At 35.1% G+C, this 71,790-nt stretch overlaps 6 protein-coding genes across 10 annotated transcripts; 3 read left to right on the forward strand and 3 right to left on the reverse strand.

Annotated features, from left to right (window-relative positions):
* Positions 1-18,632: 18,632 nt before the first annotated feature.
* On the forward strand, positions 18,633-23,978 carry LOC139896136 (casein kinase 1-like protein HD16). Of its 2 annotated transcripts, XM_071878722.1 has the most exons (16): positions 18,633-18,807; positions 18,901-19,245; positions 19,976-20,104; positions 20,206-20,279; positions 20,378-20,503; positions 20,655-20,726; positions 20,849-20,943; positions 21,021-21,087; positions 21,179-21,308; positions 21,407-21,625; positions 21,713-21,855; positions 21,960-22,134; positions 22,234-22,324; positions 22,411-22,568; positions 23,183-23,371; positions 23,763-23,978. In XM_071878722.1, exons 2-16 carry the CDS (start codon positions 19,162-19,164, stop codon positions 23,820-23,822), a joined length of 1,812 nt encoding a protein of 603 aa, XP_071734823.1. In that variant the 5' UTR covers positions 18,633-18,807; positions 18,901-19,161; the 3' UTR covers positions 23,823-23,978. The 2 variants fall into 2 exon arrangements, with proteins under 2 accessions (XP_071734823.1, XP_071734822.1); XM_071878721.1 differs by having other exon boundaries at positions 18,633-19,245.
* Positions 23,979-24,728: 750 nt separating this feature from the next.
* LOC139899638 (putative E3 ubiquitin-protein ligase SINAT1) lies at positions 24,729-27,138 on the reverse strand. Of its 2 annotated transcripts, none has more exons than XM_071882491.1 (4): positions 26,855-27,138; positions 26,123-26,369; positions 25,648-26,034; positions 24,729-25,239 (listed from the first exon to the last, which is right to left on the reverse strand). In XM_071882491.1, the coding sequence occupies exons 2-4, from the start codon at positions 26,333-26,335 to the stop codon at positions 24,916-24,918; spliced, it is 924 nt and encodes a 307-aa protein (XP_071738592.1). In that variant the 5' UTR covers positions 26,336-26,369; positions 26,855-27,138; the 3' UTR covers positions 24,729-24,915. The 2 variants fall into 2 exon arrangements, with proteins under 2 accessions (XP_071738592.1, XP_071738591.1); XM_071882490.1 differs by having other exon boundaries at positions 26,123-26,425.
* A 2,569-nt stretch (positions 27,139-29,707) lies between these two features.
* On the forward strand, positions 29,708-33,249 carry LOC139899637 (formate--tetrahydrofolate ligase). The gene is made up of 5 exons (XM_071882489.1): positions 29,708-30,055; positions 30,263-30,412; positions 30,759-31,934; positions 32,069-32,215; positions 32,712-33,249. Exons 1-5 carry the CDS (start codon positions 29,906-29,908, stop codon positions 32,985-32,987), a joined length of 1,899 nt encoding a protein of 632 aa, XP_071738590.1. The 5' UTR covers positions 29,708-29,905; the 3' UTR covers positions 32,988-33,249.
* On the reverse strand, positions 33,232-37,144 carry LOC139899636 (putative pentatricopeptide repeat-containing protein At3g25970). Of its 2 annotated transcripts, XM_071882487.1 has the most exons (3): positions 34,973-37,144; positions 34,057-34,204; positions 33,232-33,359 (listed from the first exon to the last, which is right to left on the reverse strand). In XM_071882487.1, the coding sequence occupies exon 1, from the start codon at positions 37,142-37,144 to the stop codon at positions 35,039-35,041; it is 2,106 nt and encodes a 701-aa protein (XP_071738588.1). In that variant the 3' UTR covers positions 33,232-33,359; positions 34,057-34,204; positions 34,973-35,038. The 2 variants fall into 2 exon arrangements, with proteins under 2 accessions (XP_071738588.1, XP_071738589.1); XM_071882488.1 differs by lacking the exons at positions 33,232-33,359; positions 34,057-34,204 and adding an exon at positions 34,572-34,769.
* A 2,320-nt stretch (positions 37,145-39,464) lies between these two features.
* Positions 39,465-41,678, forward strand: LOC139896137 (DEAD-box ATP-dependent RNA helicase 41). 2 transcript variants are annotated; one of them, XM_071878723.1, is made up of 2 exons: positions 39,465-39,605; positions 39,778-41,678. In XM_071878723.1, exons 1-2 carry the CDS (start codon positions 39,545-39,547, stop codon positions 41,334-41,336), a joined length of 1,620 nt encoding a protein of 539 aa, XP_071734824.1. In that variant the 5' UTR covers positions 39,465-39,544; the 3' UTR covers positions 41,337-41,678. The 2 variants fall into 2 exon arrangements, with proteins under 2 accessions (XP_071734824.1, XP_071734825.1); XM_071878724.1 differs by having other exon boundaries at positions 39,790-41,678.
* A 1,052-nt stretch (positions 41,679-42,730) lies between these two features.
* LOC139899639 (callose synthase 3) lies at positions 42,731-54,126 on the reverse strand. Its single transcript, XM_071882492.1, has 40 exons — positions 54,020-54,126; positions 53,632-53,897; positions 52,919-53,019; positions 52,704-52,828; positions 52,292-52,385; positions 52,052-52,162; positions 51,846-51,962; positions 51,578-51,670; positions 51,371-51,462; positions 51,153-51,279; positions 50,777-50,914; positions 50,613-50,689; positions 50,440-50,533; positions 50,222-50,344; positions 50,018-50,135; positions 49,568-49,902; positions 49,394-49,446; positions 49,250-49,310; positions 49,054-49,135; positions 48,913-48,962; positions 48,744-48,830; positions 48,498-48,635; positions 48,298-48,392; positions 48,094-48,178; positions 47,825-47,985; positions 47,562-47,685; positions 47,352-47,446; positions 47,163-47,265; positions 46,933-47,084; positions 46,733-46,842; positions 46,515-46,640; positions 46,362-46,430; positions 45,927-46,264; positions 45,735-45,854; positions 45,334-45,649; positions 45,022-45,251; positions 44,136-44,939; positions 44,000-44,050; positions 43,320-43,505; positions 42,731-43,146 (listed from the first exon to the last, which is right to left on the reverse strand). The coding sequence occupies exons 2-40, from the start codon at positions 53,831-53,833 to the stop codon at positions 42,898-42,900; spliced, it is 5,832 nt and encodes a 1,943-aa protein (XP_071738593.1). The 5' UTR covers positions 53,834-53,897; positions 54,020-54,126; the 3' UTR covers positions 42,731-42,897.
* Positions 54,127-71,790: the final 17,664 nt, after the last annotated feature.

Below are 71,790 nucleotides of genomic sequence, written 5' to 3' on the forward strand. Positions count from 1 at the left end.
CCAAAGACTGCTTTTAGGACGCGTCACGGTCATTACGAGTTTATGGTTATGCCGTTTGGATTGACTAACGCACCAGCTGTGTTCATGGACCTCATGAACCGAGTGTGTGGGCCATATCTTGACAAGTTTGTCATTGTTTTCATCGATGACATACTTATTTACTCGAAAAATGATCAAGAGCATGAAGAACATTTGAGAAAAGTGCTAGAGTTGCTGAGAAAATAAAAACTGCACGCTAAGTTTTCAAAGTGTGCATTTTTGTTGAAAGAAGTTCAATTCCTCGGTCACATAGTGAACAAAGAAGGTATTCAGGTGGATCCAGCAAAGATTGAAACCGTTGAAAAGTGGAAAACCCCGAAAACTCCAAAACACATACGCCAGTTTTTAGGACTAGCTGGTTACTACAGAAGATTCATCTAAGACTTTTCCAGAATAGCAAAACCCTTGACTGCATTAACGCATAAAGGGAAGAAATTTGAATGGAAATATGAACAAGAGAAAGCGTTTCAATTGTTAACTAAAAAGTTAACTACGGCACCTATATTGTCATTACCTGAAGGGAATGATGATTTTGTGATATATTGTGATACCTCAAAGCAAGGTCTTGGTTATGTATTAATGCAACGAACGAAAGTAATTGCTTATGCGTCTAGACAATTGAAGATTCACGAACAGAATTATACGACACATGATTTGGAATTAGGCGTAGTTGTTTTTGCATTCAAGACTTGGAGGCACTACTTATATGGGGTCAAAAGTATTACATATACCGACCACAAAAGTCTTCAACACATATTTAACCAGAAACAACTGAACATGAGACAGCGCAGGTGGATTGAATTGTTGAATAATTACGACTTTGAGATTCGTTACCACCCGGGGAAGGCAAATGTGGTAACCGACGCCTTGAGCAGAAAGAACATAGAACCCATTCGAGTAAAAGCTATGAATATAATGATTCACAATAACCTTACTACTCAAATAAAGGAGGTGCAATAAGGAGTTTTAAAAGAGGGTAATTTAAAGGATGAAATACCCAAAGGATCGGAGAAGCATCTTGATATTCGAGAAGACGGAACCCGGTATAGGGCTGAAAGAATTTGGGTACCAAAATTTGGAGATATGAGAGAAATGGTACTTAGAGAAGCTCATAAAACCAGATACTCAATACACCCTGGAACGGGGAAGATGTACAAGGATCTCAAGAAATATTTTTGGTGGCCGGGTATGAAAGCCGATGTTGCTAAATACGTAGGAGAATGTTTGACGTGTTCTAAGGTCAAAGCGGAGCATCAAAAACTATCAGGTCTACTTCAACAACCCAAAATCCCGGAATGGAAATGGAAAAACATTACCATGGATTTCATCACTAAATTGCCAAGGACTGCAAGTGGTTTTGATACTATTTGGGTAATAGTTGATCGTCTCACCAAATCAGCACACTTCCTGCCAATAAAAGAAGATGACAAGATGGAGAAGTTAGCACGACTGTATTTGAAGGAAGTCGTCTCTAAACATGGAATACCAATCTCTATTATCTCTGATAGGGATGACAGATTTATTTCAAGATTCTGGCAGACATTACAGCAAGCATTAGGAACTCGTCTAGGCATGAGTACTGCCTATCATCCACAAACTGATGGGTAGAGCGAAAGGACGATACAAACGCTTGAAGACATGCTACGAGCATGTGTTATTGATTTCGAAAACAGTTGGGATCGACATCTACCGTTAGCAGAATTTTCCTACAACAACAGCTACCATTCAAGCATTGAGATGGCACCGTTTGAAGCACTTTATGGTAGAAAGTGCAGGTCTCCGATTTGTTGAAGTGAAGTGGGGGATAGACAGATTACGGGTTCGGAGATAATACAAGAAACTACCGAGAAGATCATCCAAATTCAACAACGGTTGAAAACCGCCCAAAGTCGACAAAAGAGCTACGCCGACATTAAAAGAAAAGATATAGAATTTGAAATTGGAGAGATGGTCATGCTTAAGGTTGCACCTTGGAAAGGCGTTGTTCAATTTGGTAAACGAGGGAAATTAAATCCAAGGTACATAGGACCATTCAAGATTATTGATCGTGTCGGACCAGTAGCTTACCGACTTGAGTTACCTCAACAACTCGCGACTGTACATAACACTTTCCACGTCTCGAATTTGAAGAAATGTTTTGCTAAAGAAGATCTCACTATTCCGTTAGACGAAATCCAAATCAATGAAAAACTTCAATTCATCGAAGAACCCGTCGAAATAATGGATCGTGATGTTAAAAGACTTAAGCAAAACAAGATACCAATTGTTAAAGTTCAATGGAATGCTCGTAGAGGACCCGAATTCACCTGGGAACGAGAAGATCAGATGAAGAAGAAATACCCGCACTTATTTCCAGAAGATACGTCAACACCTCCAACTGCTTAAAATTTCGGGACGAAATTTATTTAACGGGTAGGTACTGTAGTGACCCGAACTTTTCCATGTTTATATATATTAAATAAAATTGTTATTTACATGATTAAGTGTTTCCAGCATGTTAAGCAATCAAACTTGTTAAGACTTGATTAATTGAAATAGGTTTCATATAGACAATTGACCACCCAAGTTGACCGGTGATTAACGAACGTTAAAACTTGTAAAAACTATATGATGACATATATGTGATTATATATATAGTTAACATGATATTATGATAAGTAAGTATCTCATTAGGTATTTTAAAAATGAGTTATATACATAAAATTGAGTTTATTGAATTAAGAAACTCGAAACGATACATATAACGATTATCGTTATAACAACGTCTTACTAAATACATATGAATCATATTAAGATATTGATACACTATGTTTAATCATGATAAATGATAAGTAAACATGTCATTAAGTGTATTAACAATGAACTACATATGTAAAAAACCAGACTACTAACTTAATGATTTCGAAACGAGACATATATGTAACGATTATCGTTGTAACAATATTTAACTGTATATATATCATACTAAGATATATTAATATATCATAATATCATGATAATGTAATAATTTAACATCTCTTTAGATATAATAAATAATGAGTTAACAACATTTAACAAGATCGTTAACCTAAAGGTTTCAAAACAACATTTACATGTAACGACTAACGATGACTTAACGACTCAGTTAAAATGTATATACATGTAGTGTTTTAATATGTATTCATAAACTTTTGAAAGACTTCAAGACACTTATCAAAATACTTCTACTTAACAAAAATTCTTACAATTACATCCTCGTTCAGTTTCATCAACAATTCTACTCATATGCACCCGTATTCGTACTCGTATAATACACAGCTTTTAGATGTGTGTACTATTAGTATATACACTCCAATGATCAGCTCTTAGCAGCCCATGTGAGTCACCTAACACATGTGGGAACTATCATTTGGCAACTAGCATGAAATATCTCATAAAATTACAAAAATATTAGTAATCATTCATGACTTATTTACATGTAAACAAAATTACACATCCTTTATATCTAATCCATATACCAACGACCAAAAACAACGACAAACACTTTCATTCTTCAATTTTCTTCATCTAATTGATCTCTCCCAAGTTCTATCTTCAAGTTCTAAGTGTTCTTCATAAATTCTATAAGTTCTAGTTTTATAAAATCAAGAATACTTCCAAGTTTGCTAGCTTACTTTCAATCTTGTAAAGTGATCATCCAACCTCAAGAAATCTTTCTTATTTATAGTAAGATATCTTTTTAATACAATATAATACTCATATTCAAACTTTGATTCAATTTCTATAACTATAACAATCTTATTTCGAGTGGAAATCTTACTTGAACTTGTTTTCGTGTCATGATTCTGCTTCAAGAACTTTTAAGCCATCCAAGGATCCTTTGAATCTAGATATATTTTTCTCATTTCCAGTAGGTTTATCCACAAAACCTGAGGTAGTAATGATGTTCATAACATCATTCGATTCATATATATAAAACTACCTTATTCGAAAGTTTAAACTTGAAATCACTAGAACATAGTTTAGTTAATTCTAAACTTGTTCGCAAACAAAAGTTAATCCTTCTAACTTGACTTTTAAAATCAACTAAACACATGTTCTATATCTATATGATATGCTAACTTAATGATTTAAAATTTTAAAACACGAAAAACACCGTAAAACCGGATATACGCCTTCATAGTAACACCGCGGCCTGTTTTGGGTTAGTTAATTAAAAACTATGATAAACTTTGATTTAAAAGTTGTTCTTCTGGGAAAAGGATTTTTCTTATGAACATGAAACTATATCCAAAAATCATGGTTAAACTCAAAGTGGAAGTATGTTTTCCAAAATGGTCATCTAGACGTCGTTCTTTCGACTGAAATGACTACCTTTACAAAAATGACTTTTAACCTATATTTCCGACTATAAACTTATACTTTTTGTGTTTAGATTCATAAACTTAAGTTCAATATAAAACCATAGCAACTTGAAACACTCAAAACGGATTTAAAACGAAGAAGTTATGGGTAAAACAAGATTGGATATTTTTGGTTGTTGTAGCTACGTGAAAATTGGTAACAAATTTATATTAATCATATCCTAGATAACTTATATTGTATTATACATGTATTCTAATATATTATGTAATCTTGGGATACCATAGACACGTATGCAAATGTTTTGACATATCATATCGACCCATATATATATATTATTTGGAACAACCATAGACACTCTATATGCAGTAATGTTGGAGTTAGCTATACAGGATTGAGGTTGATTCCAAAAATATATATACTTTGAGTTGTGATCTAGCCTGAGACGTGTATACACTGGGTCGTGGATTAATTCAAGATAATATATATCAATTTATTTCTGTACATCTAACTATGGACAACCAGTTGTAGGTTACTAACGAGGACAGCTGACTTAATAAACTTAAAACATCAAAATGTATTAAAAGTGTTGTAAATATATTTTGAACATACTTTGATATATATGTACATATTTGTTATAGGTTCGTGAATCGACCAGTGGCCAAGTCTTACTTCCTGATGAAGTAAAAAATCTGTGAAAGTGAGTTATAGTCCCACTTTTAAAATCTAATATTTTAGGATGAAAATACATGCAGTTTTATAAATGTTTTACGAAATAGACACAAGTAAATGAAACTACATTATATGGGTGAATAATCGAAGCTGAATATGCCCCTTTTGCTTGGTAGCCTAAGAATTAGTAAACCGATCTACTAATTGACGTGAATCCTAAAGATAGTTCTATTGGGCCTAACGAACCCCATCCAAAGTACCGGATGCTTTAGTACTTCGAATTCATTTTTATCATGTCCGAAGGATTTCCCGGAATGATATGGGATATTCTTATATGCATCTTGTTAATGTCGGTTACCAGGTGTTCACCATATGAATGAATTTTATCTCTATGTATGGAATGTATATTGAAATATGAAATCTTGTAGTCTATTATTATGATTTGATAATATATAGGTTAAACCTATAACTCACCAACATTTTTGTTGACGTTTTAAGCATGTTTATTCTCAGGTGATTATTAAGAGCTTCCGCTGTTGCATACTAAAATAAGGACAAGATTTGGAGTCCATGCTTGTATGATATTATGTAAAAACTGCATTCAAGAAACTTATTTTTTTGATGTAATATATTCTTATTGTAAACCATTATGTAATGGTCGTGTGTAAACGGTATATTTTAGATTATCATTACTTGATAATCTACGTAATGTTTTTTAAACCTTTATAGATAAAATAAAGGTTATGGTTGTTTTAAAAATGAATGCAGTCTTTGAAAAACTTCTCATATAGAGGTCAAAACCTCGCGACGAAATCAATTAATATGGAACGTTTATAATCAATATGAACGGGACATTTCACAAGTCATGCGGAGGATACTGGGAAGTTGGGCCCCCGTTAGGAAGGTCCATACAAGGTAGTGGGAGCAAGCAACACCGGGGCATACCATTTCGCGACATTAGATGGAAAACCTATGAAACGCACTTGGCACGCGACGTTGTTGAAAAAATGTTACATGTAGCTGGTTGGACCTGATCACTCCAAATATTTTAGTACATTATTTTTTCCTATGTAATTTCCGTCCGTTTGGATGTGTCGCTGTTGTAATCATGTTTAATGCCAATTAAAATATTTACTCGCTCATACTCTTTTTGTATATATCTTTGTTTTTTGTATGCGGTTCCTGCCTACTTAAGGGGTGTCCTCTAGCCCCCGTGCGGCAGAAGCCTGTTTGATTACAAGACTAGACACTAATGGCAGGTGAAGGGAATTGGTTTTCCCCTAACTAAGCGCCACGCAGACTAGATGGCTGCCAAGTCGACTTAAAAATACAAGCATTGGTTTGCTTGTGTGTATTTACTCTCGCATTGGTTTGCTTGAGGAACTCTAAAGTATAAAAGCATTGGTTTGTTTTTAGTTGCGTTGCTTACCATATAGCTAAAGTGCACCTCTAGCATGTGACAAAGCAAGAACGCAGTAGCTTTTGAGTCTAAACTACTAAGGGTGAAATCGCTGAAGTATTAGTTTATTTTACGCAGTACCCGCGTATGCGCGTGAGTTTTGGTTAACTTACACGCATAGGCATGCGGTATAAATTTTGTTTTGATTCGCGATATACAAACAATATAACAAAGACGCATGCAAAAGATACAAATATAATATAGACATTTAACAAATGTACCATTACAATCATAAGCCTGCCCAACACGGGACTTAGGGCTCAAAAATAATAATTACAATTGCCTGCCTAAGCATAGGACTTACGGCGCAAATGGTTAAGTGTTCAAATTAAAATTCTTCCTTGAGGAAGCCATCAAGCGGCATGTTCGGATCCGTAGCGAAATCGTTTATTAAGGGGATTGGGATGGACTGGATGGCCTGCTCAGCTTCTAGGAGCGCCTCAGCTATACCCTCTTTCAAATATTTCCGTATAATGTCAGGGTACGGTGGCGTGAGGTCGCAGCCTTTGATCACCTCAAGCATCACCTTGTTGCGGTCATGCTCCTTCACCGCATCAACGTAGGCATTGAACTTTTCGGTTACGGGTCCCGAGTCCATCACCTTTTGCGCAATGGTGGGAGGGGAGGTGCGAAGCTTCGACAAGTCCGCCTCTGCCAGCTCACGGCAGGTCACCGCGTCATCCTTCTCCCTGCGCACCTTTTCAAGTTCTAACCGCACACGTTCGGTCTCCCCTTTCGCCTGATCCACCGTCCCCACTAGCTCTCAGTTTTTCTTCCTCTCCTCAATCAATGTGGTTTTTATTTCCGCCGCAGTCACCTCCACCGCATTGCGCGCCTCTTTCACGGCATCCCTGTCTTTCTTCACCTGATCAACACCTGCCTGCAGCAATCCCAGCTCTGTTTCTTTCCGCACTGCCACTTGGTACAAATTGGTGGCACGGCGTACTTGATCCGCAAACATTCCAAAGAACACAAGGCCGTTTTGGACAAAGTCATTGTACGCCTGGTGGAAGGTTAGCGCGGCCAGTTGATCGCAAAACTCAGCCAGGAAAATCTGTTGCAGAAAAGCGGACTGCTCTGCAGCATTTTCGGCGGAGGACTGGGTGAGCTGCGCCAGATTCACCAATCGGAAGCTACCGTGTGGTGGGGTTGGTGTGGAATCGGAGTCAAGATGTATCGCCTTGTCTCTGGACGTGGCGGTAGCTTCAAGGTCCGGATTTGCCTGCGGCTGCGACTGATGCGTCTCATCAATATGCTCTGCGAAATAGTGATTCGTCAGCACACAGAAACTACTTGTGCGGTACTAACATAAACAAAGCACTAGATGCTTACCAGTAATGGAGGGAGGCAGATCCGCAGACGCTTGCTCCACAGGGACAAATTTGTCATTCCGCATGTCCTCCCTTTGTTTTGGAGTGAGCTTCTTCTTCTTTTGATTTGTTTGAGGGGTTTCGGTTGTCTTACGCTTGTTGGCTGAGGTCGCGGGTGCGGACACCTCATTTTCTCCGGTCCTCTCTTGCTCCAGCGGCTCGTTAACCTTTTGTTTGCGGAAAGAGATATCCGCAATCTCCTCGGCAGTGAGCACTTTCTTTATCTTCATCTCTGCAAACATATGCGCATAGTTAGAACATATAAGTATGCAGCAGCTGTTATGTATTAACATGCGTTTACACTATTCCTACCATTGCCATTTTGCGCGATTATGGCTGGACTCATGTTCTCCCATGGCCAGTGCGCGGAAATCTTTCCTAACCGCAGCATAACGTTCCCGTACGACCGGTGCACAAGCTGTGCGTTAGCAACTCCTCTAACAGTTTCGTTTCTTCATCATCAAGGACAGGGGTCTTATTTACGTCCTTTGCCACGCTTTCACACCAAATAAGCGTTTGCGGAAAGTTGGTTCCAACTACTGATTGGTCAATGAAAAAGAAGGTTTCTTTCCAATGACTCGCGTTTGATTTGGGGGTTTTGGTAAAGTTTTGCCGGGCGAAGAAAGTAAACCAGGACTTATGGTGGGTGGCTAGACGGTATAGATGGCAGAACACCTTCACCAGTGGTACCTTGTTTAGCGCAGCGCACCACATCTCAAACAGCACTATCTTTCCTATGGCATACGGGTGTAATTGCCCTAATCCTATGTGGAAGTGATCTAAAACACCTAGAAAGAAGTTCGACGGTGGAACCCTAAAATTGCCATGCTTAAACGCATGTTCGTATATGGCTACTTTCTTCTCCAGTGGTTCATGGGCACGTTGGTTAGAAAGGGGTGCCACTGGATTATACTGCTGTAACGGTGGGTATTGTTTAACTAACGAATCTATGTGCTTTTGCTCTATTATTGACACTACGCTATCTATGAAAGTCTCATTTGCCTTGGTCATTTTCTATGAGTATCCGAAGAGTAACTAACCTTTTGACGTTTGCCGGAATATATGGGATTTGATCGGAATTGATTTAGCAGCGTGACGGAGAAGCTTGAGGGAGAAAAATAGAAATGAGGGTGAATCACACCTATTTATAGTGAGGATCGGGGGTAGTGGGGTGAAACGGTTTCATCGTGGCCATACACGTGTAACGCAACCGACGGTCGACGTTTTCTGCACGCGCGTGAGCTTCTGTTTGTTGTACCCAATGTTGAGCATGTGGCCCACACACACCTGCTCACTGTCACTTTATGTCTTGTCAGCCGAATGGGCTTCTGCGATAGTGACAGGCATTTAATGACCTCGAGACGCATGCGGAAAATTTAATGTTGGCCGTTTTCTTGTTTTTTCTTTTTAATTTTTCGCTTAATAGTTTGATATCATGTGGCTCGCATCACATAACATCAAACTGGGGGGACAGAATGATACCGCAACCCGCATACGCATTCTATGCATATGCGGGTAATCACTAGCGTACGTACGCGTGTAATTTATATGCGGTATGCAGTATGCGAAAGCGTGTTGAATGCCTTTGTTCTCGGCATGGCGGTTACCTGGCCATCAAGCCTAATATCTTTTCCATAATTACAATCGAGATTCGGGGGAGTTTGTTATGGACAGGATTATCACAATCTTGGACGGTTCTAGAATTAGGGTTTGCCTATATATACTAACCCTAATTATCATTCCAGGATCATCACATTTACGTGGCTCACAATACGTAATCATTATCATCATTCATCAAAGGTTAACAGGTTAGTCACTCTTGACAGTTTCCTACAACCTTATTCGGGCCTTCGATTGACGACCGTCATCGAAGGTGGACTTAATTACCTAGCCACCCCGCCGACATCATCATGTCGGCCAGGGTTATTCACGGTAGCCGGACCGGAGAGCTAAGTTCTAAGATCCTTAAACCTCTTTTAAACGTATTGAACATGCATATTAACCTCTTGGAAAATATATGCACGATCACATTCATTACTTTTGAAATTTACAACATTTCTTCATCAACCGTTAGATCCGTTGACGATTACATCACGCGTTCAACGCTCAAATTCAAAACTCTTGAAAACACCTCAAAACTATAACCAATAATTCAGATTCGTTAACCTTGAGAATGCTAATGAAGCAGCAAAAGCTGTAGATGGTCTTAATGACCAGAAGCTTAACAATAAAGAATTGAGTGTTGGAAACGCTCAATGGAAAAATTTGGAACTGAAAAACGGATTGAGCAAACTATGAAGGGGCTGTGGAAAAAATCACAAGGATTAAACTTATACCCAAAGAATCTAGATGATTCGATTTCTGATGAAAATCGCAGAAGATCTTTTTACGCATTTTAAATCCTTACAGAAAATTTTCCTCATTATCCTTCGACTTTAAATATTTTGAAAATTCTAAGATATCATCGTATCTTTCGTTATAAATATCTTCGATATTTCTGAAAATATCTTCATAACGATTCTTGTCCGCAATTAATTATCTCTTTGTGATATCTTTATTACATCATAAAGGAAACTGTTTAGTTTCTATATTCTGTAAAATTTGAGTTTAAATTATGAATGATTTTTGAAAAGTGTTGGGAATTGAAGCATGAGTTAGTATAATATAATGACGTCAGGCCAACATGGTTATATTACAGTAAGTCATGCTAAATCTCTAATGGAAGATGATGATTCATAGACAATACCGTCATCATGTGCCATGTTACACGACTCTTACATTCTACTTAATCTCTAAACATATCAAGAACATATTTTCTTGATAAATCTAACTTTTCTCGTGAATTCTGGTAATTTGAAAAATCAAGATCATGCTATTACAATTGCTTTCTTAGAACATTAATTATGTTCATTCGAAACTTCAAACCTACGAATTCTAGACAAACCGAGAAGAGAAAAACAAAAGCACAAAGATTTGAAAAATAAATAATGGTATAAATCACAGTAAATAGGAAAAATCATTAACCCTGGATATCGATAATTATGGAAAGATAGATACAAAGAAGGATTATAAAAATCACCACCCCAAGAGCAAAATAGAAGTAAACTGATTCCTCCGGTGGGAGTTGAAAAAGAAGGATGATTGTTGCAATAGTTAGAAACATATCAAGAATCAGAACTGGATTGAGCATATTAACAAATCTTTTGGAAGTACGAATTGAGGAAGAAAATATAGAAGTGGTGAAGATAATAAAACGGAAGAAGCTAATTTATAGCGAAATTCCAGACACAACAATCGAGGTAATTCACCGCATTTAATCAAAGAAAATCCCAATTTCCGTAATTACCGGAGAATCAAATCTTATAGATTATGAAGATTTTCTTTAAATCCATTGAAATCAGAAAAACAACTATAACTATGTCAAAAGTTAAAGCAAACAGATATTTCCTCATTTCAATCTTTTACGATAACTTCATTTATACTCTTTCTATAATCGAATCATTTTATCCATATTATTTAATGGTGATAGAATTCTATTTTTCATCTCATATTCATCATTAGAATATTTTTGTTGTAAACAATGACGATCTCTATCAAATTTCATGACTGTGATTTTCACGAACTCCTCTATGATTTGTCTGCCCTAATATTGCGACATAAATGCTCAAGGTTTAAATGAACTTAATATTATTCATAACACATTTCATATGTACTGAAATGCTTGTATAGCGTCATCATCTCTTCTGAGGAAACCTAATCAATGACACTCGTGTTATTCCCTTGAATGACCTCCGCATTAATAATAAAATGCACTACATAGAAGAACCTGTAGAAATTATGGTTCGTATGACTTAAACGCATGAAACAGAACAATATTCTATCTGTTGAAATTCACGAAAGGCTGAGCATACCTGGGAACGTGAAGACCAAATAAAACGAAAATATCCTCACCTGTTTACAAACAACGCCGACTAATGGCAACAACTAAATTTCGGGACGAAATTTCTATTAACATGGGGATACTGTGACAACCCGAAAATTTCCGACAAAAATTTAAAATCTTTACATGATTTCATTTAACCTCGACTAATTCCGAAGATTCACGAACCATTATTTGTAAATAATTATGTATTAATATTAATTTGTTATATTAATATTATTATTATCACTCATCATTATCATTTACAAGTATTATTATTATTACAACTATTACTAATGTTATTATTATTAATAATTATTAATAACATTAATATTATTAGTATTATCACTTTTACTAAAAGTGATAAGATTATTATTAATACTTAACATTAATATTAATATAATGAAATATCATTATTATTAATATCAATATTATTATTACCATTATAAAACAACTTATTAATATTTTCATTTATATTATTATTATTATTAATATTATTATTAACATTATATAGTTATCATTATTAATAATGATAATTTAACATTTTTATTAAAATTATTATTGTTATTATTATTATTAATATTAACATATTATTATTAATATCATTATTAAACTTGATATTAATTATTATTATTATTATTATCATTATAATTATTATGATTAATATTTATTATTAATATTATTATTATTAATTTATTATTAAAATTAAAAAAATGAAACATACTGTATTAGTGAGTTAGGTCGTGATGATTTTTTTATTTTTCTTCCAAATCGTGATACATTCTTTATTCTCCTACTGGTTTCAAATTTGGTTTTTATCAACTCTACTACTGATTGGGAATTTAAAACAGAAATTAAAAAAAAAGGAAGCTCGTACCCTGTTCTTGACTTTTTTTTTTTTACCAAAACCTCGAATCCAATCAATTTTAAAAATCTATAAATGTAGTCTTGTTAGGAATTCCATATGCAAACTATCTGTAAAATCTCAGCTTTCAATTCTTTAAAACGAGTGTGAATTTTAGAGTCAAACTTTCAAATTCAAAAAGTCAAACGAAGTGTTCATAGAGAAATTCGAATTCGTTCTTATGTTTTAAGTCAAATTGATGATTCCAATAGTTTCTATGAACGATTTAAAAACTATTTCATGTTATAATCATAGTCCATTACGTGATCAAATTCAAAAATCATTTTTTTCTTAAAGTGTAGCGACAGCAGCAGCACTCTTATTATTATTTTTTTTTTTTTGTTAATTAATCTCAAATAATTGGTTTCTATGTTGGATATTAAATACTAAAATCGATTTTTATTAAGATTAAAATGTTTTTTTTTGGTTCTGTCGATTTAATTTTTCGAAGAAGAAAAAGGGAAACAGAAATTTATACGGGATATATATATATATATATATATATATATATATATATATATATATATATATATATATATATATATATATATATATATATATATTCGAGGAGAGATATAAACAGATAAATAGAAATGGTTCCATGGTTTAGGGTGTTGTGTGTTGAACGAGAGGTCACGGGTTCGAGCCCGGCTTGAGGCATTTTTTTTATAAAGGGCTTTCTAAGGTAGTTTTCATTTCTATTATTATTATTATTATTATTATTATTATTATTATTATTATTATTATTATTATTATTATTAAGAATTATTATTATTATTATTATTATTATTATTATTATTATTATTATTATTATTATTACTATCATTATTATTACAAGTATTATCATTTAAAGCTTATTAGTATTATCATTACTAATATTATTATTATTAGTATTATTAATTATTGATATTATTATTATTATTATTACTAATATTATAGTTATTATTAACATTAATATTAAAAACATGGTTATAATTAAAAGTATCATTTTATCTTATCATTTTTATAAAAAATTACCATCTTTATTGAAATTATTATTATTACTATCGTTATTATCAGTTTTACAAAAATTATCATTTTTGCTATCATTAAAATTATATCATTATTATTATTAACATTTTTATTACTAGTATCATTATCATTATGAATAATATTATTATTACAAAATAATACAACTCTTTATTCATTATCATTATTAATATTATTTTATTAAATAAATACTTATATATAGAATATATATATAAAAGTATATATATATAAATATAAAACAATTGAAATAATATATAAACTTATTCGATTACGAGTATATGTGTTAATATATATACTTGATATAGGTTCGTGAATCCGAAGTCAACTCTGCACTTGTTCAGTGCCATCATATGCGTAATTACTACGAAATACAGTATCGTGAGTTCATTTGCTCCCTTTTTATCTATATTTTTGGGCTGAGAATACATGCACTATTTTATAACTGTTTGACAAAATAGACACAAGTATAAAACTTCATTCTACGTGGGTTTAAATCAAAAATCCCTTAGCTTGGTAACTTTAAACATTGGTCTTTGTACCGATGACGCGAATCCTAAAGATAGATCTATCGGGTTTAACACCCCCACCTAGTATGTTGTACTAGTCAATGATTTATATTGGCTTAGAAGAATGGGTGTTTAGTACTTCGAGGATAATAAACATGCACTTGATTCGGTATACTTATTATTATAACTCATGGGGTAAAAACTTTGTTAAGGCTAGTTACCGGGTGCTCACAACATGGAATACTTTTATACACTGCGATGTATGTATTTTTATTGAAACTAAATCTTGTGGTCTAATACTAATACAGAAATCATGATTTATGATAAACTTATGAACTCACCAACCTTTTGGTTGACACTTTTAGCATGTTTATTCTCAGGTATTACATAATGCTTCCGCCGTGCATTTGCTAATTGAAAGCAACATTACAACGAGTCATTTATGGATAATTTTAAAGACTCTGCATTCAAAATTATCACTGTGCATCATCTAGATGTCAATGCCTCGCAATGGGACCAGATGTTGATGTACCGCGTAAATGACGATTTTGGCGGGGCGTCACAATTACACTCGTAAATAACAAATAATATCTCTTGACGGTCAAGAAAACTTGGATATCATATCCTGAATTTCTTATATAACATTTTAAAACGACTAATCATTTAAGGTAGACGCTAATTTAAATCCCCGTCTACGTTCAGATTTTGGTTTGTTGAGAATGCCTTCCAACTTTTTAAATATTTTTTCCGTTAAGCCATTAACGATCAAGCGCTTAAGGGATTTCAAAATTTATGTTGTTCTTCACGCATTTACACTCCGTCATACGTGGAGAAGATCCCATAACGAGCATATAACTAGTTGCCTAGTAATCATGACTGGCAAACTATGACAAGACCATGTCCACGAGTCTCTCTTGTATGATTTTAGTGGGTTTTTTCATCGATTGATGAAAGTTCTTTTGTTGTAAAAGTCTAAGTTTGTTGGGAAAAAAAATATGCACCGAGTCTAATTACCTCCAACAAAACAAAAGTTGTATATAAAAATAAAATATAATTAATCTAGAAAATTGGACCTATGTTTAGTAACTTGTTAAATTAAAACATCAAACTTTATGTAAAATTACACGACTTTAATACTTTATATAGTTGCATTTGTATTTACATATATAATATGTGCTAGAGCTAATAAGACTTATTATATCAAGTATGAGTAGTACGACATAAACCAAATCAAACCAATACAAATAAGTAGATAAAAAGTTACATGACAACGAAACAAGATATAATTTTTAAAATAGGTTAAAGTTAACGTTTATATTTATGAATTTCTTTTATATTTATACATATACATATAGTTTTTAAAATTTAATATTTAAATGTATAAAGTACACTTCGATTAATCCCCATTAATCTATGAATTGCCGATTATTCATTTCAAAATCTCGACCGATTACCCGAATAGCGAATTTCGCAACTTTGCTATTGAGTGTGTTCTAAATATAAATAAAAATGAGATTAACGTATATATGTAATATTTTATTTTAATATATATTTCTCATGCGGTAATTTACCAGCTTTAATTAAGTTGCTCCCAAGGTTGTTGGTTTTGTTTTTGATAGAAAAATTGATATGGTTACTTTGTGAAGGATGCTATCCCACATAGGTGGGAGGAAGAAGTTGGAGGTGGGTGACTTGGTTATAAAAGGAGCTCATGGGCATCATTCCAACTTGCACTAATCAATACACTTTAAGTATTTGATTATTTCTTTCTTTCTTACCCTTGTTTGAGAGTTGTATTAGTTAAATACTTTGGAGAGTGTAGTTGGCTTAAGAGAGTTGTCTATGTCATTGTAACAATTTGTGATATAGTGTATTTCTCTCTTTGGGGGCCCGTAGTTTTTCTCCTGTTTTGGAGTTTCCACGTTAAATTCTTGTGTTGTGGATTGTTCTTATTTCTTTACTGTTTTTCATTGGGCGTTTGTTGGGAATTAGTGAGGATGTAATTTCTCAACAACTGGTATCAGAGCATCAGGTTTGACGGGAGGGGGGTCTCGGTTATAGGAGTCGGAGTATGCTCCGTGGTTGCCACGGGAGTGGATCGTCCACATCAGAAACGAGTTCTATTGATCGTATAGGGTATCTGGTTAGACAATATTTTTTTAATTCGGAGTAAGTGGTGTCAAGAATTTGTAGTGGACCGGGTGTTAGATTTTCCAATTTAATAGATCCTGTGCGCCACTCCACTACATCTGTCTGCCAGTTGACACGTGGGCAAAATCAGAGAAAGTGTTGCTCTTAGGATACAGATAAGATGTCAAAGTTTAGTCCAATGAGGTTTGATGTAGAGAAATTTGATGAGAGGATCAATTTTGGCTTGTGGCAGGTTCAAGTCAAGGATGTGTTGATTCAGTCCGGGTTACACAATGCTTTGAAAGGTAAACCTACCTTTGTTTCTGGCAGTGATTCTAGCAAGAAGTTTGATGAAGAAGAATGTGATGATATGGATTTGAGGGCAACATGTGCGATTCGTTTGTGTCTTGCAAAGAACGTACTTGCAAATGTGCACCGGTTATCAACGGCTAAGTAGCTTTGGGATAAGCTGGAGCAGTTGTACCAGGGCAAGGGCATCTCGAATCGGTTGTGTCTTAAAGAACAGTTTCATACTTTGCGTATGGATGGGGGTTCAAAGATTTCAGATCATCTGAGTATTCTGAATGGTATTATTTCGGAACTGGATGCTATTGGAGTTAAAGTGGAAGATTAAGATAAAGCTTTGAGGCTGGTATTATCTTTGTCATCGTCCTATGAGCACATGAAACCTTTTGATGTATGGGAAGGAAACTTTAAAGTTTGAAGACGTTACTAGCAAGCTCCTATCCGAGGAGAAAAGACTGGAAGGTAACGGGGTCTCGTCATCAGAAAGTACGGTACTGTTGTGTTCGAATAGGCGGAAGAGAAGAAAAACTCCGGAAAGAATCTGGTATGCTGGAGGTGCGGGAAGACTGGGCATGTAAGGGTTAATTGTCCAGGTGGAGTTAATTCGACAAATGGCTCCAAAGGCGCTAATGATGTCTCCGTTGTTACGGAGAGTGACGAATTCATCTGAAGTCACGTCATCCTCATGGTGTGTTCGCGCCACCATTGAAAGGGATGTTCGTTAGCGGTTCCACATTTGCACATGGGCATTGGTTCGGCGTTGATGCAAGGTGTGTGGTGGAAACTGATGTTGTAGCTGATGAAACTTCCAGGGAAAGTCAAACAGGAAGTTGCACCATAACAGTTCAGCTGGTTATACAACATGTGCTAGGTGAAATGCTTGAAATGTGATATTCTAAGTGTTATACTCTTTATGGTGGAGTATGATAATTCTGTTAAGAGTTATGATTGTCTGTGAAGACAATGATTGTCGGTTTAGACAATGTTCGATGAAGATGCAAGTTTTGTCTCTTGAGAGATAATGTCAACGACATTAAGATGAAGATCTTGAAGTTGTCGTCGAGGAAGCATCTATATCGGTTATCCTTATAATGTGGAAGTATAGTTATCTTTTTCTATCAAAAAGGTGAAGATTTGTTGGTTTTGTTTTTGATAGAAAAATTGATATGGTTACTTTGTGAAGGATGCTATCCCACATAGGTGGGAGGAAGAAGTTGAAGGTGAGTGACTTGGTTATAAAAGGAGCTCATGGGCATCATTCCAACTTGCACCAATCAATACACTTTAAGTATTTGATTATTTCTTTCTTTCTTACCCTTATTTGAGAGTTGTATTAGTCAAATACTTTGGAGAGTGTAGTTGGCTTAAGAGAGTTGTATATGTCATTGTAACAATTTATGATATAGTGTATTTCTCTCTTTGGAGGCCCGTGGTTTTTCTCCTGTTTTGGAGTTTCCACGTTAAATTCTTGTATTTGAATTGTTCTTATTTCTTTACTATTTTTCATTGGGCGTTTGTTGGGAATTAGTGAGGCTGTAATTCCCAACAAGGGTTACTACTTGACTCCCGTCCAACCTTTAGCTCTCCTGGATATCAATGGCAGCGGTTAGTCCAAGGGGTCGCCCAACCTTTAGTCCTCCTTCTCATATCTTTCTATGTCCTTTTGTGAAATATTTATGGACGGAGAAATATTTTTATATGTGTGGTACATTTTGCTTCTTTAGTTATATATTTAATTAATTAATATTGTGGGTTCTAATTTATTTGAGAAAGTATGTTATTGTTGATAGCGATTAGTGCTGGATTAATTTTGAGAAAAAAGTGATATGTAGCAGTGATGTGATGATTAGTCCAACCGACCATATAAGCTTAAAGTATAAGCCCAAGATAGTTAAACCTAAACACACCATAAGAAAGTTAAAAAAAATTTGTGACAAAAAGCTTTAATAAAAATATCTATACGGAAGGAAGAACAGCCGTTTCCCTGATTTTGACCTAAAAACTCTATACGTACAAAACCTATATCTATAACCTTTCTTCCCAACCTACTCGATTCCTTCATCTTTTTTCTTCTTCTATTCAAATTCACCGATCATCTCAAGCATCGTTGACTGCGTACGTATTAATTTAAGGTTTAGCTTACTTACTCTGTAAAATAGCTGCTTATACTTTTGGCTTTGATCATAGATGATGGTAGTTATTAGGGTTTCATCGTTATATATCAGTTTTATAGCTAGAGAATGCCGTAGCTGCGCAGTAGAGTACGCCGTACCAATGATTCTCCTGTAATCGATAAATAGATAGGCCGTTAGCTCGCCGACGGCGGCGAACAAAAGATCAGAGCATTTGTTAAGTAATTACGTGAAAACACGTGCAACGTAGGCGCGTGAGGCTGCGGCGACTCAGAAGAAGGAGTTAGTACCGTCGCCGGTGATTGTTGCTGTTGTTTAATTAGAAGTCAATAAGTCAACGAATTCAAAGTAGGGATGGCGGATGGTAGTGGTGGTTTGAGTGCTAATAAGGTTACTGGACAGGAAGAAGAAGGGAATACTGCTCCTTTTCCTGAGAGGGTATAAACCACAAACTTTACATATCTATTGTTTATTGTTTTAAAGCTTTAAATTGTTGATATTTGCATGGTCTAAAGAAGGAAATGAATTTGTTAACTACTTGTTTATAATTGGTGTGTTGTTAGTCTTTTGACATTGTGAATGTGTTCTTTGTGCATTCGTGTTATGCTTATCAGCTTATGCGTTACGTTTTACAAGTACGAATTCATATTTATTGAAAATTTTGGAGTGATGCCAAAACTTGGAGCTATAAATAGATCAAGGCTTTAATAGATCATCAAGATTTTTCATTAATACTCAATAATCTGGTTTATTGACTCTAAACTCTGTATATTGAATATTGACTGTGTATATTTATGTACATGACAGTTACTAGTTTGTTCGTTGAGTTTTAACATGTTACCGTGGGGCACGAGTTAGAAAATTCCATAGATCAATCGAGTAGTGGTGATATTGTTATCTGTTACATTAATAAAGTGCAATAACTCAGATGAATGAGTACACGGACGGACAATAGTGCAACGAGGAAAGAGAAATCTGTTTATTGGATTTTGTTTTATTTACTTTGCATTTTGGTATAAGCTGATTCGTTGTGAGCTTAGATTTATTATCTTAGACAGAGTTATGTGATTCATAGTTGTCAAACTGCTCCAGTTTTTCATTGGTTACTTGGATGCCGACTAAGCAGGAGTAATTATGATTTATGATCGTTGTTTTGTATGATTTTCAGGTTCAAGTAGGCGGATCACCTGTATACAAGGTTGAGAGGAAATTAGGCAAAGGTGGATTTGGTCAAGTATTTGTAGGTCGACGTGTTTCTGGTGGAACTGAACGCTTATCAGGCCCCGGGGCTATGGAGGTAAATCTTTGTAGTGAGCAGTCAACTTAGGATCCTACGAGTATTCTCTTTTTGAAATGGCTTTTTGCTAATTTGCTTTCTATGTTTCATTTTTGTAACAGGTAGCTCTTAAGTTTGAGCACAAAAATAGCAAAGGGTGCAGTTATGGTCCTCCGTATGAGTGGCAAGTTTACAAGTATGCGTTTATTTATTAAATCAAATAGTCAATCTGAAGTGATACAGACAATTGTTTTGAAGTTGGTAGCTACTCATATATATTTGTTGGTCAAACAGTACTCTAGGTGGCAGCCATGGTGTGCCTAAAGTGCACTATAAAGGAAAGCAAGGAGAGTATTATGTGATGGTCATGGACATGCTTGGCCCTAGTTTGTGGGATGTATGGAATTCTTCAGGACAATCGTGAGTTCTTAAGCTTGCAAAATCCTTTGAAATGATATTCAGTGTTCTTGCAAATTCCTACTTAAAAAAACTAGGAATTTACTTTACATAAATTTGTCTTTTGTCATCTATGGTCCTTGTTTCTTGTTTGTTGACTATGTCATATTTCCAGGATGTCATCTGAAATGGTGTCTTGTATAGCTGTTGAGGCTTTATCAATTTTGGACAAGATGCATGCGAGAGGGTATGTTATCTAACTCATACATTTCTTTCCTTGTTCATAGTTATTATAATATATATACAGACAGAGTATCATTTTATTTGTTTCCATTTCTGACATTACGTTAAACTGACGTTCTTTCTCAGTTATGTGCATGGAGATGTAAAGCCCGAGAACTTCTTACTTGGTCAGCCATCAACATCTCAAGAAAAGAAACTATTTCTCGTGGACCTGGGTCTGGGTAAGATATCACATTCACTTCTGTTTAATTTTTTTCTAAAATCAATTAAATGCATTAATTGAAACATGATTGTGCAGCAACAAAGTGGCGAGAGACTGCCAGTGGTCAACATGTTGACTATGATCAGCGTCCTGACATGTTCAGGTAAACTCAAAATACAATTTCCTTGAAACACACCATTTTTAATACATTCCACTTATGCAGCAACACGATATTCATGTTCATGTCATTGCAGGGGAACGGTTAGATATGCTAGTGTGCATGCACACCTGGGAAGGACTGCTAGTAGGAGAGATGACTTGGAATCTCTTGCTTATACGCTCATCTTTCTTCATCGTGGCAGGTTGCCTTGGCAAGGATACCAGGTATTGCTTGATTTATCATAATCTTTTATTGATTTATTGATACAATAGTGTGGTAGAAATTGTAATTACATTGATTGATATGTGCTATTGTTTATTAGGGTGACAATAAATCGTTTCTGGTTTGTAAGAAAAAAATGGCAACATCCCCTGAAATGTTATGTTGCTTTTGCCCTGCACCTGTAAGACAATTTCTGGAGATAGTTGTGAATATGAAGTTCGACGAAGAGCCAAACTATTCCAAGCTAATTTCTTTGTTTGAGGGCTTACTAGGGCCCAATCCTGCCATAAGGCCCATAAACACGGATGGTGCTCAGAAGGTGATTCACAGCATTAATGGTGTTAGTTAACAAATATGTTGATAAATGGGTAACTGAAAGTTTTCTACTTTGTGTTGATTTTATTAGATTATATTCCAAGTTGGTCAAAAACGGGGCAGATTGAATCTTGATGAGGAAGATGAAGGGCAGCCTACAAAGAAAATTCGAATGGGAGTTCCTGCAACACAGTGGGTTTCAATTTACAATGCTAGGCAACCAATGAAACAGAGGTCGCTTGTCTATTTGTATTTTACCTTTTTTTCTGATAAGGGATGTCAGCAATTAATGTAACCTCAAGATATATCATAAACGCCTCTTGTTTATTTTTTATTAGGTATCATTACAACGTTGCAGATGCAAGATTGAGCCAACATATTGAGAGGGGAAATGCGGATGGTTTGCTAATAAGTTCTGTGGCGTCTTGTTCGAATTTGTGGGCTCTAATAATGGATGCTGGGACCGGCTTCACAAACCAAGTTTATGAGCTCTCTCCTTTCTTCTTACACAAGGTACAAATTATTTTACTTTTAACTGGTGTGTTTCCACAAGTTTTTTTTTTTTTTTTTTTTTTTTTTTTTGTTATAAATATTTTCCCATGTGTGTTGTAGGAATGGATTATGGAACAATGGGAGAAGAACTATTATATTAGTTCCATTGCTGGTGCTAACAATGGCAGCTCGCTTGTAGTGATGTCAAAAGGTTGGTGACAAAACCTTACTTTAAGGGTCTATTTAATGCCTGAACTGTTTGGTATTTTAGCTATAACTAAAAACTGATATTTGCAGGGACTCAGTATTCTCAACAGTCGTACAAAGTAAGCGATTCGTTCCCTTTTAAGTGGATAAATAAAAAATGGCGAGAAGGGTTTCATGTGACCTCAATGGCAACAGCGGGTACCCGGTGGGGTATAGTCATGTCTCGTAATGCTGGCTTCAGTGATCAGGTACCACCCACTTTTTCATATACCGAATGAATTACTTATAAGAATAAGTCTTTGTTGATTCTGAGCTCTAATACTTAATTAATGAGTAATTGAACATATATTGCTAAGCTATTCAATAATCTACCTAATTAACTACTGTATTGAATTACTTATCTAATTAACATTTGGTTGGATTCAACTTTAAAGTATCCTACTAAAATGGCTAAAATTCAGTGCAAATCTATGTGTTATTTAAGAGAGCCACAGGTTGATATGATCAATCGATACTGCAAAACCAAAACAATTTTGTATTTGGTGTAAATCTCAAGTACGTTTCGTTTATTCCAGAGTTCTTAGGTCACGTTCCATACCGTTGTTTCTATTAAAGTTTTTAAGGTCTTGACCCAACCAAATGTTTTTGAATCATAAACATGACCGCATTTTGAGCACTGTTTGTGTATGTAGTAGCGCGAAGTGTCCCATAAATATCACAACAAAATGTCATATTGTTTTGAGTAGAGAAAATATGTTATGTTGTATGCCTCTTTAATATTAACTTCTGTGTTGCTTTTAAATTAGGAACCATATTTATGTTAAACTTGGTTAGTGTGTAACAAACGGCTTGTGGTTTGTAGGTTGTGGAGCTTGACTTTCTTTATCCAAGTGAGGGGATCCACAGACGGTGGGATAATGGTTATCGTATTACGTCAACAGCTGCTACATGGGATCAAACTGCCCTTATCCTAAGTGTACCCCGCCGCAAGCCCGGTGATGAAACACAAGAAACTTTACGCACATCACAGTTTCCAAGCACACATGTTAAGGTCAGTGTATAGTTGAGACTCCACTTTTTTGTTTTTCATAAAAATATTCTATTTATTCTAGAACTTTATGGGTTTCGAAAGTTAACAGGGATGTGACTTATGGATTCATGTTTCATTTATTGTATTTGACTACACCTTAACAGTAAATGTTTCAATCATTATGAGGCTGTAATTAGTACCCGATTTATTTTAAATCAAAGTTCTGAACACACATAAAAAAGTATTGTTGCATTTGTCCTGGGATGGACCGAGTGTTCAACAACAAAATATACAAGTCTTCATTATTTATTCTCAGAAGACGAATTCTGTACTATATGGGTATGAATGTTTGCATAGGCTTATAGATAGATATACATTAGTTTAACATGTGTTATGTTTTGAAAATGTGCAGGATAAGTGGGCGAAAAATTTGTATCTTGCTTGCATCTGCTATGGAAGAACCGTGTCGTGATAATTCACGGTATGCGTTTTCATGATTCCTGAGAAGCCAATTATAGTTTTGTCTTCTGTGTAAGAATGATGTTGAGGAGTTAAATCAGGTTTTCATGTTGTTTGTTTGTAAAACATGTTATTTATTATTGAAGTGTATGTATATTTTGCACCTCCATACAGGGATACCTCTTTTGGCCATCTTTTGTGCTCATACTCGCCTTGTCACCGATAAGAAATTGCTCCTATAACTCAATTGACAGAATAAACAAAAATTGACAATTTGATATACTTTCTTTTACTATAATCTATTGAATTGAAAGGAACCAATCTTTTCATATTCTAATTTAGATAGTTTATTTTTGTATGTTAGACTGAAATGTCTATCACGACTGATTTGAGTGTTCTATAAAAGTTTAAAATGTCTTCTAATTATGTGTTGAAACAAACTCTAATGATGATTAGAGTCAAACGAATGTTGAACATGTCTTCTAATTGTCTGTTGGATCTAAACTCTAATGATGATGAGAGTCAAACCTAAGGAGCAATCTCCATATCATGAATAAACAAATTACATATTTATGCAGTAGGAATCAGCATACACGTGATTGTTGAAACTGCGAATATGGATACAATGAGGATTAAGAAAATGTACTACGTATAATGTAGTGATTCAGCCATTCAGGAAAAACGATCAATCGTTCTATTATTTTGCATAATTCTTTCATGTTCAGTTAGTACAGCAAGTCCCAGTATGATCACGTTTCAAATTATGTACCCTACACTTATTTACTTCAGTAAACATTTTTTATGTGTAAAACTGTACATTAACAATTCACTACAGGAGTCAGATCACAAGCAGTATCAAGGTATTGTAGAGTAGGTTTAGACAATAATATGAGAATAAACTTGTAAAAAAATATCTCCTTTTTATAAAGTTTACCGTGATAAATCAATATTGTAAATGTTTCTTTTACATTCCTAGAATATCAAATAGTTCATTAGGTCACCCACCAATGAACATATATATATATATAAGTAAGCTATTTTTCTTTTTCTTTAAAAGTAGGATATGGATTCAAAGAATGACTACAGAAGATTCATGTTACAACAACTCAAGACTGTTCTTTCCATATTTTGCCAGAAACTTTGAGCTTCAGCTCCTGTTTATCCCCACCAGAAAAGAACAACGCTAAACTCCTCGTTATAATCAGCCCATCGAGACTGTCTCGAACGGTCTTGTGACTATCACGAATGCTTCTCGGTATCCCTTGCCATTTCATCTTCCGCCCGTTTCCTCCAACCTCAAGGCCGTAACTGAATTTCTTGGCATCATTTTCATCTCCCATGAATCGCAAAAACGCCATGTAAACTGGCGCTGTTCCCAAATGAAAAGCTTCAAAATGTAAGCAGAATTGGTATCCAAAACAGTTGAAAATCTGCATACAATAACGATAATTAATACTTTCTGGTTATGGACAGTCTATGCTATTTAGGGTATGTTTGGTAAGGAGTTTTTTGGAGCTTTTTAGAGCTTATAGCTTTTATGAAAAAGCTCTCAAACTTTTGTTTAGTCATAAAAGCTTAAAGCTTTTAGACATTGTCTAAAAGCTAGAAGCTACTACAACTAGCATTTGAGAAAAAGCTCCTAACTTCAGTTTACTCTTTTTTTATAGTAACAATTTCATCTACTTTACCAAACACCTAAATACATATAATAAGCTATCAGCTACCAGCTATCAGCTTCCAGCGATTTATACCAAACATACCCTTGGTCCTTGCAAAGGGGGTTAAGTACATGTAGTAAGAGGGTGCAATCGTAAATATATATGAGGGAAGAATCTTACAGTCAACATCCAAGTAGCATTCTCGATTTCATGAGGATTGGGCTTAACATATCGATGGTTAAAGCTACAACCATCATGCATATCAACATTATGATCGGCTTTCAGATGCGCTACAAGAAATGGAATATCACCAGTGACCGGACATTCTGCACCTGCATAAGGACAATTATACCCCCGATACTTGCAATTTTCCTCGTGTCTCATTCTGTTATGATAAGGTAAAATATCTTGGCAGCCTTGAAAATTGTACTTGCAAGGCAACTCAATGGACTCTGCAACTTTCTCCAAGGCCAAACATCTTATATTTCCAAGCCCTTGCCGACAAATCGGGCAAACATTTTGCACTTTGGTTTTGCATACAACGCATATTGTGTGCCCATTTGGACACTGCAAAATGAGTTCAAGATCATAATTCAAAACACTATTCATGTTAATTTCTAATATTCACATAAGCAACTGATGCATTAGAACATACCTGATGAATGGGTGGGCACATTACGTTTAGGCACACAGGACACTCAAGTAGTTCATGTACAGCACTGTTTGATGCCATTCCGGGCTTTCCACTAGTTGAACCACATGATCTGAGGCCACTTCTTCCTTCTACATTTCCATTTTTGACACCGTAATCAGCAAGTGCACCACGCGATTCAGTGACATCCTGATAAATATTACCTCCAGGAGCCATAATTATTGTTCTCTGGTGCTACTTTAGTTCAACCCTGACAATTGTGATCAAACCACATTCAATTCAATGGAGAACCTGCTAAGGGAAACACTGCATTTCCATTTTACAAAAATTAATTCCAAGAACGTGTATCAATTGAAAGTAGGATCACACGAATTTGCACAAATATGACACGGAATACATCCACAAGCTGATACAAATAATCAACAAGTATACACCAAGGTCAAACTATCACCGAGTACAAATTTTAACAATTTATAGATCAATATAAACATGTTTTCTAGGGACCCTTAAAGGAAAGCTCATACCTTTCTCCTAAAACCATCACATCTTAGCTGAATTTCAAGAAACTGAACAAATAAGGTAAATAGTTGACTTGAGCCATACAAAGTTTGAACCTTTTTTACTCTTTATCAACAAACCCACATAAAATTCAGCTAATTAAACATACCCAGGAAGAAAAATACTTCAACAAAGCAAAATTAATAAAGATGTCATAGCTAGGACTTAAGAACTGACCAAGAACAGCAAACCCCAGATGAGAAATCAGTACCTAGAAGTCAAAATGAAGAAACCCATCAGTAATTTGTGGATTTGTTGTGTAATGACACAACAAGATTAGGGCTTTAAATAAGGATGAGACTTGGGACAGATCGGATGAAATAGATTGAATTAAAGTATAATATTTTTGTGTAATCTTGAAACAGGATTCATTCAATTGTGTGAATCTAGCTCAAGCTGCACAGCAGTTGAGATGGAAAATAAAAAATGGGATATATGTATGTATATGTATATGTATATGTATATGTATATGTATATGTATATGTTGGATGTGTATTTGTGTATAACAGCTAATTTGAGAACTGGTTTTGAAGTGCAAGAGATTATTGTTGTTGTTTCTTCTTTGTCTTGTTCGGAAGTTAGTTTTGGCTTTTTACGAGACATTTTGCACCCCTTGCTCTGTTATCATCAACTTTTTAACTTATTATTTTATACAGTAATCTTTTTGAGTTTTTGACTCACCCAATTAACTACTCCGTACTTAATAAATCGCCAGATACATAACTGAACGTTCACATCTTTAGATATACAAAATGTGCGTATTTAACATTAAGAAATACTCCTATATACTGTATCTTTTTTGTTCACCGTCTTTGTTTACATATTTTCATAATCAGAATTATACCACTAGATAAGCTAAAAACAGTGTCATTCAAAATATGGGTCAAATTTATAATATTTTTATTATTATTATTAATGGTAAAAAATTTAAATTTTCTTTTGTATAATGTAGTTATGAATGGTAATGGATTGTATATGAATCGGGTGATGCCGTATCCATATCCATTTAGTTTTTGTTCATCCATATCCATATCCATATCCATATCCATTTAATTTCATGTCATCCATCCATATCCATATACAATGGATTAAGCGGGTTAATGGATATCCATTGGATATTCAAATAATGTTATATTATTTCCTAATATGCGATGAGAACAAAAACGCAGTATAGCAAAAATAAATATAGCATGACATAATTATAATTTATCCACAAGAAAGTGTAATCTTCATCGAAGATAAAACACAATTTGTTGAATGTACAGTTAAACATAGATTATGAAAAATTGAATATGTAATATGTATGTTTATTTTGTTAGATATATGTATTTTATTATATTACTCCGTATATCATAGTTTTTCATTATAAGGTTGAGAAGTAAAATGTAAATTTAACAGTAAATGAATTTGCAATAGTAGATATGTAAGCATATATCTATATTTATGTATTTGTATATGTATTTCGGGTATAAATAGATATATCCATGGATGAAAATTTTCATCCATATCCATATCCGTATCCATTTAGGTTCATCCATATCCGTATCCATATCCATTTAAGTTCATCCATATCCATCACGAAGCAGGTGGATCGGGTGGATGTCCATCGGATCGGGTGACCATTGCCATCCCTAAATGTAGTAGTAGTAATAGTAGCTAGTATTGGTGGCCGGGGCTAATCAAGTTGAAGACACTTCCATCCCACCCGAAGTGAGCTCTTCGAAGCCGATTACAGTGAAGAAATCGAAAAGAAAGCGCCGGTACAAGGGATCGAGGTGGAGAAGTTTGGAGAATTCATTAAGGATGCTTGATTTTGTTCTTGTTTTGTTCGGCTTTGTGTTAGAGATATAGAGATATAGACGGTTGTTAATCGGTCGCTTTTCGTTCGATTGATCACCCTCTTTTCTTGTTTTTGTTTGTTTGTGTGAGCTTCGTTTGTTTTATGTTAGGTTTTGGCTCGGTTATCTTTTGTTGTATGTTTTATGAGCCTTCAATTTTTGTTGAAGTAATCATTTTTTAATTCAAGTTCTTCGTTTTTTTCGCTAAAAAAGTAGTAACTAGTAGGTAGGGATTGCAATGACCATCCGATCCAGTATCCACCTAATCCACTAATTACTTCGTGATAGATATGGATGAACCTAAATGAATATGAATATGGATACGGATATGAATTAATCTAGATGGATATGAATGAAAAGTTTCATCATCCCTAGATATATCCATTAACACTCGATATACATATTCGAATATATATATATATATATATATATATATATATATATATATATATATATATATATATATATATATATATATATATATATATATATATATATATATATTATATACTCCGTACATAGATATATGCTTACATATTTACTATTAAAAATGCATTTATCGTTAGATTTACATTTTACTTTCAAATTTGTAACGAAATAACTTAACTATGATATATTACAATAAAACACGTATATTTAACTAAATAAACATACAAATATTATATTAATTTTTCACAATCTATGTTTAACAATAATTCAACACATCGTGTTCTATTTTCAACAAAAATTACACATTTTTGTAAATAAATTTTAATTATGTTATGTTATATTTAATTTATTTTTGTCATACTGCAATTTTGTTTTTATCGTTCGCATATTAGAATATTATAAAATTTTTAATATCTAATGAATATCTATTAATCCGTCGCTTAATTTAATGGATTTGGATTGATAAATTAAAATTAAATGGACATGAATATAATAAATACGGATGAATTAAATGAACAGGTACATTATCATTAGATTCGATTCATTCTCATCCCTATTCCCTATTGGTAACTAGTATTTCTTCAATATATTTAACCAAAAGGTAAAAACGAAAAGACAGAAAAATGGACACGTTATGTGATTGAACGCCCGTGACAAAGAAAATTAAGAAAGGAAAATAATTTAAATTTAAATTAAATCTTCAAGATATCATTATCATATACTCCGTAAAACTTTCATGGAAATTTATAAAGGGAATAATGCATTGGGCTCCACAGGCCCAGATAAGGTCCGCACTTCAGTGTTCATCTCACCAACCCCAATCTTGTCTCGAAACAGAGTATCTCATAAAACAATCCTAATTAGCATCTGTTACCACAAAATAAGATTAAAAACCAGAAATCAATTCAAGATCTTTTTAGGTAATACACTTTATTTTCCCTATTATCTTGAAGAACAAGATATGAGTTCAAGAAAATTGCAAGTGGTATCCCCTGTTCCAGCAGATATAGACATTGCAAATTCTGTTACTCCATTACATATCTCTGAGATTGCTAAAGATCTTAATCTTAACCCTGATCATTATGATCTTTATGGTAAATACAAGGCAAAGGTATGTGCTTTTTTGCAATTAAACTTAATCTTCGGTCTTTTATATTAAAAACTGATTTGATTGAATAAGATTAAGTGTCACTACCCATGAAAAGTCAAATCAGCTCTTTTTTAGACTGACATATTGCATGATTGATTTACTGATTCGGGTATGTGAAAAGTTTGGTTTTTTTTGGTGTATGATAATTTGAGTATGTGAACATTTTAGGTTTTGTTGTCGGTGTTTGATGAACTGAAAACAAGACAAGATGGATACTATGTCGTTGTTGGAGGTATCACTCCAACTCCACTTGGAGAAGGCAAATCTACTACTACTGTTGGTCTTTGTCAAGCTTTAGGAGCTTATCTTGATAAAAAGGTACAGCAACATTTTTCAGTTAGTTTTTTTATCCGTTTTGGGCTCAAGTTTCCGACTTGCTTTACGAATAGACAAATCTCATACGACAACCTTGCCGGGTTATTTATGATGGTTTTCCCATTTAAAGTTCTCATTTTGACATCTATTTTTGGATGGTTGTGTGACAACATTTTATTTATGTTTTTTAACCATAAAAATGATTTCTTTTTTACCATCACTACTCCAAAAAGAAATAGTTTTTTTTCAGAAAAGAACACTTACACATCTTTAATTGACCAAAAAAAGAGTTGGGTATCCTTATATTGATGATCATTGATCACATTCTTGATTGAAAATGTTTTGTTAGGTTGTCACCACCCTCAGACAACCATCACAGGGGCCCACATTTGGGATTAAAGGCGGTGCAGCCGGTGGTGGTTACAGTCAAGTCATCCCAATGGATGAGTTCAATCTTCATATGACTGGTGATATCCATGCAATCACTGCTGCAAATAACCTTCTGGCCGCTGCGATCGACACGCGAATTTTCCACGAAAATACACAAAAAGATATGCCTTTATTCAATCGTTTATGTCCTCCAAATAAAGAAGGTAAACGCACGTTCAATGACATAATGTTTAGACGCTTAAAAAAGCTTAATATCACCAAAACCGAACCTGAAGATTTGACCCCAGAAGAAATCAACAAGTTTGCTAGACTTGATATTGACCCGGATAGCATAACTTGGAGGCGGGTTATGGATGTAAACGACCGTTTCTTGAGGAAAATCACCGTGGGCCAAGGCCCAGATGAAAAAGGTATGGTGCGAGAAACGGGTTTTGATATATCGGTTGCTAGTGAGATAATGGCAGTTTTAGCCCTCACAACATCTTTATCCGACATGCGAGAACGGCTCGGGAAAATGGTGATCGGTAACAGCAAATCCGGTGATCCTGTGACTGCTGACGATCTTGGGCTCGGTGGTGCGTTAACTGTGCTCATGAAAGATGCGATTAACCCAACGTTAATGCAGACTCTTGAAGGCACCCCGGTTCTTGTTCACGCGGGCCCGTTTGCTAACATAGCTCACGGAAACTCATCCATTGTGGCTGACAAGATCGCGCTGAAGCTAGTGGGACCCGGTGGGTACGTTGTTACAGAAGCCGGATTTGGTTCTGATATAGGAACTGAGAAGTTTATGAACATTAAATGCAGATATAGTGGTTTGAAACCTCAGTGTGCTATTATAGTGGCAACTATCAGGGCTCTCAAGATGCACGGTGGTGGGCCCCAGGTTACAGCTGGCAAGCCACTTGATCGTGCTTACACTACTGAAAATGTGGGTCTTGTGGAGGCAGGGTGTGTGAATTTGGCTCGACACATTCAGAACACGAAGGCTTATGGTGTGAATGTTGTTGTTGCTGTTAACAAGTTTTCGACCGATACTGATGCCGAAATAGCAGCCGTTAAAAATGCTGCAATTGGAGCCGGTGCGTTTGATGCTGTCCTTTGCACTCATCATGCACATGGTGGAAAAGGAGCGGTAAGTGACATCTTATATATGGATATATAGATATAGATATATAGATTTGGGTTCAGGTGGGACCCGGGTTCCGAAGTGGGTCAAATTAGCATTGCATATGTTAACTTGCTATCATTTTTTCATTTTATCCCCAGGTTGAGTTAGGCATTGCAGTTCAAAAAGCGTGTGAAAATGCTACACAACCGTTGAATTTCTTGTACCCTTTGGATATTAGCATCAAAGAGAAGATTGAAGCCATAGCTAGATCATATGGTGCTAGTGGCGTTGAATACTCAGAACAGGTATACACCCACTCTTTACTTGTATAGGTTTTGGTTTTTGTTACTTTTTGGGTTTGTATGGTTAGCTGACCAAGTCAAATTACTGAAAGCTACGTTCGAATAACTAATTACATCTTTTACTAATCATTAAGTGATTAGTGTTACTTGGCGGTGGTATATTTGGACCCTTATTTGTGGCTCGTTTTAGGTTATATTTAACCTGAAACGAGTGGAAATTATTTTTAGGTAAAGGGGAACGGATGAAATGAGATGAAAGCGGCCAAGTTAAATCTTTGATGCCTAAAACCTCATACTTTGTTCTTGAAAGAGTATTTTGTGATCATAATTGACCATTTATTTATAGAAGTTTTGGGTAAACCAACCAGTTCAGCCCATTTGGACTCGTACCTGCCTATTTTGCCACCTCTAATGCTATTGTTACGTTTCTTTTTATCTGTGTTGCATGATCAATTTGTTTGCTGAGTGTTTTTTTTTTTCTTTTTTCAATTTCTGAAAGGCGGAGAAACAGATTGAGATGTATAGCAAACAAGGATTCTCAGGTCTGCCAATCTGTATGGCGAAAACGCAATACTCGTTTTCTGATAACGCCTCAGCAAAAGGAGCCCCTACTGGATTTGTGTTGCCAATTAGGGATGTTAGGGGAAGCATTGGTGCGGGATTCATTTACCCGTTGGTTGGGACTATGAGCACAATGCCTGGGCTTCCTACACGACCTTGCTTCTATGACATCGATCTCGACACTCAAACTGGACGCGTCAAAGGCTTATCTTAAAATCCCTTTAAGAAAAATGTAATGGGGTTCTGTTGATCGAACTATTATTTTTTTAATATTCCCACTTCTGCATTTTGTTTGAGTTCTTGTACTTCATGTTGTGTATTAGATGCACTATGACTGTTTTTTGGTGCGTAAAATGCCTTTGAAATTGTTTCATGTTTTGTTTAGTGATGTATTGAAAGTGAAATAAAAAACCGAAACAATGTAAGAAGGTAATAATTGAGGATTCGAAAGTATAAAAACTGAATGTTCGTAAATACTCTCAACGGCGCATTTGTATTGTTACAAACTTACAATTTGAATGTTAAGTCTTTGTAGTATACATACTGGTTCTAACTGTAGACCCTGCTAGCCCAATTGTATGTGCACCTGCACAGTTAAATCCGGTTAATGAGTATTCTAGTCGATAAATATAATTAAAACTGACGCTTTTGGCAAATTTACTTGGGTTATGTTTAAACTCTAACGGGTCAAATGGGTCAACCTAAAAGATTACTAGTGATGAAACATGTCAAATGGGTCAAAGGAGTCTACGACGCCAAAAGTCATCCAAATTATGTATTCAAAGGCATAAAACCTTGAAAACTGTTTAATTAAAAGAACTTGGATTATTATTACCAAACTAAATAAAATTAAGATTGAGATTTAAGATAATAGATAAATAAAAGTAAGTGTTTGTAGGTTGCCACAACCTGACCTAGCCAATTTCGACTTGTTAAACAACACGCCAAATGGGTCAAAGTCTACCATCCCAAAAGTCATCCAAAATATGTATTTAAAGGCATAAAACCTTGAAAAACTGCTTAAATAAAAGAACATGGTCTACTAATCTATTATTACTAAATATATTAAAATTAGGTTAAGATAATAGATGAAAGAAAGTGTTTGTAGGTTGCCTCAATCCGACCCAACCGATTTGGACTTGTTACACAACATGCCAAACAGTTCATTTTGCCAACTCTGTAAAATTATGATTACGAGATTTCACCAATATAGTACATAGGGGCGTAGGAACATCGAGTGGACCACTGGTGAACATGAATAAAATTACCAACTTTAGAGGTACCTAATAGGGACACCACATCCGTAAGATTGAGGCCAACAGCTTGAAACTTGAGGGTGATGTTACCAACCGACTCAAAGAGTGCATGTAACGTTGCGTTAGCTCCATTTTGGTTAGCCACAAATAAGACTTTCCATAATGGTCCTCCACACTGCAAAATGTGAATTTTTTTTTTAAACAGTTTTTACGTCAATTTAACATTGACAAAGCAATAAAGGAAGTAAAGTTGAAGCAAAGAAGCTTCCATTCTCATTTAAGAATATTTTTTCGAAGAGAAAATGGTATGAGAACTATAGCTAGAGAACTGTTAAATGTATACCTAATGTCAAGTGATAGACAATACAGAATCCACAAAAACAGAGAACCTGATGTTAATGGTTACCTTAATTCAAAATATTGCTATGAACTATAGTTTAGTCAGATAAGAGTGGCTTAACTCTGTCAAAATATTTCCAACCCCTTAATCTCCACTAATCTACATCCACTCTGAAGTTTATGTGTATTATACTGGCCAACAAATCAACTTAACTATCAAGTGATGGTTACCATTACTAATTGTATTGCAACCAGATTTTTGTACAGCCCGACAATCCACCATTTGACATTTTCTGTATTGAATTTCCCCATACTTGATATCTTATATACCTTACCTCCAAAAACGTGTAAACTGGTGATGTGGCCTGTTATGATGACCTGGTTATGACATGGCAGATGCCCTGCATTGTAAATGACTGTCGTATCATTCTCCAAATCTGGTTACCAGATTAAGAGGTCACATGGTATATATAATAGAAAGTTCTGAGAAGTTTAATACACATAACATAACTTTTTTTAGTTAAACACAGTAACAAAAATTGGTAAAGTTGGTACACTCTAGTGTAATTTGCCCTATATTCATATATATGAACATATAATGTACCTGATTAGGATCTTCAAGGCTCTTGAAATGATCAAGATTCCACCCATAATTCAAGATGTAGATACTTTAGCATTCGATAGAAATTGAAGCATCTGCGTCTTGAAGCACGCTAACTCGATCCATAACATCCTGATCCCAATCATCCGTGGAAGGTTCAAATTTATCAGTGAAATTCGAATTTGCAATATCTTCTGTTAATTTTCTCAGCATTTGCTCTATATCCTGGTTTTGAGTATGTGAACGGTTATCAGCATTAAATGCGTGCATTTCGTTCTGAACCTCAATCCAACTCCAACCAGGAACTTTCTTAACCCCTTTCTCTTTCATAGTTCTCTTTAAAATGGCGATTTCATCCCACCTCTTAAGATGTCCATATAAGTCACACAAAAGAACATACGTGCAGTGCTCATAAGGTTCCGATTCCAATAAAAAGTTAGCGACTTGCATCGCTAATTCAACATCTCCACATAATCTACACGCCCCCAATAACGTCTTCCACACCATTGCATTAGGTTGAAAAGGCATATCTTTAACCAACTTTTTTGCATCTTCTAAACGCCCAGCCCGTCCAAGTAGGTCAATCACACAAGCGTAATGTTCCATTCGGGGTGAAATTCCATAATCAAGTTCCATACAATTTAAAAGGTTATATCCCTCTTCAACTAAACCAATGTGGCTGCAAGCATTTAAAACAGCAACAAAAGTTATGTGATCCAGTTTCACATTACTTTCCTTCATTTGAGAGAAAAGGTCAAGAGCAATGTGACCTTGACCATGTTGCGCGTATGCAAACATCATCGAGTTCCAATTAACCGCGTTCTGCTTATAAGAAGTCTCAAAACATCTTCTAGCATCTTCAATGATGCCACACTTAGCGTACATAACTACTAACGAACTGCTTACAAACTCATTACACTCATAACCCGATTTTAATGCCAAAGTATGAATTTGTAGACCCAATTCTAATGTTGCCAGATCTGCACACGATCTAATGACAGCAGAAAAAGCGTAATAATCCATCCCTGTGTTCCCTGACTGCATTATCTGAAACAGTTTCAAGGCATTCTCACTAAACCCGTGTTGTGAGAGGCCCGTTAACATTGAGTTCCACGACACTCGATCTTTGAACTCCAAGTTCTCGAAAATTCTTATTGCATGTTCCATATGGTTGCCATTGCATCCACTATACATAGCCATTAATGAATTTGAGATCGGCGTCAAACCTTCAACCCCCCTTTTAATTACCAACGCATGTAATGACTGTCCTTGATTCCGAACATCTTCTTCAAAACAAGAACTTATCATGCTCGTGTATGTATAAACATCTGGTTCAAATCCATTCATTTGCATCTCAGAAAAAAAATCAAACGCCAGATCATGTTTATAGTGTTCCAAGCAAGCTGATAACATTGCATTCCAAGTGACAATATCCCGTTCTCCACGTGCACAGTCGAAAACCGCCTTAGCATCTTCGATTGACCCACAATCAGAGTAAGCACTGATAGTAGCATTAACTACAGACGTATCAGATGACATGCCATGTTTAATGATCGCGCAATGGACTTGCATTGTTAACTTATAAAATTCTACACTGTCAAACAACGTTAGAATCGGAGAAAAGGTTCCATCATCAAGCCTCGTACCTTCCCTATGCATAGACTTGAACAACGAAAAAGAATTCGCACGGTCACTATTTTCTACGTACCCTGACAACAGAGCATTCCATGACACAGTATTCTTTTCAGGCATGCGATCAAAACACTTACGTGCATCGACCACTCTACCACATTTTGCATACATATCCAAAAGAGCACTTCCAGAATACACATTCTCTTCATACCCCATTTTAACGACACTCGCATGAACTTGCTGCCCAGCATAGATACAGTCATTAGAAGCAATACCCTTAAGTATACTACCAAAAGTATACCCATCAAAGCTAAAACCGCAACGTTTCATACGTGTTAGAACCTCCCAAGCACTCTCAAGATCCCCATAGTTTATGTAACCAGCTATTAACGAGTTCCAAGAAACAGTATCTCTTTGAGGCATTTCATCGAACACCTTGAGTGCAATCACAAATTCTTTGTTTTTTAAATACTTCCCCAACAGATTGTTGGCAGTGTAAGTATCATTGATAGATCCTGACTTAATTATATGACTATGGGACATCCAAAGGGTAGGCAAATAAGACACAGAAGTCTTATATACTTCCGTATGCATGTATCTAAATATACAGCTCATATATCAGTATGTATCGCAAAAACAGTAAGAGCTGCAGCTTTACTGTGAGCTTGAGCTGGAGCTATTACTTACAAATATATGCAGTATGCAGATGCAATTAAAATAATGTGAAATAACATATAAATGACATGCATACAAAAGAAAAAGGGTAAATTTGGAAATGTACGTGAATATTTTTAGATAAATTATTATGAGTCAAAAGGTCATCCTTTAGCTAAAAAAAATAAAAAATACAGGTGGTTAAAAATTAGGACGCACTGGGTCATCTTAGTGAGTTGAGACGGTCAAAAAGTTTAAGAACATTGTACACAGTATAACTGCAAAGTGTGTTTATAGCTTTAAAAAGTTGTTATTTGTTACAACATTGTAGTAAGGTTACATGTTAATTGCGGTTGTCACGTTTAAAAACAGATTAGTAAAGGCTAAGACAGAATGATTTGTAGATTGTATTGTATTTTACATTAAATGTAGGCCATCTTTCCATGGACATTTTCGTTCGGTTCGTTGTATTCAATCTGTCTAAAAAAGCAAGTTTTTTAGTTATAGAAGTTGATTTATGTTACTATGTGATTTACGCAATCAAGCTTTTCCTATTATCAGCAATGTACATACATGTATCAGGCATAAATAGCTTACCTTGTCTTTCATTCTAATTTCCTTAAATATAAAACTGGTAAAAAAAAAAAACTCATACATGATCAACCATTAATGGTGTTCCAAGATTTAAATTAAATATACGCGGTATAGCGTTTCATTCTGGGCGCAGTGATAATCACTATGACTATATAAGCTTTCTCCCTTTCGCTTCATAAGATTGTGGCCTTCACTAGATTTTTTAAATATTACCGTTAGTCGTTAATCGCTTTGTCGTTACAAGTTGTAGTAGTGTCTATAATAAAGTCATAATTTGCATAGTTAAGAGAACGACAACTCATAGTTCCACTTATCGTTTAAATGCATTTGATCTAAAGGACACGCGACACTCATCAAGAAACCAAAACGAGGTGAAATTAAAAAATAAAATGGAGATTGATCTGATCAGGTTTTTAAACTTCCCGATTGAAAAGCCTGCAGATGATTGTGGCTGTAAAGTCGACCTCAATCTAACACTGGCACTACCTTACTACTCAGAGGTAAAAATTCTAACTAACGGTGCATCATATTTTTCAAATATTATTACACGCTGTGTATATAAATACAATAGCTAAATCATAGTTTTATTTATATATAGTGTCTATCATATGATTTTGATTTCATTTTAAAATCCAGAAGCTAGCAAACACGCCTGTGACGACTTCAAAGGATGAGCTGGACGAAAAGCTGGTTAAGAAGAGATGTTCTGTTTGTGGAAAGACGGACCCACAACCTGGAGAAAGGGACCTGATGGCCCTAAGGTGAGTTTTTGTTAACTAGTTTATGATGTTATATGTTATTTTGCTTTTGGGCTTACTAAATTTCTACTGTTGTTTGATTTTAGACTTTATGCAATGCTTGCGGCTTGCGCTATTTAAGAAATGGGAGAACAGGTTATGAAAAACGTAAAAAGAAAGTTATGTTAGGAACCAAGAATAAAGAACAGAAAAGTTGTGATTATGTGAACCATTCGAAGAGACTAAGAAAGAGACCAAGGTAATTAGAATCTGTTTATGAGTTTTATGACAACTGAAAATTGTTTTTTTTTAATTAAATGTCTTGTGCATTCAATTTCGTTAGTTAATTCACCTCAAGTTTTTTCTTTGAGATATGGTTATGTTGGTTCTGCTGGAATGTGTATGCATTAGTGTACTTTAAGCAATTTGATTAACATTTTCCATTAACATGTACAGTGTAGATGTTTACCTTGTTGATGTTGAATAGTATTTATGTACTTCGCCACAAAACGCATAACTCTCGATATTTATGTTCACGTAAAAAAATTTATTAAACGTAGCTAGTAGAGCTGTCACTAACATGCATATAAGTGTTGTATATGATAACTAATTAATCATTTATGTAATCTATACATCACTCTAATACATGTAAAGATTGTCTTAAGGGCTATATATTAAAAAAAAAAAAAAAAAAAAAAAAAAAAAAAAATTCTTTACATAAATTGTTTAAAATACTAGAAGTAACATTCCAAGAGATCGGGACTATAGGTAAAATAAAATAAAGTTTGGAGGGTAGATAAGACAGTTCTAAACGACAAGGGATCATATATGTTACATGGTCCACGGAGTAGTAAATTAGCCCTAATTTGATACACAATTTCAACTCTAGGGTTCGAATTTTCCCTAATAATCACAATTACTCAAGTAATTGGCGCATAATTGCTTCAAAATCATTGTAATGGTAAACGAAACCGATGATCAGTTCATGTTAAAACCACCAGAATCCATACAATCTTCAGGTATGACCTTTTATCAATTATCATCAGAACTCTGTTTTTTTTTTTTTTTCGTATACAAATCATCAGCAAGTAATGTAATGATTATGTTAGTATTTCAAATGCTGATTATATAACATGTATCATCACTTCAAATACACCTAAAATTGCATCTCAAAATTTCAAACTTTGTTAGTGTATCCTGCAGAAGATGAAGTGAAAAAATATAGTTATCAACAAAGGGAAGCTTTACCTGAAGAGCCTCGATGCGTCAAATGTAAGCGGTACGGCGAATACATATGCGATGAGACTGATGATGATGTCTGCAGCCTTGAATGTAAACAGAAACTTTTGCTTAGAATTAAACAACCCAAGTTACCAACTAGTCTCCCGATACCCTCTGTAAGATTGCCTGCAACCGATGAGTGCGTTTATGTTAAAGATGCTAACTTTAAATCAAACAATCAGTCGCTAAATACTGATCAAAAGGAACTGATTAGACGTAAGCTTGAGATTGTTGTAAAAGGAGATTGTGTTCCTGCTCCTGTGTTGTCTTTTAGTAATTGTGATATTCCGCAGAAGCTTTTACAGAATATCCAATCTGCTGGTTATGAGATCCCGACACCTGTTCAAATGCAGGCGATTCCTGCTGCTTTGACTGGTCAAAGCCTGCTTGTTTCAGCCGAAACTGGTTCAGGGAAAACCGCAGCTTATTTAGTTCCAATAGTCTCTTATTGTGCGAAATTTAGGAATCGAGTGGGTATGAACGGAAAAAACCCGTTAGCGATTGTGTTGACGCCGACTAGGGAACTTTGCGTGCAAGTTGAGGAACAAGCAAAATTGCTCGGAAAAGGTTTGCCGTTTAAAACGGCGTTAGTTGTAGGCGGTGACGCGATGCCTAGACAGATTCATCGTGTACGTAATGGAATAGAAATGATTGTTGGTACGCCTGGCAGGCTTATCGATCTTCTAACTAAATATGACGTTGAGCTAGATAATGTTTCTATGTTTGTCATAGATGAAGTTGACTGCATGCTCGAAAAAGGCTTTCGTGAACAGGTTATGCAGATTTATCAAGCTTTATCACAACCTCAAGTGTTATTATATTCTGCAACGGTGACAATTGAAGTAGAGAAGATGGCGGGTTCATTAGCAAAAGAGGTGAATGTTGTTACAGTTGGAAAGTTAAACAAGCCGAATCAGGCGGTTAAACAGGTGGTTATTTGGGTCGAGTCGAAACGAAAAAAACAAAAGCTTTTTGATGTATTGACTAGAAAACAGCATTTCATGCCACCTGTTATAGTCTTTGTTGGATCGAGAGTCGGTGCGGATCTTTTATCCGAGGCGATAACGGTAACCACGGGGTTAAAAGCTTCGGCTATTCACGGAGAGAAGCGTATGAAAGAAAGAAGAGAAATTATAAGTTCGTTTTTATTAGGAGAGATTTCGGTTGTTGTGGCAACTGGGATATTGGGAAGAGGAATTGATTTATTGCATGTAAGACAAGTTATTGTGTTTGACATGCCAAATTCGATCAAGGAGTATATTCATCAAATTGGTAGGGCGTCGAGAATGGGTGAGGAGGGTAATTCGATTGTTTTTGTTAATGAAGAGAATAGGAATTTGTTTCCTGAGTTGATCGGAATGTTGAAATCGTCTGGGGCTGTTATACCTCGGGAGATTTTGAATTCCAAGTTTTTGACAGCTTCGTTGCCTAGTAAAAGGGATAACAGAAAAAGAAAGGTTGGTTACTAAACTGTCAAAGTTTTGTCCCTCCTGTTTTAGCCAGATAGAGTCCATGTATACATAAACGTACGATTAAATTCATTTGATTTTGATCTGTATTTTGTAATAAATATTTGAAAGGCAGCGGTTCTTGTTCGAGATTTGAGTTAAATTTACTTGCCTTTGGATGAGCTACAGATTAGAGTAAAGATCCAGCAGATTGATCCATTTATCAACACAAAACACTAAGGGTGTGTTTGATAAAATTGAATGATTTTGCGCTGAATGGTTCATAATTTGAATGATTCAAAGGTTTAAAGATAGCCTGTTTGATAATTATTTTTGAACGAATAATGTGAATGATGTAAATTTACCTTATCAACCTTTAACATGAATACAAAATACTATAGTTGTTTAATAAGTATTCTTGATATATTTTAAAGAACGTATTATATAATATTTTTGTGCTTAATGGCTAAGAGATAGTTCCAACACTAAGGTTAGAAGTTCGGCATTTAGTGTCGAACCACTCAATTATTTTTTTTATTTGCGAAAAAACGAATACTCATATAGAAATGAGGTCATTTTTCAAAGGGAAACGCCCTCAACAGAGAAAACAAATAACATAAGGAAAATGGGGAAGCTCGCACCTAAAAAACAATAATCTACACAAAAACTATCTATAAACGAGCCTCCCTAATATCCCGAAAAAAACTACAAACAAATTAATCAAACAAAAATCGAGAAAAAACATGGAAGTACAAGGAAAGAAACCAAACGAAGACCACAACAATCAACCTCGAGGACCCGCCCTTTTCAATTTTCCATTCAATTAAGAGGTAAACAAACACACCCTAAATTAATAGATTACCTTGCCACAATTCCTCAACAGATCATGAGAATCAAACTGTTCGAGTTTGGTAGTGTTTTGGCAAATACAGAACTACATATACAATGGTCTGAATGAATTGTGTATATAATTTCTCCATTTTTGTCATCTGTAAAAAGCCAATCAGGAGAAAAACTGTATGCAGTTCATTATAGATGCTTGAAGCGTAATTGTTGCCTGCCTCGGGACCTTCACATTCTTTTATTGCAGACATAATTAACAGAGACAAGACAAGGAGCAAGTAAGCATGTATCAATTGTTCATTGTTTGATTTTCATTGGTTTTATTTGGATGTGTGTATTGGTACAATTGTTCATTGTTTTGGTTCGTCAGTTCGTGTTTATGATCTAGGTCAATGGTTGTAGAAAAGATCGTTGGATCTTTCAATGTAAATCTGACTCGGTTGTATTTCAATGTAAATCTGACTCGGTTGTATCAATTTGATCCTTTAATCTAAATTTATGTAGTTACCTGTTTTCCGCCATAGAACAAAATAATAATAAAGAAACATTCAAAGGATGAAACACGAAAGCAATAATAAGATATTCTAAATGAAGAGAATGATACATTAGCCAAAAGCCCATGGGATCACACAGTTAACAAGTGTTCATTTCTCAATAAGCGATTACAGATAACTAGCTAGCTATTCGAAAATACAGCACTACAAGGCCCTTCAAACAGTTGCTACATTTAAATAGAGTATCACTCTTTGTTCCTAGCCGATCGATCTTTCCTATGGCCACCAAGAATACGAGATATTTGCAAACCTCTGCTGAATGCTTGGTTGAACAGCATACGTGTTTGAAATTCAGAAACAAAAGGAAACCATGCCAGAAACGCAACTGGGGTGAACAACAGCAGACCCATCACTATCTCATACCCACGAGCAAGTGTCCTAACCGATCCCCAGAATCCAGCTGACTTCACAACCGGTTTGCATGCTTGTGCAATCTAAAAATCATAAAACCACATGAAACACTTTCCATTATCTTGTTTTCCAAGTCCCATTTACATTTTTTTGATGATAAAAAAGATATCTAGATACAACAATATAATATTTGAGTTTCAAAATTTAAGAAGCACATAACTAACAACTTAAAGAGAAAGGAAAGTATTTTACTGACCAAAAGTAAACCCCAGCCAGTTGGCATGAAGGCGAGAATGCAGACGATGATGTCTTGCAGTGTCATATGGGGGAGCGCAATCAAGATCACCAGAATAGAGACGAACATGATGAAGATCGCCCCTTTAATAAGCCTAAAAACAAGTTGAAATTTTGCACTAAACTTCATCCGCCCAAACGATACAGCCTGAAGATTGAAACAAGAAAAGTTAGTCCTCAATATTTCTGAAAGCATAATCTTTAAGATATCTGTTCACCTTCAATAATCCATATTACAATCGCTCCCTAACAACTCATCACTCATAACTCAAGAAGATGACAACAGTACTTGACTGGTGGTAGAATATTTAAATAACCATCCACGTTGGCAAATTAGGGGAATCGTGCATACCACTTTGGAAAAAATTACACCATTAAATTCAGCAGCTTTAACTAAAAAACGTATCCTGAAACGCTTCCAAAGCATGTCCAATAAAATTTATACACTCTAATTCTTAGGTAAAGGGCACTAAAACGGCTTGCCATGCGTCATTTAATAACAGGTTCCGATATTTTGTCTTAAATTGTTTGTAAGAACTATACATGTGCCAAAACTAGTTTGGGACATAAAAATAGCATGTGAAAACTTCCTCTAAATTCGTCCTCAAATTCCAAAATGGCAAAAGCAAAGTAAATACTCACCTTCACCACCAACAAAATGGCAAAAATGACCACCCATGATATCGCGTAAACCTGTGACACATTAAAAATTAGGTTTAACATAGTAATTATAGTGTAACAAAAAACAGAAGAAAAAAGAAATCAACAGAACACATACCAGGACACTCTTATTCGTAACACGCTGAGTCATACTCAAATGATACACAAGCCCATACTGATAAATGAAAAAACGTAACGCCAACAATATCTCAAATATTGTACCACGTTTCCCAGAATAATGTAAATGTTCTTGTTCCTCTTCCCACCATGATTCCCAACTCTTTTCCGGCGGAACACCAATACCACCCTGGTTGTTTATCCACTTATTCCAATCAGACCAATCATCCACAATCTTTTGCCACTCAAAACCAGACGGATTAAACAAAAAAGGAGCAAATAGCCATGTGCCGACCATAAACCAAATCGAGATCGTGATCAAAAGATACGCAACCGCCCCTCTATACGACTCACCGAATATTTGATACACAACAAGTAAAATCATGAGCTCGATCCCCTTGACAAAATGACTACGAGAGTAAAGACGGTAGTTTTCGGCAAACTTTGCGTGAAATACGACGAACCCACGACCCGTTGCCCTGTATTTTGCCCCTCCGTGAAGTAATGTTCGACCATAGTAGTGAGTTTTTGTTCCGAGTGAAAATGTGAAGAAAACGGGAGCAAGTTGCAATTGCATAAGAATGAATTCACTTAATGCAGTACGGAACCCTCGTTCTAGACCGATTTCCATCATCATAGGCAAAGCCATTAGGAATCCAATTTGCACAAAAGATTGTGAAGCGAGAGCCACTTGAAGAGGTTTATTATGCCGAATGGCAGGTGACGAAGCGAGTCCCTTCTCAAGTCCACTAAGAACAAGATATAAACGTCCGTAAAGGAACACGTACACAGTCAGTACAGTGATCTGCAAAACGAAAAGTGTAATGAGCAAAAAGTATAATAAAGTAAGTATTACACTATAACAATAATTTGAGCAAGCAATTTACCAGGGTACTAAAGTAGAAACCGATCGTAGTGAAGTAACATGACAGCATCCTGAAAAAGTCAAAACGATGTCCAAGCCTGTAAAGGTCACGACTAAGCGTTTGTTCCCCATTTCCATTGGCTATTTTAGCCTCAAACAAGGATATTTGATTTAAACCGACATCCCTCCCTTTACCAACTTGTATGTATTCGTGATGTGTGACATTGCCTTCGCGGAGTGTAGAATTAAAACCTGTACACAAAGAATGTAACATTAAGGTAATGCAATAAGAAAAATGAACATTAATTATAAGACGTAAGAGATCAAAAAATACCAGCAAATATGTCCTCGCTTAGATTAATGATCTTGGAGGCTTTGCTCACGCCCCCTCTTGTAAGGTGAAACAGCCTATCAAACACATCTGGATGACCATAGTGAAATCGAACCTTCAAAGGGTTGGCTAACAATCTTTGACCAATGGTGACAAAACTGGTTTCTTGATTAGACATGAACCACGCAAGAGATGAAACACTTCCAGTGAAGATATGTTCCCGAAGTCCCAAAATTGTAGGGTATCTCACATCATCGTGTTTTTTAAGAAATTCTTGAAGCAAGTTCCGCATTTTCAAGGCCTCTTCCATGTAATTGTCCTATAAAAGAATGTTACAAGTTGAGGCATATTATTATCCAATCATAGATCATACATAAATATAAAGTAGAAGTTCAATAACATACTTGATTCATGTCGATCGTCTGCAAGCCCTCTCCACGTGTAAAGATGATAGCATGGTTCTGATTCTCTGGCTTTCCTTCTCCCAATATTGCAGGTCCAGGCAACTTTATCTTATATATAACCTGCACAATATTATTCAATTATTATTATGTTCAAAATCTTAAATTATTAACAGCAAAAAAACAAGTTTTTACCTGATCCAAGTTTTGGCCAGTCTCAGAAGCATTGGAATTAGGCATGGCTTTGACTAGAGCAGAGTAATAAACCTTGTTGTTTACTTTCTTAGTTGTATCTTTGCTAGGCTCCTCGACCTCATCAATGTAAGCTACACGCAGAGATGGGTACTCTGTCATAAGCCTCAAAACATTTTGTGCACGAAGATCCCCTGAACGCTTTTGAATACCATATTGTTGACATGACACGACATATGTAAATTTCATATCTGCTACTGCTTGACACTGGGCCCACAATGACCTTTCTCCTTTCATCTGATCCTCATTCAATTCAATCGCCTTGTATCCTTCCATCAGATCTGGTGAAACCAAGGTAAAATAACACAACACGGAATCATTTTCTATTACTTTCAAACATCAATTAATAATTAGAAAGTATAATTTAGGAAAATATACCTTCGTCTTTAGCCATATCAAGAAAAGCCTGAAGCTCCAAGGCTTTACGATAATACATCATTCCCCTAACTGGCATAAACTACTATGAGTTAATCATATTAAATAGATAAGATGCACAGGACGATATGTAGTCAAACTCGGGTCAGATTATACCAGTCTTGGTCAAAGTTTGTCCTCTATAAGATGCCCATTGACGTAGCTGATCCTCTAATTCGTCATTTCCTTTTAGATCATCTTCACTGTGGCAATTCATTCTCTCGAGAAAGTTGTTCCACTCATCTGTAGATCATTACCAGTCAGAAATATTTATTTATATAGAGGCAAACACACACATATATTCGTGTGCGTAAAGCAGACAGAATATGACAAACCTGGGAATATCTTTTGCAAATAGAAGAGGACTGATACACCATCCTCGTTCTGAACTTCCAAATCATGCAACGAAAAGAGAACCTCCTCCGTGTAATAAGGCGTGAGTACACTATAAACATAAAACAAACATGATACATTGCAATAGTGTATTATAAAAACATAGAAGTTCTATTTTAAGGACTCCAATTGAAGGACTTACGAGAATGAAAGCATATTGCGAACTTTGGGGGCAGATGGCATGTCCATAAATAAGGAATTAGAGAAGAAGGATATTCGCCTTCTAGCTTCCAAGTTTGAGGGGACATCCATGGCAGACTCCTTCACTGTAAGAAGCAAGTATAGCCTATTGATCTGCAAAAGAACAGCATTTAAGAAGAATAAACCAAAACTATAAAATTAAAATAAAAAAATCTTTTTTGTTGAAATTACTTTCTCTTTCCAAGCTTCAGATTCTGGGGTGGGGAACAGAATTGCTCCTTTAGTTGCAAATAACTGGTACTGTTCATCGATTTCGTTCCCTTGCCCATCGAAACTATACAAAAGAAATTAAAACACCACGTAAGAAATGATACAAGATGAATCATACATCTAGAAATAGTTTCAGGAAAAGGATTTTACTTATACTGATCCTCCATTATGTCTCTTGTCACAACCTCGTGCATATCCTGGAAAAGAATAACAACTTGATCCCGATCCTCCTCCTTATTTGTTAACTGTGCACAACAAGCCACAAATTGTGTTAGCTTAGGGACCAGGAAGATTTGTTTTGGCAAGCAACTGAAATACGTACCAAGTAGCTTGCCGTTCAAAAAAAAAAAAAATACGTACCAAGTAATTGATGAGCCTGACAACATGGTCATAGAGAGTTGGGAGAGCACTCATTTTAAACTCTTTCACCAAATCTCCAGCATCAATGTGTTCGTCAACCACTTTAAATATTTCAGTGATAATCCTGACACAAGAAACCATATATATTGTAACAGACAAGTGGAAAATCGATAAATGCATCCCTAAAGAAATTTCTTCGTGATCAAGACTTGTTAAATAATATCTGAATAACGTTTATGTAAAAAAACTACAAGTGGGCGTACCTATTCTCACGTTCGCCACGAACCAAATACTTAATTATATTGCGGAATGAAGCGTAGCATTCACGAACAGCGCATGACATATAGCTGTCAGCCTCAATCCTCTTTTTCAGCTCACGATCTTTGCCATTGCTGTCTTTCGCCATATCCAATGCAATAGGGATCTGTCCGGTAATAAATAAATAAACACATTTCCTTAAAATTCTACAAGTATCATTTTTGAAAATTATTCGGAAAGAAATAAAGATATAGCATGCTGAAACTTCAGGTACCATGCTAGCCAACAGAAAAGGAGGCCACTGTATTAGCTCCAAGTCTCTGTCTGCCCAATACGGAACAAGCAAAAGGTTCATTTCCCTACAACCACAAACAGCTTTTTATTAAACACGACTTTATGCAGCAAAACGTGACAGCAGCACGCAAAAACTTTTCAAGAACATGAACTATTCAACCAAACAAAACATAATAATAGTTACCTGTTATTAATAAGATCTTCCTCTCGGAAACTTGTGATAATTTTGTTCCATAACTGAGCAAATCGTGCAGCTTCTTTCCCTTTATGGGGCAGGACCTGCAGCAATAAGAAGCACAGAGTCAACTAATATATAACACCATCCTTTAAAATATGAACGTGACATTTGATTTTATGTCCATATATTTATAGTCCTTAACTCACCGCATCATAATTACGAGAAAATGTTGCTGTAATTCCTTTCTTTTTCACCTGATCACTTTTCTCCGGTGGAATCAAGCAACCATTGAACGCGCCAGGTAACGACTCAAAACGAGACCGCAACATTCCAAGTGTTCGAATCTACAGACATACAGACAATACACTTTGTAGATCATAACTCATTAAAGTGAGAGATGTCCCTTTTCAAATCGATGTACAATGAGATATAAGAGATAAAAGACAACAAACCTCTCCAAGACGACGGAACGCCCCATAAATACCTCCAAATAAAGTAGAGAATATAGCATACCAGATTTGGGTATCCATAAAGTAAACCTGTATACATTATGTGAGATATAACAGCTAAGCAAAAAAAGTTGAATTTAACGTTGTAACTAAATGAAGACATGAAACCTACAAGAATTATTGGAGCCCAGAGAACGACCACCACGCCAATATTGTTCCTTGCTGCAAAACGACATAACTCAGTTTCAGAAAACAAAAAGGGAAGGAAAAAAAGGATTTGGATCTTTCACTTCTACATAAATATCATTATTACCCCGGGGGAAGAACTCATGCCATGCGTAAGAATTGACATGAACATTCATAATTGTTTTTGTAGGACCCACGAGTGGCTTTATCTGCAGTGATAGTTTGCAAGTGCCAATGCTTAAAAATATATGGTATGAGTAAAATATAGTACATGAAACTGGGGAAACATCCTTAGAAAATTGAAGTGCAGTTGAGAGCAAAACCTCCAAATAGTAACTGAAAGCCAGCTTTGTAATAATGAGGAGGATCCAAAAGGTTGTGTACCTAAAATTTGATAATAATAGTATCACATTAGAACAAAGTCACTTTCAGCTAACCATATATAAATTAATCTTCATGTATCGTACTTGAAAAGAGAAAATGTGCTCTCGTGCATTCCCCTTCCAACATAAAGCCGGGGCTGTCAAAACTCATTCATTGTCAGAAGTTTCATTAACATATAATCAAGTTATAGACCTCAAAAGAAATAAATAATTAAATAAATAAATAAATAAATGCAAATGTTATTTTAGTGTCCGCACCTGAGACCACCACATCATAAGCATGACAATTCTGTAATCTGAACTTTCAAGGTAACGTCGTATAAAGGGAAATAAAAACAGCACGGCAGCAAGCATGTTGGGTGACAAGTAGGCAACTACAGCCACTATGAACAAAGATGGGGAACTTGACCCATTTCCAAACCAACCTTTAATTGTTTGAGCAAATCCAGCTGGATCTTGTGATGAATACGCATATGTAACGGGTAAGATTACAACCCATGCAGCAGCTGATACAACCTTCAAAAGGTATCTTAACTTCACATAAAATGGCATGCAATGCCTTGCCTTCCAATTAAATACCACGTCAAGACATGCTGTGAAACAAAATAAGATTAAAAATTACAATCTGTTGCTTACTGGTTACTACTTAGAAGTTGCAATTATATCTGACTAAATTTAAAGATAATGAAATATGGGTGGTATATCTACCTTGACTGAGCTTCAATATTGAAGCAGTTATAAAGATACTCAGTACTTTTTTAAAAACAGCAGAATCAAAGACTTTGGTCGGGTTTCCATCCCCATTCCAAGCAACAATAATCATAGCCTTAAATAGAAACAAAATGTTAACAGTGGTGGTGATTATCATTCTTTCTAGATATTCATAAAAGTATTGAATGCAACAAAAGTTACCTGTAAGCACAATATGAAGAAACTCCACATTCTGTCGAAGCTTCTAAAAACATGCCAATATGATCGAATCTCGACAAAATTGACTTTAGCAGCCCGTCTGTTTCTTACAGCTGGTTTGCTATCCTGGATGTCAAAACCATCCGACATTTTAAATAAACGAACCCTTGACTTCAGAATATGAAACAATATAAAAAAAATGCATCACTGTTATAGCTTACCCCGTTTTTCTCAGATTCACGAGATTTCACAGGCTCAAGGAAAAAATCAGCATCAGCACGCATTGGCCAACCTAACCGGAAACAATCTACCGACCTAAATGTACAGGGAAATCTTAGTCATAATATTAAGTAACATGAGTACACAGTAACTCCAAACCACAAGAAGATCATACCAGAAATACTCATTTATATCGTCATAATTTCTCCATTGCGAATGTTTCGATTTCCCTACTTTGCTCCAGTTAGCTTCCTATCAAATAGTGGGGATGAAAGAATAAATGGCACTACATAAAAAAGAAATTTCCAACTAATGGTAAGACAGATGGCGTTTTAGTACCTTTGCTATCACATCATAAATAGGAGTAACCACTTTAGTCAAAAAAGCCTCCTCATCTCCTCCATACGCTGGTTTTACGTTCTCACCAGTCATCGGACTCACATTACCAGCCAGCATACCATAAAGTTCAAAAGCCATCTATTAAGTATCAAAACCAATAATGCCATTAATATTATTAATCATAACAATAGTTTACAAAAATCTGTGAGTATATCATAAATAAGTAGAAACCAAGATAGTTGGACCATATTGCCTAACGTGATATTTATATGGGCCAACTTGACATACATGATATGTCCACACATCACGATAACAAAATGTGTAACCATGTGCAGTTATAAGAAGACGTTAACATCTTGTGCAAGAGAAAGCATACATGATGATAGATGTAACAGAGGCACTCAGGCATGAATCTCAAGTTTGCAGCCTCGCCCCAGATAAGAAGATATAAACCCATATACAATAATTTACGTTGTTGAACTTCTTGTTGAATTGTCGGCAACCTATTGTAAGCACAAAAGAAACAAAATGAGTACAACAAAATGATATCTAAAATAAAACAGAATTACATACAAGAATGGACTTAAACCTCACCAGAGACTACTTTTACGGTCCAAGTACTTGCACCATTTCTTGTAGTTCTTGAAAAGTTTCTTCATCACCTCGTTTAATGCACGCTCATCCAACTATTGAAACCGACATACAAAACGAAAAAGAAAGAAACATGAGTCAGAATAAGCAAAAATTAAAGCAAGTATTGGCTCTTATGAGCATTATTTATTTGTAAACAAAAGAAGTCACCTTGGGCTGATGATCAGGTTTTGGTATTTGCCGGATATGAACATTTGCAAGCAACAAAATCAGATGCTCCCGTTGATTTGCCACATTATCTTTCTGCAATTGACAACGTTCAATCAATAGTTATGTGCTTAAAGCACAACTTTACAAAATAAAAATAACTATTATTCATGTGTTCCTTTTAACGTCATTGTTCATGTCAGCTTGCTAACAGTAGTCATATTTCTGTTGCGAACACTATATAACAAAATCATATATAAAGATATCTTACCTGAAACCCAAACATAGCTTGAAGCCAATCAAGAATGTCCTCTTCATTTTTCTTTTTGTATTCCCTGGGCCATGGAAGACCCCTCGTGTTACGAAGAGCAACAACAGCAGCTTGAATCTGCGAACCAAGTGAGCAATGTTAAAGAGAACTATCAAATTATAATGAATGTATAGAAAAACAAGATTACATAGAACTTCAAAGTGTACCTCTGGGTATTTCATAATGGCTTGATTGGCACTGTCAGGATCGAGAGGCAGTATATTGTACGGGAGATAGATTTCTGTCTTCTGTGCAACTTTATCGTGTGTTTCCAGGATCTGTAAGACAGTGTTTAGCATTTACAATTCGCACTAGCCATAAAATCAGAAGAGTATGAAAAAATCATAAGAACAATTTAAAAATATATTATTCAAGAAAAAAACATAGAAAATATGTTCTATACTGACCTCGCGGTCAACTTCCACTGCTTGTGTCTGATTAACAGCCTTTAAAACCTCAAACAGAACATTAGCAGTCTGGTATGCTTTCGTAAGTTGTGCTCTGATTTAAAATAGCATATAAACATAAATATAAATACAACAACAACAACAATACCCAATCCCGCGCATGCGAGGTATGGGGGAGGTGAGATGTAGACAATCCTTCCTCTACCCTAGAATAGAAGAGAAGTCGTCCCTCTAACCACGAGTTGAGAAAAAATTCTCCACCCACCGAGAGAGGAAGTCATCCTCCTCTCTACTCCAAAGTAGAGAGATTGCTTCCGAGAGGACCTCCAAAAAAAAAAAAAAAAAAAAAACTGTAATAATAATAATAATTAATATAGTGAATGAATAGCACTTCAAATCTTAAAATACTCACCGGTCCGCCTTGTCAGCAGCACTTTGCAAAGCTTGGATGTACTTAGAGTAGTAATGTCGGTAAAAGCTCTGCATTTCACGTGCGTCACTTTTTTTCATCCTCCCCATCAAGGTTGGATCATTTTCCTAATTAAGTTCAGTATATGATTCATCAATGAGTGAGCGTCACTAAAGTTATTTACCACCAACCAAAATCACCATTTAAAGAATAGTTACCCTTTCAAGCCGCTGAAGAAGGGCAGTTTTGAATTGACGCACACCACGTCCACTAGAAGTAGGATCCAACCTATGAGCTTTTTCAAATGCATAAAACCGGCCTGGAGCAAAACCAATTTTATAATATCAGACATGACAAAAAAAACCACAAAATAGTGCATATACTAACAATCCACCTTTTCTGCAACCAATATTATAATATAATCATCACCAATTAACTTCAAAGTCATATAATATTTCTATATATACACACATTCTGAACCTTAACAATTTCCAATTCCAATAGTGTATGACTCTTATCAGTGTTGCATTATTAATGTTGCAGAACTAGGGATTACTCGACGCAATGTAACTCGGTGATTATTCGGCAATTACTCCCTCCAAGGTCCAGATCGATTACTCCCCAATTAGTGATTTTACAACCCTAATTTTCTTATGAATTTTCATAAGCCAGAAAGTTTTGCAGCTGCATATAAACCACAAAGTTTGCAGCTGCTATCTAGAAGTATAGATATAGATGTATCCACAATAACTCAAGGTAGTAACGATTAAAACTGATAACAAATTAATAATGGTCTACATCTAAAAGGCCAAAATAATTGATAATTGCCCTAATTCACCAAAACAACTTACTCATATTTAGCATACAGTCACGATATTAACAGACACATACATACAGCATTGTTAACAGATATTAGCAGAACTGTACTTACAAAGATAAGCAACCCTGGGGTTACTTGGCTCAACTTCATTAGCCACACGAAGAATGGGAGCAATTTCCTCTAGCGAAGACGGCACCACTTCACTGTCAAATATCGATTCTCCGAGATTACCAGCCGTCTGTGTCCGCATGATCCGCCGCTGCGGCGGCGGCGGTTGATCCGACGAACCACTTCCTCCGCCTCTTGTCGTCATTTTCCGTCACGTTCAAATCACCGGCTCAAATACAGTAACCACACTCCAACATTAAACTTCAAATCTGGTTCAAAAGCAAGGAAGATGACAAACATGCAATAAAGCAACACACAGAAGAAAACAAACACACGAAAAAATTGCAAAATAAGATGAAATTAATGCGTAGTAATGGTGAGTTTTACTTACATTTGAGTAAGCAAGGTTAGTGTGGATTTGATTGGAATAATGGAGCAAACCCTAGGAGAGAGAAAAAGGGAAAAGTAGTGAGATTATGGAGGGGTGGGATGGGAGAGTGTGTACTGCAACTTTAAGCTACTTCAAAAGAAAGAAAAGCAGAGAGAGAAATTGAATTGGAGCCAAAAGAAAATAAATAAATATAAAATTAAATTTGTAATTTACTGTTGGTGACTGTACGGTCACCGACTTGGTTCTTGAATAAATTTTTACCATTTGCCTCAAGTTTACAGCCGTACCTTGAAATACATTTTAATTTTGAACTAGTTGTAGAGCCCTCGCTTCGCGCCGGGTCTTCGTTTTAAATGCGAGTTAAAAAAAAGTCTTGATCTATTTTGTAAAAAAGAATGTTTTTCGATATTTTTTGGTAGCATTGAAGGGTTGTTACTTTTACGAAAGTTGCTTATTTTTATCGTTAGAGACAAAAAAAAAAGAAACAAAAAAAAAATGTAGCACAGTAGTAACGTGGTGGGTGTTATTATTATTCAGTATTTTTGGTGTTAGTAATGGGATAAATAATATTTTAGAATATAGGTATAAAATGAGGGGTTCGATTTGTATTTTAATCAAAGTTAGGGAGTTAGGTGTGTGGAAAATGAAAAATAGAATATAGATATAAAATGGGAGGTTCGATTTGTATTTTAATCAAAGTTATGGGGGTTAGATGTGTGAAAAATAAAAAGTTAAATAGTACTATTCATAACTAATAAGATAAATTTTGTCTATTAGTTATATTAGTAAAGTAATAGTAATAGTAATAGTAATAGTAATAGTAATATCTAAAATAGTACGGTATCGTATACGAGTACTTTTTATTTTATTTCTATGTGTTTATTTTTATTTTCATTTTATCGGTTAGTAATTTTTCATGAATGATCGTTTTTATAAAAGCACTAGGAGTTAAGACACCAAACTCGGTGTTTAATTTCAGTGTCTTTCAAGACATGAAATTTAACACTAAAGTCAAAATAGGATAAATCGTTTAGTGTCTAATTTAGGGGGTGTTTGGATTTGCGTTTTCAAAATTGATTATGCGGTTTAAATAATTATAATCAGATAATCAGATGTAACAAAACGTGTTTTTGATAAATGGTGTTTGGATTTGATTATGTTGTTTGATATTGCAATAATTAGATAATCATTTTTTTGAATGTTTGGAAAAATCAGATCACTTCATAACTTATTGTGTAATATTACTAAAATGGACATCTTCTAAATGTGAATATATGTTATATAAATTTAACATTCCATGAAATAATTTTTAATGATTTTCTATAAATTGTTCTCAAATAAAGATTTAATATAAAATAAAGATGTAGATGTATATACGGAGTGTAACGACCCGGTTTTTTTGACTTGCTTTGTGCTTTGTGCTTTCACGAAACTGCGTATTTATACGTACTAAGCTAGCTTATGCTCTGGGATCTTTAATCATGATAAATTACTTTCGTTAATATCTTACAACGTGCTATTAAGTGTGTAATCACTTAACTCGATCCTCGAATGCTTTTACGACCGTTAGTGTCACTTATCGTTTTAAACGAGATACGTACTTGGTACACGTTAAACTTTTATCGTAATTGGAATATTATGACTGCGTAAACTTGATTGTTATTTATTATAACAATTACTAGGCTTAAGGGCTTATTTAATTGAGCTTAGTGTTTACTAATGTTTACTAGTTACCGTAATGGACTTAACACCGTAATTGACTTTCCATGGTCCGACTTGTCTTTGTGACACACGCTTTTCACGAATAATATTTCGAATATTATTTACATTCATGATTAATTATTATTAATCATTTTTAATTAACTAATGTTAGTAGTTAATTACTTGGACTTTTTATTTATTTGTTGGTTGCTTGGACTTTGGCTTTTATTATATGGACTTGAAAGCCCACCCTACACACTTAATGGACTAGTTAGCCCATCATTAAGCTAGTAACTTATTAAATTTAAACATGGATTAATTAACTTAAGTTGGAGACAAAACCTTACAAACATGCTAGAACTCTTTCCCATACATTTAACTTTAATATCATTCTAAGCTTACACCATTCTCCCACACTTGAAAGTGAGCTTTTGACTTTCCCTTTTTAACCATCTAAACCGTCCACCATAAGCATGTGAAAGGGAGTTCTTTTTTCAAATTTTTGTTACATATTTACAAGTGTTACTACCTCATTTCTTCACACACGGATACTTACACTTTCTCTCAACTTTCTCTCATCTTTTTCTCTCAAAACTTGGTAAGTAATAAACCTTATTCTTCTTCCTTTTTCTTGTCCCAAAACCGTTTACAATCATCATCATCTCGCTTACTTCTTGTTGTTGTTTGTTACTTGTTGTTTGTTACTTGTTGTTTGTTGTTGTTAAAGATCAAGTTTTCTAACTTGTATCTTCATGAAATCTTGGTTACTTCCATCCTTTGTTTGATGAAGAACCAAGAACAAGGATCTAAACTTGTTAGTTTATGGTTCTACACTTAAATATTTTAAAGATCTAAAAGTTCATAAGTTTCATTATCATACATGTGTTCATGTTTTGTAGACTTAAATACTAAGATCCAAACTTTGATTTGAATCTTCTTAAGTATGAAACAAACATGAACATAATACTTGTAACTTTAGTTTAATTCTTTCTTTTGTAAGTACTTTAAAGTTGTGATGTTGTTAATTTGGTCAAGTATTACTAGTTAATCTTGATCTCATATTTCTTGAAACTAAAGTTAACTTTATAAGTTCAAGAACATGGAAGTATAACTTTATAGTTATAACTTCAAACACTTATGTTGGATCTAAGTTTATATAGCTTATGGTCTTCTAATTTTGTTGTAAACAAGAGCTTATAAGCTTATATATACATTTTACAAGATAAAAATCTAAGTTTCATAACTTATGATTTCATTAAAGTGTAGATCCAAGTTTTGTAACTTAGGATCTAACTTAAGAACACTAGATCTAGACTTTCTAGTCTAGGATCTTTAAGATCTAGCTAAGATCTAAGTTCTACAACTTAAGATCTTGTTTATTTAGTTTACTTTCAAGTTTTTGGCTTAATATTACTATTAGAACGCATGTTTGTTTCATGTATGTTTGTTGTATGTTTTGTTTAGGTACTGATTTATGTATGTATGTATGTATGCTTATGCGGATGTATGGATGTTTGTATGTAGTTTTTGTTTTGTTGATATGTATGTTTTTGTGTGTTTCTGGTTGTTGATTGGTGGTCATATATGTTTTTTTTTTAATGTAGCATTTCTCTATTTGTCTTGGGCCCCGCACAGCTGTATAAGGTACGTGATATATATATATATATATATATATATATATATATATATATATATATATATATATATATATAGTTACTTTTTTTTCCATACACGGGTCTGTTAAGCGAGACTTTAGCAAGCGTCGATCTATTGGCGACTTGACTGCCGCTTAGAGCCAAAATTGAACTCCAGGCACGACGTAAAACCTATGAAAATTTGATTCTACCATTTTCATGGCGTCTCTGTTTATTTTATTTTTTATTGTATTATTACTATTTTTTATCTATTTATTTCATGCTTATTCTACTTTCTTTTTTTTTTCCTATCTTTTTGGCCGGAGGTCCCCTTGAAAACAATCTCTCTACCCGTCGAATAGAGAGAGGGAGGACTTTTTTCGCTCTTGTGAGTGTTTAACCCAGGGTGGAGAAATGATTTCTCTTTATTATATGATAGAGGAAGGATTGTCTACATCCCACCTCCCCTATACCCCACTCATATGGGATTGGGTATTGTTGTTGTTGTTGTTGTTGTTGTTGTTGTTGTGTTATTACTATTAGAACGCATGTATGTGTCGGATCTAAGATCTTGATGTAACTTTGGTTCATCAAACTACTTACAACTCTTAAGTGAGTTGTGCTACATATCTTAGACTTACACTAGTGTTATGATGGTCAAAACTTGGTTAAGATGATGCAAACACATCAACGAGTTGTACACTCGAAGCTATACGCATCAAGGATGAGAACCGTGATGAGCATCAAGCACCAAGAACCCACCGGAACACCTTTACTTACTGTTTCTAGAACTGATAAGTAACCTGGGCTACTGGAAAATTTGATTTCCAGCTAGTTCGGTTTGAGTAGATGATTTTCCATTTAGACCTCGTCTTAATCCGAGTTACGGTTTAGGATTTATGGCCATCCGAAAGTCACTACACCCTTTTAACGTTGTGCTAAAATTTCTGACCTACTCGCACTTAAACCGTCGCCACGGTCAAACAAAGACGAGTTTGGTTCTGGAAATTGTTCAGCCTCTAGGGGACTCATATACGGAGCCATGGCCACTGGTCCCACCTCATTTCAGTTTGTATAGAGGTCGTGGCGACTGAACGAAGTCAGCCTTTATTTCAAACTCTATTCTTGATTGAAACTTACTTTACCCTTTTTGATAAATGATGAATGATGATGATACTTAAGACCTAATTTACATACTTTTAAACCTTTGGGAACGATTTACTGACTTAGTAACTTTTGACTTAGGTTGAGGACCTTTCGGACCAACCACTTGCTTACTATTCCCGCGTATCGACTTTTACTACTTTTCACTGTGAGTTATAGCATCCCTTTTTACTTTAACTATTTTGGGAACTGAGAATACATGCGCATTTTACGTTTTACATACTAGGCACGAGTACTTAAACTTTATATATGTGTGGGTTATACAACAGCATAAACTTTCCCCTTAGCTCGGTAACGTTTAGTCATTGGTCTTTGAACCGGTGAACGCGAATCTTAGATATGGATCCATAGGGTTTGACATCCCCACTCGGGCTAGTAGCGCTAGCATTTAACGGGTGTTTAATACTTCATGAACATACGCACTCACCAAGTGCACTTTTAGGGGGTATTATTATTACGTTAAGTTAGTTACCGGGTGCCCACGGATAAGCATATACTTTATCATACTGATTTGAATTACTGATTTAAACTACTGGTTAAAGCACTGAAATCACGTGGCCTACATTACATTACTGATTACAAACAAACTATAGCTCACCAACATTCGTGTTGACTTTTTAAGCATGTATTTTCTCAGGTGTTTAGACGTTGTTGCTTCCGCTGTTATACTTGCTGTCTTGGTGTATTAGACTTGCTGTGTTAGACTTCCGCTGCACTACTTAGAGATGTCTCAATCATGGAACTTTTATTTTGCATTCGTAGCTTACGTTATTTTCAAACAATGGCTTTGTAACGACCTTGGGGTCACGTACTATGTTTATGCTTCTATTCATAGGAAGCACGTTATCTTTTGTAAAACGCTATATTTTCATGAATGCTAAACTGGTTTTCAAACAGCATATAGTGTTTGACCTTGTAATAATCCTGTTGTTGGTGATCCGTACACGATGGTTTTGTACGGGGCATCACATTTGGTATCAGAGCATTGGTTGTAGGGAATTAGGTTGCATTAGTGAGTCTAGACCGGACCGAGTAGGATTCACTAATAGGACTACTCTACAACTTGCTAGTTTACTTGTTTCTGCAGAACCTGCTGCATGCTACTGTGTTATATTACTGCATGTTACTGCTTACTACTACTGCATGCTACTGCTTACTTCTACTGCTGTATGAACTTGCGGCATGCTACCGTTTCCTTTTACTGCTATGTAAACTTGTTGTATGCTTTTGCTTATTCTCGCTACTGCATGCTACTATATGCTCTTAGCATGTTACTTCGGTATGATACTGTTACTATTGCCATGCTATGTACTGCCGTAGACGATCTAGGCTGCTGTAGTCATTATGCCTGATTACGCTCTTGCTACATGCCTACAATTCGCTGTACCGACGTGGAGAACTTATCCTTCCCAGTTCAGATATTTTTCTGAACTACTTTCCCACTCGTCTAACCCCAAGAACTAGTAGTGTAATCCACCTGTTACTACTGTTCCATCGTTCCAGAGATCGAAACATTACTTCACGCAATCTAGAAGGAGTGCCCACTAAAGTTGATCCTCGGAGGAGGAGATATGTGAAGACTTGTCGGAGTAACTGCATCTCGAGCTCACTCTAATTAGCCACGTACATCGTATGAACATTGAGAGGATATTCAGTTTCCACAAGTTGATTTGCATCATGTGCGTTTTCATGACCTTCACTTATCTCCTTCATTCTTCACCACTACTCGACGATCTAACGACACTTATGGACTTAGGTCCCTAACACTCCTAGACAATGGAGAAGTCGGGAAGGCATCCCCTTTCACAAGGTCATAGTGTCTTCTACTGATGCTCAGCCATACCCAAAGACTTGGGAGTCGCCTCAAAACATATCGTATTACTACTTGCTACACGTACAACTCGACACGAGACCCAGATTGAAATTCTAGAAAGGAACCTAATGACATTACCTGAACCCGAACATTTTGAAGAAATTTCGAGACATTTAGGCATTGATGCATGACCTACAGAACCTATGCTCCTACATCGAGAAACTGTGAGATTAATTATGTAGATTCTGTTTTGAGATAGCATAGATAAAGCACCGTTAGACGAAATTGAGTGGAACTGGAAGTGATCACGTTACATTAACCATATGGAATGATATTGGAATGAACGTATGATTTAGTACAATATAATGACGCCATGCCAGTGTGATTATATTGAGGTAAATCATGCAGAAGTCCCAATGTTACTACATGAGGAATATGAGGTGATCCAGGGAAAATTTTGGCAGGGATCACTTGAGCATACGCATTATAGTCTGTTAAAGGTAGGGAAGGAATAACCACGTAGCCCATATACTGTACAAGAAGGGCCTTGATTGCAGAATTGATAACCCGAAAATTTGTTATAGATATCGACACCCTGGACATTTAAGGAAAAAGTTCTCAAATAGGAAAAACTTTGTACCGACTTGCGGTAGAGCAATCGTTATCTTAGTTATGGAAACTTGCATGAATCCTGATTTTAGTTAGGGTATGTTTCATTACAACGTTTTATTGTCTCAAGGTTGTTTAATACTGGAGTGATAGAAACCTTATATCTAAGAATCTTAGTGTTGTGACTAATAAGCCATTAACAACCATGAGAGTTAAGTATTCTATAGGATAAGCTAATGGTAAGCTGGCAGAGATAGAGGAATGATTTAAGGTAGTACCTTACAATTAACAGGTGGGTCATTTGGAGATGACCTCATGTCAACAAAACTTGGAAGTTTTAATGTAATAGTAGGAAAGGATTAGTTACCTACGTACAAGCAGATGTTATTTGAGAAGGCGGATAGAATTTTTCGCGATAATATAATAAGATTTGGTTGGAATGGACTTTAGGATTAACCTAATACTCATCAAGTTAGGAAGCTTGATGAAATAGTTGGAGCAGACTAGATTTCAAGGATGAAAGCGGAATTTATTTATAGTGAGAAAATTTATTCGTATACCTCGCGAGAATGGTGAACTATCACGGGAAGAGAAGTAGCCCGAAAGCTGAACCTTATTAGTTGCATGACAACAACCCGAAATCCCACAATGGAAATGGGAAGGAATTCATCACTAAGCTACCAAAGACGGTAAGGCGGTTAGGATACTATCTGGGTTATTGTTGACCACCTCACCAAATCTGCTCACCTTCTAGCCATGAAAGAAGCCGATACAATGGACAAACTTGCACAACGATACATAAAGGAAATTGTATTCCGTCACTTTAGCAATTCAAATTCTATATTAAAGATTACCCAAGAATCCTATTTGATACTCATCCTTACGTGACTCTAAATCCTAACTTATTACAAGAAATTTCTTATTCGATGATAATCACAACATCATCCTTCTTACTTCGAAATTTTCCCAAAAATCAATAGGTAGTTAATTCTCATCCTCATACTCTCCCATTCGTACCTCACTTATAAGCAACAGCTTCACACTTAAGCATTTTTGGTTGAAGAACTTATGTCCTACTAATAGTCATCAACCACATTTAAATCCAACAGTTTTCATTACCTCGTAACATTTTTGCTCAAATATCACCCGAGATTTTTGAAAGTCTTTTTCCAACTTGTAACCTCCGAAATATGTAGATTTTGTTTGCCAAAATTTTATACACACTATTTTACGGTGCGATCCTCTCAAGGTTTTATAAAAGTAAAATTTATTTTGTTTGCCATTCGTGCAGATTTTTTTTTTTTTGAAATCACATATGTTATATAAAATAAAATAAATGATTACTTATTTTGACAAATACATGTGAAATTTTACTTTCACTTCTACAAATCAAATCTTTTGTTCAAAAGATATTTTACTTTGAATGGTACGGGTTGTGCATAACCCTAGCTTATTAAGAACTTCGTTTCTTTTCTTACATTGTCACCTTAAACAATTTCTATAAAAATAAAAAATAAAAAATTCGTTGCTTGTTATGTAAAGTTTTTCATTGCTTATTCGTATCCAAGTCATCATGAAGACTTGACAACCGTCAAAATCGAAAGATTCATGTGTGTGTATGTGATGGAGGCACTTACTACCACGTCATGTAGAGCCTTTGGGCATCCACTGACCCTTAAACCATTCAAATTATTGCGTTACCCCAGGGATCTTATTCGCCACACCTGTTGGAACGATGCTCTTTCTTACATAACTCTAAGCCCTGACTTATTCCAAGAAACTCTCATTTAGTGATATTAACACCATCAGTATTCCGACTTTATTATTAGTCATAACCTGTCTGGCATTTTGCAAAGTCAAGAAGCGATTAACTTCTCGTCCTCACGCTCTATCCTTCATACCTCATTTTTTTTAGCAACGGCTTCGCACGTGAACATTTTTGGCCCAAAGACTTATGTCCTGATAATTATCAAAACTACATTTAATTCATTAGTTTTCATTACCTGGTAACTTATCACCCGATGATTCAAAGATTTTCCACTCAATCTTTTTTCAAATCGCAACCTCTGAAATACAAAAAGCTATGTTTATCAAAAATTTTACACGTTCGGTCCTCACGAGATTTATGGACAAATAAAAGTAATAAAATTTTTCTGTCACTTATGCGATTTATAGAATTATATATGTATGTATATAATTAAGTTAATAAATTTACCTTTACTTATTTTGGTTAGTACATACTAAGTTATATCTTCAAATTATTTAAAAATTGCTCCTTTATCTAGTTTTTCAACTTAAGTCAAATAGTTTTGTGCAAAATGGTACACGTTGTACCTACTTCTAAATTTACTAAGAACTTCGTTCCGTTTATGTTGTCGCATCAAACGTTTAAAGGTTTTTCAAAACTTCCTTGGTTGATTTTATTAAAGGTTTTCGTAATAGACTACACCATGAATGGATCACACTTCTTCTCGCCCTCCGTTGGGGATGAAGCTTACCATTAAGATCTTTGTTAAAAAAAAAAAACTCTTGAGCCACTTTGGATGGCAGTTTAATAAAATTTGTTAGAAAATCTTCGCACCCATAAAATGTTCCTTTTAAGGTTATACATGACAAAAGCGCGGACCAATAAATCAGTTTTCTGAGGTACACTCGGTGGTCCCCCTATTGTAGGAAAGGCACTAGGTGGGCTTCTTTTCTCAATACTTTATGGCAAATCGCAACACCCGCGTAAACCTCATCTCTATGAATCTGTATGTAGAGGTACAAGAAATCACTTTTGAGATTCTTTTCACTTAGAGTAAACCATTCTTTATGACCAAGGGTTCACGTATCTTCTCATCCGCACATCCCCTTAAGTACACGGATAAATTCAGAACGAACCGCGCGAAGAGTTCACTCTCGTTCAAGGATCACGTATCTTTCGGAAATGTAATGTAAAATACTTTAGGAATATATGAATCTTGTTATCCCTTTGGGAGGGGACTACTTAAAACATTTACGACACTGATGTGGATACTCTATATATTTCTTCCTTCATTGGTTGCAACTATCAGTTGTCCTAGTTAATGTTAACCCTAACTTCAACATGTAACTGAGAGGATGAAGTTACATTACGAAACTGTGCTTTAATTTCATCCAAGGTTAAGTTCACACGCTGTATGTTAAAATGGGTTATATCTTTCATTGTTCGTTCAGACCATTCTGAAGGCACTATAAATAATTATGGATTGCACACATTCTTAAGAATTGGGTTCTTTATGCCTATGACCTCCCTCCGAAATCAAGGGGTTAGTAAAATCCGTGACTAACACTATCCAGACATCAAATCGCATGGTTGTAATCACTATGTTTTCCATTCTACCTGTCAGCTTATATTGCGACTTACGCGCTCAATGTTTTAGATGAGCTTAGAATCATTCATGATGCATTTCTCGCATCCAGCTTACTGAAGATGCCCGTAAGGCTAAAAACACCATATTTCCTTTTGTGGATATATATTCAGATGACATACTCATGTTAATCAGAAACGAAATCAATTTGTTGATCTCTTAAATAACTCACTTTCGAGTCCACGAGTCTCACGGAACTTTGATACGCTCCTTCTTATTCAAATACGGTACCACTGTTGGTCACTCCTCAAAATTTTGGGATGAAATTTTCTTTAACAGGTTGGTAATGTAACGACCCGGCTTTTTCGACTTGCTTTGTGCTTTCACGAAACTGCGTATTTATACGTACTAAGCTAGCATATGCTCTGGGATCTTTAATCATGATAAATTACTTTCGTTAATATCTTACAATGTGCTATTAAGTGTGTAATCACTTAACTCGATCCTCGAATGCTTTTACGACCGTTAGTGTCACTTATCGTTTTAAATGAGATACGTACTTGGTACACGTTAAACTTTTGTCATAATTGGAATATTATGACTGCGTAAACTTGATTGTTATTTATTATAACAATTACTAGGCTTAAGGGCTTATTTAATTGAGCTTAGTGTTTACTAATGCTTACTAGTTACCGTAATGGACTTAACACCGTAATTGACTTTCCATGGCCCGACTTGTCTTTGTGACACACGCTTTTCACGAATAATATTTCGAATATTATTTACATTCATGATTAATTATTATTAATCATTTTTAATTAACTAATGTTAGTAGTTAATTACTTGGGCTTTTTATTTATTTGTTGGTTGCTTGGACTTGGGATTTTATTATATGGACTTGGAAGCCCACCCTACACACTTAATGGACTAGTTAGCCCATCATTAAGCTAGTAACTTATTAAATTTAAACATGGATTAATTAACTTAAGTTGGAGACAAAACCTTACAAGCATACTAGAACTCTTTCCCATACATTTAACTTTAATACCATTCTAAGCTTACACCATTCTCCCACACTTGAAAGTGAGCTTTTGACTTTCCCTTTTTAACCATCTAAACCATCCACCATAAGCATGTGAAAGGGAGTTCTTTTTTCCCAATTTTTGTTACATATTTACAAGTGTTACTACCTCATTTCTTCACACACACATACTTACACTTTCTCTCAACTTTCTCTCATATTTTTCTCTCAAAACTTGGTAAGTAATAAACCTTATTCTTCTTCCTTTTTCTTGACCTAAAACCGTATACAATCATCATCATCTCACTTACTTCTTGTTGTTGTTTGTTACTTGTTGTTTGTTGTTGTTAAAGATCAAGTTTTCTAACTTGTATCTTCATGAAATCTTGGTTACTTCCATCCTTTGTTTGATGAAGAACCAAGAACAAAGATCTAAACTTGTTAGTTTATGGTTCTACACTTAAATATTTTAAAGATCTAAAAGTTCATAAGTTTCATTATCATACATGTGTTCATGTTTTGTAGACTTAAATACTAAGATCCAAATTTTGATTTGAATCTTCTTAAGTATGAAACAAACATGAACATAATACTTGTAACTTTAGTTTAATTCTTTCTTTTGTAAGTACTTTAAAGTTGTGATGTTGTTAATTTGGTCAAGTATTACTAGTTAATCTTGATCTAATATTTCTTGAAACTAAAGTTAACTTTATAAGTTCAAGAACATGGAAGTATAACTTTATAGTTATAACTTCAAACACTTATGTTGGATCTAAGTTTATATAGCTTATGGTCTTCTAATTTTGTTGTAAACAAGAGCTTATAAGTTTATATATACATTTTACAAGATGAAAATCTAAGTTTCATAACTTATGGTTTCATTAAAGTGTAGATCCAAGTTTTGTAACTTAGGATCTAACTTAAGAACACTAGATCTAGACTTTCTACTCTAGGATCTTTAAGATCTAGCTAAGATATAAGTTCTACAACTTAAGATCTTGTTTATTTAGTTTACTTTCAAGTTTTTAGCTTAATATTACTATTAGAACGCATGTATGTGTCGGATCTAAGATCTTGATGTAACTTTGGTTCATCAAACTACTTACAACTCTTAAGTGAATTGTGCTACATATCTTAGACATACACTAGTATTATGATGGTCAAAACTTGGTTAAGATGATGCAAACACATCAACGAGTTGTACACTCGAAGCTATACGCATCAAGGATAAGAACCGTGATGAGCATCAAGCACCAAGAACCCACCGGAACACATTTACTTACTATTTCTGGAACTGATCAGTAACCTGGGCTATAGTAAAAGTTGATTTCCAGCTATTTCGGTTCGAGTAAATGATTTTCCATTTAGACCTCGTCTTAATCCAAGTTACGGTTTAGGATTTATGGCCATCCGAAAGTCACTACACCCTTTTAACGTTGTGCTAAAATTTCTGACCTACTCGCACTTAAACCGTCGCCATGGTCAAATGAAGATGAGTTTGGTTCTGGAAATTGGTCAGCCTCTAGGGGAGTCATATACGGAGCCATGGCCACTGGTCTCACCTCATTTCAGTTTGTATAGAGGTCGTGGCGACTGAACGAAATCAGCCTTTATTTCAAACTCTATTATTGATTGAAACTTACTTTACCCTTTTTGATAAATGATGAATGATGATGATACTTAAGACCTAATTTACATACTTTTAAACCTTTGGGAATGATTTACTAACTTAGTAACTTTTGACTTAGGTTGAGGAGCTTTCGGACCAACCACTTACTTACTATTCCCGCGTATCGACTTTTACTACTTTTCACTGTGAGTTATAGCATCCCTTTTTTACTTTAACTATTTTGGGAACTGAGAATCCCTGCACATTTTACGTTTTACATACTAGGCACGAGTACTTAAACTTTATATATGTGTGGGTTATACAATGGCATAAAATTTCCCCTTAGCTCGGTAACGTTTAGTCATTGGTCTTTGAACCGGTGAACGCGAATCTTAGATATGGATCCATAGGGTTTGACATCCCCACTCGGGCTAGTAGCGCTAGCATTTAACGAGTGTTTAATACTTCGTGAACATACGCACTCGTCAAGTACACTTTTAGGGGGTATTATTATTACGTTAAGTTAGTTACCGGGTGCCCACGGATAAGCATATACTTTATCATACTGATTTGAATTACTGATTTAAACTGCTGGTTAAAGCACTAAAATCTCGTGGCCTACATTATATTATTGATTACAAATAAACTATAGCTCACCAACATTCGGGTTGACTTTTTAAGCATGTATTTTCTCAGGTGCTTAGACATTGTTTCTTCCGCTATTATACTTGCTGTCTTGGTGTATTAGACTTGCTGTGCTAGACTTCCGCTGCACTACTTAGAGATGTCTCAATCATGGAACTTTTATTTTGCATTCGTAGCTTACGTTATTTTCAAACAATGGATTTGTAACGACCTTGGGGTCACGTACTATGTTTATGCTTCTATTCATAGGAAGCACGTTATCTTTTGTAAAACGCTATATTTTTCATGAATGCTAAACTGGTTTTCAAACAGCATATAGTGTTTGACCTTGTAATGATCCTGTTGTTGGTGATCCGTACACGATGGTTTTGTACGGGGCATCACACGGAGTACTAATCTTTAACTAGTAAAATGAAGATAATGATGGGTTAGATGATGTTGGTTCGGAAGAAGGTGATATTGATAGTTTTGGGTCATATAATTCTGATGAAGATTTAGTTTTCCCTAAAGTTATCCAGGAGGAAAGTGACGGTGGTCCGGCAACGGATGACAACGTTGAGATTGGAGAAGATGAAGAGCAACGGTTGGAAGATGAAAGAGTGGTAGATTCTGGTGTTGAGTGCTTTCCCCAAGAAAATAGCATTGATGATTGTATGTCCCAAAATAACGGCGGTGGGTCTCTCAATAACAATAATGAGTCTAACTCCAGTTCGGGCGTGCAAGAAACTGAAAAGGCACCTATTCCTGAGGACACTCCTAGCAATTCACCAGAATCGGTGATTAAGGAATCGATTGCTACTCCTTGCCCTAATGTTAAGTCAAGCCCATGTAGAAGGTCAAGCCCAGGCCCACAAGTGTCACCGGGTGTGCCAGATAACAAAATGTGTAGTGGGCCTTCTTTAGTGGTAAAAGATACCTTCGGTATCCCAAGCCCACCTCTCATCCCTATTCCAAAATCCAACTCCAAGTCTGCAGGGCCCAACGTCAATCAAGATAATTCTAGCAACTCACCATCTATTGGGCCTAATGTTAACCCAATACGTAAGGTGGGCTCGCAGGCGGGTAATCCAACGAGTAGAGCAGGTCAATCCAAGGCAAAAAATAAAGGATCTAGCATCGGTCACTGTGAACATCGGAAGAAAAAATGTTGTTGGGCGAGCATTCGGCGATGGAAATCATCATCTAGGATGTTGAATCTAAAACATTCTGCTCGTCACCATAATAGTGATAGGCCACTGAGATCATTATGCTCATCATGTGCCAATCATTCGGTCTCTTCACAACCTATCGATGGTAATTCTGGCCATTCACAGTCGTCTGCTTCGGGTAATAGTATTCAACAAATGGGGGTGCACGAGTATGGCAATAAGCTGGGGCTTAAATGGAAGGAAAAACCTTCCTCACCGTAAGTTTGCTTCACCCTTAATCGTTTTGTTCTGTCCTTATGAAGATTATCTCCATCAATATTCGGGGTTTAATATCGGGAGTAAGATTTGTAAATTAGGGTGGATTAAGAGGGTAATTAGGGTTGAGAAACCTAGCTTTCTTATTCTACAGGAAACTAGATTAAACCTGGTTGATTTGAATTAGATTAGTTCACTTTGGGGTTCGTAGGATTGTGATTTTATTCTAAAGGAAAAGGTTGGTAACTCGGGTGGGCAACTTCTTATTTGGGATAAAAACTGTTTCGATGCTTCAAGTGTGATTAGGTTCGATTGTGTTATTGGGGTATAAGGTTCCTGGAGAATAAAAAACGAGGTGCTCAATGTTGTTAATGTTTATGGACCACATGATGAAGCGGGTAAAGTTAGCTTTTGGAACTCCCTGCCTAGGATGTTAGAACATTCCGATGAAGCGTGGGTAGTATGCGGTGATTTCAACAAGGTTCGGGTAGAGGATGAAAGATTAAATTGTGAATTTTTTGAGTACAAGGCTCGTAGATTTAACGATTTCATTGTCAACAACTATCTGGTAGATGTCCCATTAGGTGGCAGGTTATTTACAAGGGTTAGCGATGATGGCGTCAAATTTAGTAAATTGGACCGCTTCCTTGTCACGGAGAAGTTTCTTTTACTGTGGAGGGATTTAATGGGGGTAGTTATGGATCGTAACCTATCGGACCATTGTCCGATTATGCTAAAAGATGAAGAGATAAATTTTGAACCGAAGCCTTTTAAGGTGTTTGATTCATGGTTTAATGATAAAGAGGTCTATGATATTGTGAAGAATGTGTAGTGACCCGAACTTTTCCATGTTTATATATATTAAATGAAATTGATATTTACATGATTAAGTGTTTCCAACATGTTAAGCAATCAAACTTATTAAGACTTGATTAATTGGAATATGTTTCATATAGACAAATGACCACCCAAGTTGACCGGTGATTCACGAACGTTAAAACTTGTAAAAACTATACGATGACATATATATGGTTATATATATAGTTAACATGATTTTATTATAAGTATGTATCTCATTAATTATTTTAACAATGAGTTATATACATAAAAATGAGACTATTAATTTAAGAAACTCGAAAACGATATATATAACGATTATCGTTATAACAACGTCTTACTAGGTACATATGAATCATATTAAGATATTGATACACTTGGTTAATTATGTTAAATGATAAGTAAATATATTATTAAGTGTATTAACAATGAAATACATATGTAAAAATAAGACTACTAACTTAATGATTTCGAAACGAGACATATATGTAACGATTATCGTTGTAATGGCATTTAACTGTATATATATCATACTAATATATATTATAAATCATAATATCATGATAATATAACAATTTAACATCTCATTTGTTATAATAAACAATGGGTTAACAACATTCAACAAGATCGTTAACCTAAAGGTTTCAAAACAACATTTACATGTAACGACTAACGATGACTTAACGACACTTATCATGTAGTGTTTTAATATGTATTCATACATGTAGTGTTTTAATATGTATTCATACACTTTTGAAAGACTTCAAGACACTTATCAAAATACTTCTACTTAACAAAAATGCTTACAATTACATCCTCATTCAGTTTCATCAACAATTCTACTCGTATGCACCCGTATTCGTACTCGTACAATACACAGCTTTTAGATGTATGTACTATTGGTATATACACTCCAATGATCAGCTCTTAGCAGTCCATGTGAGTCACCTAACACATGTGGGAACCATCATTTGGCAACTAGCATGAAATATCTCATAAAATTACAAAAATATGAGTAATCATTCATGACTTATTTACATGAAAACAAAATTACATATCCTTTATATCTAATCCATACACCAACGACCAAAAACACCTATAAAAACTTTCATTCTTCAATTTTCTTCATCTAATTGATCTCTCTCAAGTTCTATCTTCAAGTTCTAAGTGTTCTTCATAAATTCCAAAAGTTCTAATTTCATAAAATCAAGAATACTTCCAAGATTGCAAGTTTACTTCCAAGTTTTCTAAATCCATTCCAAGTAATCATCCAAGATCAAGAAACCTTTGTTACTTACAGTAGTTTATATTTCTAATACAAGGTAATAATCATATTCAAACTTTAATTCAATTTCTATAACTGTAACAATCTTATTTCGAGTGGAAATCTTACTTGAAATTGTTTTCGTGTCATGATTCTGCTTCAAGAACTTTCAAGCCATCCAAGGATCCTTTGAAGCTAGATCTATTTTTCTCATTTCCAGTAGGTTTATCCAAGGAACTTAAGGTAGTAATGATGTTCATAACATCATTCGATTCATACATATAAAGCTATCTTATTCGAAGGTTTAAACTTGTAATCACTAGAACATAGTTTAGTTAATTCTAAACTTGTTCGCAAATAAAAGTTAATCCTTCTAACTTGACTTTTAAAATTAACTAAACACATGTTCTATATCTATATGATATGCTAACTTAATGATTTAAAACCTGAAAACACGAAAAACACCGTAAAACCGGATTTACGCCGTCGTAGTAACACCGCGGGCTGTTTTGGGTTAGTTAATTAAAAACTATGATAAACTTTGATTTAAAAGTTGTTATTCTGGGAAAATGATTTTTTATTATGAACATGAAACTATATCCAAAAATTATGGTTAAACTCAAAGTGGAAGTATGTTTTCTAAAATGGTCATCTAGACGTCGTTCTTTCGACTGAAATGACTACCTTTACAAAAACGACTTGTAACTTATTTTTTCGACTATAAACCTATACTTTTTCT

This window comes from Rutidosis leptorrhynchoides, chromosome 3 (genome assembly GCF_046630445.1).
Source record: "Rutidosis leptorrhynchoides isolate AG116_Rl617_1_P2 chromosome 3, CSIRO_AGI_Rlap_v1, whole genome shotgun sequence".
In the NCBI taxonomy this organism is placed as follows: domain Eukaryota; kingdom Viridiplantae; phylum Streptophyta; class Magnoliopsida; order Asterales; family Asteraceae; genus Rutidosis; species Rutidosis leptorrhynchoides.

Excerpts from the sequence above, each read along its gene's own strand:
- LOC139896136 (XM_071878721.1), top strand. The coding sequence starts at position 19,162 with ATGGCGGATGGTAGTGGTGGTTTGAGTGCTAATAAGGTTACTGGACAG. Across the intron at positions 20,944-21,020 it reads TCTCGTGGACCTGGGTCTGG|CAACAAAGTGGCGAGAGACT; the intron begins GTAAGATATCAC and ends ATGATTGTGCAG. Across the intron at positions 22,569-23,182 it reads ATGCTGGCTTCAGTGATCAG|GTTGTGGAGCTTGACTTTCT; the intron begins GTACCACCCACT and ends TGTGGTTTGTAG.
- LOC139899638 (XM_071882491.1), bottom strand. The coding sequence starts at position 26,335 with ATGGCTCCTGGAGGTAATATTTATCAGGATGTCACTGAATCGCGTGGT. Across the intron at positions 26,035-26,122 it reads TGTGCCCACCCATTCATCAG|TGTCCAAATGGGCACACAAT; the intron begins GTATGTTCTAAT and ends CTCATTTTGCAG. Across the intron at positions 25,240-25,647 it reads ATGCTACTTGGATGTTGACT|ATTTTCAACTGTTTTGGATA; the intron begins GTAAGATTCTTC and ends TATTGTATGCAG.
- LOC139899637 (XM_071882489.1), top strand. The coding sequence starts at position 29,906 with ATGAGTTCAAGAAAATTGCAAGTGGTATCCCCTGTTCCAGCAGATATA. Across the intron at positions 30,413-30,758 it reads GAGCTTATCTTGATAAAAAG|GTTGTCACCACCCTCAGACA; the intron begins GTACAGCAACAT and ends ATGTTTTGTTAG. Across the intron at positions 32,216-32,711 it reads GCGTTGAATACTCAGAACAG|GCGGAGAAACAGATTGAGAT; the intron begins GTATACACCCAC and ends AATTTCTGAAAG.
- LOC139899636 (XM_071882487.1), bottom strand. The coding sequence starts at position 37,144 with ATGTCCCATAGTCATATAATTAAGTCAGGATCTATCAATGATACTTAC.
- LOC139896137 (XM_071878723.1), top strand. The coding sequence starts at position 39,545 with ATGGTAAACGAAACCGATGATCAGTTCATGTTAAAACCACCAGAATCC. Across the intron at positions 39,606-39,777 it reads AGAATCCATACAATCTTCAG|TGTATCCTGCAGAAGATGAA; the intron begins GTATGACCTTTT and ends AAACTTTGTTAG.
- LOC139899639 (XM_071882492.1), bottom strand. The coding sequence starts at position 53,833 with ATGACGACAAGAGGCGGAGGAAGTGGTTCGTCGGATCAACCGCCGCCG. Across the intron at positions 52,386-52,703 it reads GCTGCTGACAAGGCGGACCG|AGCACAACTTACGAAAGCAT; the intron begins GTGAGTATTTTA and ends ATTTTAAATCAG. Across the intron at positions 50,690-50,776 it reads TTTATGATGTGATAGCAAAG|GAAGCTAACTGGAGCAAAGT; the intron begins GTACTAAAACGC and ends ACTATTTGATAG.